This window comes from Martes martes (assembly GCF_963455335.1).
Source record: "Martes martes genome assembly, chromosome: 9".
Taxonomy (NCBI): domain Eukaryota; kingdom Metazoa; phylum Chordata; class Mammalia; order Carnivora; family Mustelidae; genus Martes; species Martes martes.
The window spans coordinates 125,535,882-125,607,970 of NC_137896.1; the positions used below are offsets into that span (position 1 = coordinate 125,535,882).

At 37.1% G+C, this 72,089-nt stretch overlaps 1 long non-coding RNA gene across 1 annotated transcript; it reads right to left on the reverse strand.

The window, feature by feature from the left end:
* Positions 1–36,325: 36,325 nt before the first annotated feature.
* On the reverse strand, positions 36,326–54,250 carry LOC308348539. Its single transcript, XR_013967346.1, has 2 exons — positions 50,196–54,250; positions 36,326–36,640 (listed from the first exon to the last, which is right to left on the reverse strand). It is a non-coding gene; the product is annotated as an uncharacterized lncRNA (long non-coding RNA).
* Positions 54,251–72,089: the final 17,839 nt, after the last annotated feature.

The following is a 72,089-nucleotide window of genomic DNA, read 5'->3' on the forward strand; positions in this document are numbered from 1 at the left end:
ACACATCAGGAATGTGGGCCATATTGACCTTTTCAAGTCTAAAAAGTAGAGTATTAAAAAAGCTAACTCTGCCATCTGCCAGACCCTCCTTGCAGACCCTTGACCATGATCCCACTGTGACCCTGTGCTTTATGGAAATGGTGCTGCGCAGCCCATGGTCTGCATATAAGCAAGCTTCTTGTTATTTAGAGGTTACTGCTACTCTTCCATGGGCTTCAGCTCTCTGCTGCTTTAATATGAAGGTCAAAATGCCGGAGCAAACCTCACAGGATGTTTACTGTTGTTTCCAACATCACCATTTAATTATTTTAACAAGGTCACTGTTGGTTAATGTGTTTGCGAATATGGACTCTACTTTCTCATAAACGTCTTTCAGGCACATGCAAGCATCATATTCCAACCTGAAACTTTGGGGGAAAAAAACCCAAACTTTAAAAAGATTGATGGACACTTGAATTTAATAGGAGAAGTGACCCTTATCTCAGCAACCAATACTATTAGGAGATTTCCTGGCATTTAAAAAAATCAAAGTTATTCTGAATATTTACATTGAGAAAAGCTTCAATATACACAAACATACATGCACACACACATACATGTGTGCACATGTACACAGATGGAGAAAGAGAAATGGGCACGGCAGGGGAAGAATAAATTTTAAAAGGGCAGTAACAAAGAGCCCTATCAAAATAATATTTTAATCATAGGAACCTACTGGATGATTTATGTTGAACAGATCAATGGAATTCAACTGACTGGGTATGATCATTTGGGGCACCTGGGTGGCTCAGTTGGTTGGGTATCTGCCTTTGGCTCAGGTCACAATCCTGGAATTCCAGGATGAAGTCCTGAACCAGGCTCCCTTCTCAGTGGGGAGTCTGCTTCTCCCTCTGCCTTTCACCTCACTCTCATTCTCTGTCTCTCTAATAAATAAATAAAACCTTAAAAAAAAAGAGAGAGAAAGAGAGAGAGAATCATCTGGTTTTCTTTTCTTAAATAGAAGCATTTTATTATTTAAATATATTGGTCCCCTGATTTCAACTTACTCCATAGGGCATACTGCTCCCTTCTCAGGCTGCACAAAATGCCGTCCAGGGCACTGGCTGCCCTATAGATGGACTACCTAATACATGTATCCCTTCAATCAAAATTTTGTGTTTGCCTACTGAATCCAGCAGTGTTTGGAATACAGGTGAGAAATTAAGCATTTTCTCTACTGGGATCAGCGCTAAAAGGTAGAAGACGTGACTTCCTGGAATGCTCACTGGAAGAGGGGCACACCGAACCCAGACTCCTCATGAGCAGGAATGGAGAGGACAGGCGTGTGAGTGTGCGGAGGGAGTTCGAGAAGAATCTCCCGACAGAGATAATTGTTTCCTCAAAGAAAATATTGAGGAAATAGAAGAAGATTATTCTCCCGAAGCACAGAAGGAGAAGAGGGGGGTCGGAGTTCGCTGGGGAGACACGGAGCAGCAGATGTGGGCAGGGTCAACCATGAAGAGCCTTGTTAGCTCACTTGGGCAATGATAACCCACTGGAGTTTTTAAAAGCTCAGTAACATGGGGCGCCTGGGTGGCTCAGTGGGTTAGGGCCTCTGCCTTTGGCTCGGGTCATGATCTCAGGATCCTGGGATCAAGCCCCGCATAGGGCTCTCTGCTCAGCAGGGAGCCTGCTTCCTCCTCTCTCTCGGCCTGCCTCTCTGCCTACTTGTGATCTCTGTCTGTCAAGTAAATGAGTGGAATCTTTAAAAAAAAAAAAAAAAAAAGCTCAGTAACATGATCAGATTTGAATTTTCAGAATTTCCTTCCTTCTCAGCATCAGCTGGATGCTTAGGAGATCGATTCTATACTTTAAAAAGCAAGTCCGCCCTTATGAGGGCAACTTTATCAGTATTTAATTTGTTAGTAGTTGTCTAATAGTTGTACAGCATGTGGCGATCACTAAATACTTCCAAACATATTTTCACATTTTATCATCATAATTAACTACAGGGCCCCTGTGATGATCTTCACGGTTACCAAAGAAGAAACCAAGACTCAGAAAAATAAAGTGGGGTCCTGGGACAGGCTCTGGATTCAAGGGAACTTCATCCTACCACTATTAGCCACCTGACAGTTCCCTGACGGAGGGAAGGTCCTTGTGCCCATGTGGGCAGCCTGTAACCCACAACATAAACAGGGAAAATGTACAAAATGCCAGTTGCGGTGGATTGAAATTTATGACCTATAAGATGGCCCGGTAAAAAATGAAAAGGCATGAATCTGAAAACCAGAAGACTTTTAGAACATTAGCAAAGATCAAATGTGACAGTCAGTGAGGAAATGGTGTGGGAACTACTAGGTGCTCTCTTAGCTTAACACCTCTCTATTTATGTAAAATGATCTCTGATGAAGTTGTTTTTAAAAAACACATAAGCTAAGACAGAGATGTGCATGTATTATGGTGCTATATGTATACACATTCCTGTATTAATATAGACTACCTCTGAAATGACAAACGAGAAACACATATAGGAGACACCCTCTGGGGAGAACTGGGGACTGGAGGGATGACAGACACTAGTTTTCACTGTGTATCCTTTAGTGCTGCTTTAAATGTTGCACTGTGCCTGCATCATACTTTAAAATGCAGTTTAAAAATGAAAAAAAAAAAGGATATTTGGAAGAAAATGCTCATCCTAATATAGAGGATGTGTTTTAAAATATAAGTGCAGAAAAGGCAGGCAGAACGTCACGGGTACTCCTGCAGTACCTGACACATTCTGGAGCTGGCTTTCTAATGCAGAGCGATGCTCTTTGGAATTATGTAACTCCTAGGGAAATAAAATTTGCTCTAAAAATAGCCTTTTTGTGTATTATCGTCCTAGGGCTGTGCCAAGGCACTCTAGCCCATGGAGCTTCATGTTCTTCAGCCTCTGCTTACCCCCGAGAAGGGACACCCCGCCTCGTCACTTTGAAAACACACGATGTCAGTGACTCAGCATTTGATCCTGAAACTCCCTGACTGAGCTCAAGTTCTTCAAAAATTATATTTGGAGGGAGAAGGGCAGAAATGTGGGAGCAGCCATTCTATTTAATGCCCTCATCCACTGCCTTTAAAACCGATCTTCTGTGATACTAATAGCTGATTCACAAGGGAAAGGAAATGTCTGTCAGATGCAATTGACAATGGAAAATGCCATTTTCTCCTCTTCCTCTTCCAGTGTGGACTGGGGCACGGTGCACATTAGCACATGGTCCTTGGCAATTATTACACATGCTCTTTTTCAAGGCAGGACTTTTAACATTTTCAGGACACCATTATTATATGGGAACATCACTGGGGCAATGTTGCCATGAGCTCCCTGGTAGATATTTGTAGCGATAGTCCCCAATTCATCACTGTCCTACAACCCACGTCTTTGTACATTCCTCTTCCATTTCCATTCTGAGTTTGGTCTCACGGTGCATTTTGTCCAGTGAGACACCAGCAAAAAACAACCAGAGGTTTGATAAGGTTCTACACACTGGGGACCTGCCCTTTTGGATCTCTGCCCTGAGATCTTCCAGGTGGGAAAAAGTCTGGAGTAAAAGCCAAGCAGACAGAAAGAGAGGCCCAGCCATGGTGGCTGAGAAGGTGAGCCCAGCCTCCAGCCAACCAGCAGATGGGTGTGATTGCATAAGCGAGCCCATGAGAGTGCAGCAAAACTTCTCAAGCAGACGAAGAACTGTGACAGAATAGCAAATCGTTGTTGTTTTAAGCCACTGAATTTTGGGGTGTTCTGCCACGCAGCAAACAGGTAACTGATACACACGGTTATATTTCAAAGTGAAGCAGGGGACCAAGAAACAGGACACTTGACCTCTATTCAGAGCTCTGTTCTCTGCCTCGGTTTCCTAATATGTAGAAAGAGGAAGTTAGACTAGATAATGTCTAATGGGTGTTTTAGCTTGAATACCGTGTTAAATGCAAAAGCAACGTGGTCCACGTGCACGTACTATTACTTTGGCACCCACTTGACCCTACATGTCAGGGCGTGAGCTCAACATATACCTCGCAGGTGAAAAAAGAGAGCTCCACTTGAGAATTGGCAAATCTGGCTCCCAGTCCCCTAGGCGGACTTTGCCCAGATGTTAGAATGGAAGGATCTGAGTCTGGAGTGTGATTCTTTGCAAAATAAAAGGTGAGGCAATGGCCATGGGTCACAGACTCTCGGCCTCCTCACTTTTCCGGGCTCAGTGGATCTGTCAGCAGCAGTATGACCCTGAGCTTTCTGAGCGACAGGGTTTGTGTTTACAGTGCATGGGACAGAAGAGCAACAAAAACCACCCCCATTCCCAGCCAAGCTTGCTTGCTGTCCGGGAGGAACAGGAGTGTGGGATCACACTTTGTTTATTTGTGGTTCTTTTAAGTGATGTCCAGAGACCCACATTTCATGCTTGTTTGAAAGTGTATATGTAACTGGGGAAGCTGTTAAACAGCAGTTTGCTTTCACTCCAACTCTTCACTTACTTAGTTATATGCCAGCATGAAGTCCATTGAGCCATAATTCTTCACTGTGCCCTAAGTTGGCCAGCCCTTGAGGCTGTCAGAGAGAAATCTGCATCTCAAATTGATAAACATTTTCCAGGACATTATATTTGGCTGCTTATATTTCAATTACCGTGGGCTTTTTGTTTGTTTGTTCAAAAGCTTTCTTTGATTGGTAATATGACTTACAAAAAAAAAAAAGAGGGAAAAAAGAAAAATATCTATTTCAGAGGGAGGAAAAAAATACAAGTCATCCCAAAATAAACCAAACCAAATTCCTTGAAAGTGCTGAAAACTGCTTTAGGATGTACAGATTCTAAATAGTGAGAGAAAAGTAGTAATTCATAATCACTGCAAAGGTTTAATGTAATGCAGAAAAGTTTAGTTTAATTAGGAGAGAAAAATCAAATAAGCTTAATAAAAAACATGTTTTTGCTATTTTGCATTGTGTATATTGGCAACAGCCAAAAAAAAAAAAAAAAAAAAAAAAACCTTCATAAAGATAAATACAACTCTAAATCAAGTGAAAACAAACCAGAAAGCTAGATGAAGATGACACCTCAAAGAAATGCTGCCTTCGCCACTCTTCTAAGAGAACTGACAACTGCAATCTACGAGCAACATTTTCTGGCTTGCAAATGTTCCAAAATGTGCAGGCAGCGCAAGTGGTCTAAGTCCTGGCACAACACCCGCCAGGCGTTCACTCAGAGATGAGGCCTTTTCCTTTGACTTCCTGGAGTGTTTCGGGGCAACACAATGAAGGCAAAAGCAGGATGACTTTGGAGGCCTGATGTGGCAGGAAACTGCTGGCTTGAAACCTATCTTTTCACTCATCTCTCCTGTTCAGCTCTGTGTTCTGTAATTGGCAAAGGGGATGGGGGAGCTGGTACAAGGAAAGCCAAGTGGTTGGGAATGCTCCCCCTTTCGGTCCATGAGAAAGCTGAGTTATGCTCAGGACCCAGAGCCACCTCCACCTTGCTCCCAGGAAAATGCCTACCAAAGACAGCCTCAAAAATCTGGACAGTTGTGGTCACTTCCTTGGCCACATTCTCATGTTCATTTTTGTAACCATCACTAGTAATCAGTCTTAAGAGATAAAAGTTTATTTAGAAACTCAGTCAGCAAGTTAACTGTGGTTTAAAGTGAATGGCTCCCTCTTCTCTCATTTTAGCCAGAGATTTACACCCCTTCCAAGCCGGCCCGGGCCTTATTTCTGTAACTGCACTAGAGAGTGGCTTGAGGTTGCCTCTTACAATTACAAACTCTATTTATACCTTGTAGGGCTGGGCCCAGGCAGTTAAAGCAACTTAGATCGAAACAGGCCCCTAGAAAGCAAGAGCAGGCAGCATGGAGAGACTTTAACCAAGAATCTCCCTCCTTTAAATGAGACAGCTTGGGCATTCTGATCATTCAGATCTCAGAGCTAATCTGTAATCCCACAGGACCTCCACATACTCTGGGTTCTGAGTTGTTTTAGGCATGAAGTCTCTTGAAATGTGGGCACAACCTTATTACAAAGCATCTACTGTCAGGGACCCAAGAAACAGACAGAAATGCTTTTTCTGCTGTTGCTGCTGATCCTGATAGAAACAGGCATTATAACATATACCTTGGTGTCAGTCTTTGTTCAAAGAAATCCCTCCCCCAATTCCAGATGTTGTACTGGAATTTGAATGTTGTACGCACATTGTTGTCCACATACATAATACATACTAATATATTTTAACAGCATAGGGGTTGTCAACCGTTATTCCTTTTCCTTATCAACATTCTTATCTTACCTAAATCCAGAACGTAGAAGAATAATTAATACAATGCATACATTTACAATGGAGCTTAGATAAGGTATCCTTGGCTTCATTCTCAATTAAAATGTCAAAGGTTAAGTAAATTGACATCTCCAGAGGAAGATGAACTACATTTCAATTTCATCTAGAATTGTAATACCATCTCTTTCTATGAAACAGCAGTTACAAAAACTTTTTCTCCACAAGCTGTTAAATGGCGCCCCCTTCCTGTCAGTGATGAATTGACAAAAAAGAATTAACATTGCATTTTAGCATCTCAAATTATTAGGGTCATATGGATTCCTCAGACACAATTTCATGTAGGGTCCTTCATCAAACATGCAAAATAGATTGAGATCCAGGCAACAAAAGAATCTTGTCACTTTAGTGAATTAGTTAACAATATTTTCAGTAGATACTGTGCTAATCATGGGAGATAAACTATGGTCCTGACTCTCAAGGAACTCAACATTTCATAAGGAAGACTGTAAGTAAACCAAGTAATACAATACAGGTCAACAAGTACTATATTTGATATGTGTACCAAGTGCTGTGATAAAAATAATAAGTTTGCCAGCGTCATTTAATGAGGGCTTCTTTGAGAAGATAATGAGTAAGGCAGATAAGGAGAGATGTTAACTGTTGACAAAGCATGCAAAGCAGGAAGAGAATGAATTCTGAGCAACTCAAATGGAATTTTAAACTCTTGACAGTCTGAAAGGGTTTATTAGAATGAGGACTGGGGGGGCGCCTGGGTGGCTCAGTGGGTTAAATCCTCTGCCTTCCGCTCAGGTCATGATCCCAGGGTCCTGGGATCGAGCCCGGCATCGGGCTGTCTGCTCAGCAGGGAACCTGCTTCCTCCCCTCTCTCTCTGCCTGCCTCTCTGCCTACTTGTGATCTCTGTCTGTCAAATAAATAAATAAAATCTTAAAAAAAAAAAAGAATGAAGATTGGGGACTTCAGGATGGCAGCTATATAAGAACAATGTGGATAAGTCAAAGAAGAAGGAATTAGGGATACATCTAAAGACCTGATATGTCAAGCTCTGAAGTTTAGACTTCAGTCTAAAGGGGACAGGAGCCACAGAAAAGCTGTTAAACAGTGTAGTATGCACTGCTATTTTTCACCTCACCCCCTTTGATAACCTGGGCAATTACGTATCTGTAGAACAATATTCATTGGCTTCTAATTCTATGTTAAACCTTCCAGTATTTCAGAGGGATATTCTTTGCTCTACTTAGCCACCATATGAAAATGTTACAAATCCACAGCAAGAACAAAGCAGAAATAGTAGGATATGATCTATTGTTCCAGTGAGTCTCTGCACAAAAAAAATAATAGTGAAAAGAGTATATGTCGTGGGATCTTTTGTATAAAAAAAGAAAGAGAAATTAGAAAACATATAAAAATATTATTATTATTGTATAAGGAAACATGGAGCAATTAACATAAACAATAAAATCTTTTACCTGCCATGGGAGCACCAGGAAAGGAGGGGTAGTAATACTCCTCCGAGTACATAACTTTGTAGAGTTTCAATTTTGGAAGCATAGTAAATGTTCTATATTTTCAAAAGTAAAATTCACGGGGGCGCCTGGGTGGCTCAGTGGGTTAAAGCCTCTGCCTTCCGCTCAGGTCATGGTCTTAGGGTCCTGGGATCGAGCCCCACATCGGGCTCTCTGCTCAGCAGGAGGCCTGCTTCTCTTCCTCTCTCTCTCTGCCTGCCTCTCTGCCTACTTGTGGTCTCTGTCAAATAAATGAATAAAAATCTTTAAATAAAAAAAAATAAAATAAAATTCACAAAGATGGTGGGAAAAACTGCAAACTCAACGCAAAAAGAAACAAATAAATCCACCGTATTTAAAACGAATAATCACTGAAGGAAAAAAAAAAACAAAACAAAACACAAAACTAATGCTAGTGATCATAGAAGATAGTGCTATAAATATAGAACTTCTGTCTGGAGGAAATGAAACTGCAAACAAACCTTGAACTCTCCTGAGCAGGGTTTTTTGCTGTTGTTTTTGTTTTTTCTCATAGTATTTTGGGCTCCAAAATTCTAAAACTAATTTTTATGCACTGTAAAATTGAGTAAATGTGTTGATGTAATTTGGAAATCAAGGTCTTCGTAGTGGGAAGGAAGGAAGGTAGAAACACAAAAAGGGGGAAGGCAAGAAAGAATCATGTGGAGTTGGATTGGAATTTGGAAGTACTGGTATGAATTAGTGATTTCTAAAGAAAGATGTACATATAATGTCTTCTTCCAGGTCTGTCTGGTGAAAGTGTTTAGAAGCAGTGACACAACAGTAGCAAGGGGCCCACCTACAACCCAGATCTTGGTTTCCCAATGTTATTTCTTGCTAGAAGGAAAAGGGGATCATTGGAGAAATGGCAGATTCTAGGACTGGAACAGTAAAAGTACCAGATGAACACCGAATACCTTAGTGTACCAGAAAGCAAAGACCTTCTGAAAAAAAAAAAAAAAAACCTGGGAGAATGTCAAAAAGACAAAGGAGCAAGTTTGAAGAGGCTTTTGTTGGCATCAAAATAAGTAAGAACACTAACGCATTATAAGCCACTGACTTAAATAGATGATAGATAGATAGATAGATAGAAAATAAAATGGGACTTTTCCTTATAATAAAATGCCACTTGCTAAATGTGAATGAAGTGGTATAATCTTCATAGTAAATATTGATTTGGGCAAGTATCACTAAAGGGTGCTAAATCTGAGAGAGAAAGCTTATTAATTGCAGAGGGACATCATAACTGTAAGGAGAGAAACAGAACAACAAACATTTCCCAGGCAAATGAGCTGATAAACATTGTGGCTTCTGGATGTGCTATCCTAAGAAGGACACAAACTCACTTTTGTACTATTCCCACCAGGGACGTGTAACCAGAATGTAATCATGAGGAAAGAAGAGACAAATCCTGATTATGGAAAACATTTTATAAAATAATTATACTGTAGTCTTCAAAAATGTCAATTACATGAAAGTGTTAGCAAGGCTGAGGAACCGTTACAGATTAAAGAGACATGACAAGTGAATATAGTATGGGACCCTGCATTTAACCTGCATTCAATGGAGGGGAAAATTCTATTAAGGGCATGATGGGACAACTGACAAAGTTGGAATATGCAATTCAGGATCAATAAAAATTTTGTATCAATGATACATTCCCTGAATTTGGTAACTATACATTGGTTACATAGGGAATGCCATTTTTCTTAGAAAATACATACAAAAGTCTTAAGGGGAAAGGAGCATGATGTATGTAAACTATTCTCAAATGGGTCAAAAAATTACAAAATACAGGGCTCCTGGCTGATTCAGTCAGTAGAACAATGTGACTCTTGATCTTGGGGTTTTGAGTTCCAGCCCCACACTGGGTATACAGATTACTTAAAAAATAAATTATTTTTTTAAAAAGAACAGTTATAAAATATGCATACACACATATAGTGTGAAGATTGTGATCAAAACAATATGGCAAAATGTTAAAAATTGGTGGGGTTGTCTGGGTGGCACAGTCAATTAAATGCCCAACTCTTGGTTTGGGCTCAGTCTTGATTTCAGTGTCTTCAGATCAAGCCCCATGTTGGGCTCCATGCTCAGTGCAGAGTCTGCTTAGAACTCTCTCTCTCCCTCTTTCTCTGCCCTTCCTCCCTGCTCTCTCTCTCTCTAAAATAAAATAAATAAGTCCTTTAAAAAGTTGGTGAATCTTGGTAAATGGTATACAGAAGTTTTACTATTATTTTTAGCATGAAGTTATTTCAAAATGAAAAGTTAAAAATAAACAGAGCCATACAAGATATATGCCCAAGTAATGATGGGTGTAACTTGTCCCAGTTATTTTAATTAACGATGTAGCAAACAACCAGAAGTGTCTGAGAGCCACTTCTAGGAAAGCACATAAAAATATCTGTGTACCTCTTAAGACCTACTTTAATTCAATTCCAGAAGTATTCCCCCAGGGGTGCCTGGGTGGTTTGGTCCGTTAAGTATCTGACACTTGATCCCAATTCAGGTCTTGATCTCAGGGTTGTAAAGTTTTTTTGTTTGTTTTTTGTTTTGTTTTGTTTGTTTGTTTTGTTTTGTTTAAAAGGATGGACTTGGTAACTATAATGCACAGTCCCTACAGGGCCCTGGCAACTTCAGAGGCATCCCATATATCTTGAAGTTCAAGGCTCTAATAATGACCTCCCAAAATCCCTTAAGCCAGGTGATCCCTAGACAGCTTCCTCATAGCCTTAAGAGTGAGTTCTCTTCCTCCACGGTCATCAGACTCTACATTACTGAAGGCATTCTGAGACCATGGAGAGCAAAGACAATCAAGGGATGGTGCTATAGTTTTGCAGGCCGTATTCACAGAAGGAATTATTTTAACAATTTTTTGAAAAAAATTAGAGTCCACATGGTAAGCTAGATAGAGTTCTGGGCTTCAAGTTCAAGCACATTCGAAGTGTTGTAACTGAGAGTGTCACTAATACTGAATATCTTGAATCCTACTTTTATTCATTGCTAAATGGCTCACTTTCACACAACGCTTTGCAATTTGCAAATTTCAGGCATACTCTGTCCACAGTAATTATACTGTCTATAGTAACAATAATTGTTATTTATGAAGCACTTTATCTGCAGTGAGCACTCCATTAAGTGATTGGCATATATCTAATATAATCATTCAGATAGCTCCATGAAGTAATTTTTATTATTCTGATTTTATATGAAGCCCATGTGCGTTAAATAACTTTCTTTTTTTAACTTTGAAAACAGCTTTATTATCACCGGCATATAAAAATGTATATATTTAAGGTATACACCTTGAAGTTGTGACAAACATATACCTTGTGAAATCATCACCAAAATCCAGCTAGTTAACACAACCATCACTTTTACATGGTTACTATTGTGTGTGTATGTATGTGTGTGTTGAAAAGATTTAAGACATATCTTCTTCTTTATTATTATGTTAAATTAGCCAAGATATAGTACATCATTAGTTTTTGATGTAGTGTTCAAAAATTCATTAGTTGCTTATAACACCCAGTGCTCATGTTATAACACCCAGGGCCCTCCTTAATTAATACTCATCACCTGGTCAGTAATTGTCTGATAAAAAGAGTAAGAAGCAGAGCTAGAAAAAAAGACTGACATTAAAATCCATGATCTTAATCACAGTTATACCCATCATACCTCATGATCATTCCCATTATTCAAATAAAGGAATTGGGGTCCTGAAAGTTAAAGGATTTACCTAAGTTTGGAATAGTCTAGTTCAGGTCATGTGACTGTAAATTTGGCATCATCCCAACTCTGGACGCTACAAGGAACACATAAAACAATGGGCAGAAAGTGCTTTGTAAATTGAGGCATTTGTGAATACCTGAAGATTAAATCTCCTTATTACCTTTAGAAACTTTCCTAATGCATCATGAGAGCAAGAAGCAGCTGGATTTAAAAGGGGGGGGGTTGAGATACTTTGGGAAACAATTTGGCCATTTCTTATAAAGTTAAACGTACACTTACCACCTGACCTATTGATCCCACTCCTAGGTATTTACCCAAGAGAAACGAAAATATATGTTCACATAAAAATCTAGATGGCAAAGTTTATGCAACTTTATTAATAATTGCCCAGAATTGGAAACAACCCAAACATCCTTCAACTAGTGAATGGGTAAGCAAACTGGAACATCCATGGAATGGAATAGTATTCAGCAATAAAAGAAAATGAATTACTGATGGATGTAACAATGTAGATGAGCCACAAATGCATTACATTAAATGAAAGAAGCCATATTCAAAAAAGCTGCACATTGTATGGTTCCATTTATACGATATTTTAGAAAAGGCAAAAATATAAGGACATATAAGAGAGCACTGGTAGCCAGGGGCTGAGTATAGAGAAAGTATATAGATTGCAGAAGAGTAGGAGGTAACTTTTTCGGGTGATATAATTATTTACTGTCTTCATTGTGCTGATGGTTACATGATTATATGCATTTATTAAAAATTATAGGAGTCTACTCAGAAAAAGTTGATTTTATTGGATATGAATCATACTCCAACAAATCTGACTTAAAAATTTTTTTTAAAGATTTTTATTTATTTACTTGAGAGAGAGAAAGTCAGAAAGAGCATGATAGGGGACAAGGTCAGAGGGAGAAGCAGACTCCCCATGGAGCTGGGAGCCTGCTGTGGGACTCGATCCTGAGACTCCGGGATCATGACCTAAGCTGAAGGCAGTTGCCCAACCAACTGAGCCACCCAGGAGCCCCTGACTTAAAAATTTTTAAAGAGAAGAAGCTGAGATTCTCTAAGTGTGTTCCAAACAGGTCGATGAATGTAGCACCTGGCATCCCTCCTGGATCTCTGGGAGCATATTTCAAGAAGGCATCAATGCCCTAGACATACTGCATCAAGATAACCCCAGGAAAAACCATGTACACTAAAATCTTACACCGATTCATTTCTGGATAGGATTTTTGCTACTATATGACTTACTTTCACTTCTCAACTTAATTCGCTTGCACGATTTATTGTTTTGCTTGCATAATTTAGCACTATTCAAAACACAGTGCACGCTGAGTCACTCACCAGGAATGGGCCTGAGTAGAGCTCACCTGCATTATTCTTCTCTTGGAAAACCACTCAGTACCTCCACCCTATTACCAGTTCCCCTTTCTCTCTCTAGATCCTCTTCAGGTCTTGAGACTCAACTTAGCTCTGCCTCCCTGACCACCTCAGGCCACTTAAGTCTACAAAGGTTCTTACCATATGGTATTGTTTGTGACAGCCTACAGCCTCTTGCTCAGACTCTCAAATATAGATATAGGGTTGTAGACCTTACTAGATATCACTTTGTCTTCTTGTTTCTGGATAGAAGGTAGAATTTACTTTCTAGATGCCTTCACATTTAAGTGGAGCCATGTGACAGTGGCCAAGATGCTATGAGAATTGAGGTATGTTACTTATAAAAGAGAAACCCTGACATATCAATGGATTTGTTTCCCAGCTTCCAAATATGGAAGTCACAAGTTAATAAGATAAAGATCAGAATATTCTGGGTCATGGAGTTACCATATAGAAGACAGCTTTTGTAGAATCATCTGGACCTTTAGTGAACTTCGTGTGATGACAAAACAAGCTTCCTTGTGATAAGCTGTTGAGACATGGGAGTTGTTTGTTAGCTCACTATAACGGAAGCTGTCCTAATAGAAGTTGATAGCATAGAAACACATCTGGATGGAATGAATCCAGATGGAAACCAACCAGAGAAAGGGATAAGTAAATACCTCCACAACTCCAGAGTTTAACATGTTGTTTGAAACGTACCCAGAAGAGTTTCAATAAATACCTATTGAACCAACATTTGCTTTGGTCACATAGCTAGTTCATGTGAAGCAAGGACCCCCATTTTAATACAATAGTTGGTACTGAACATACTATTCTCAACAGTACTGGACAATACTAATTTGAGATCTCTGAGATCATTCTTACTTTAACTTTTAATCTACATCTCCTGAAATAATAGAAACATACCCCAAAGGAATGCTGTTTGGAAATCATATATTTTTGTTTGTTTTTATTTAAATACCAGCTAATTAACATACATTTCAATATTAGTTTCAGGTGTATAATATAGTGATTCAACACTTGATACAACACCTGGTGCTCATCACAAGTGCACTCTTTAAGTCCTTTCATGTATTTAACCCATCCCCCCCACCCACCTTCGCTCTGGTAACCATCAGTTTGTTCTCTATAGTTAAGAGTCTGTTTCATGGTTTCACTTAGTATAATACTTTCTAGCTCTACCCATGTCATTGCAAATAGCAAGATTTCATTCTTTTTACAGCTGTGTAATATTCCATTATATATAGGTGTATATATATATATATATATATATATATGCAGTTTGAAATATACTCAGAAGATTTTTAGTAATTGTCTATTGAACTAACATTTGCTGTGTGTGTGTGTGTGTGCGTGTGTGTGTGTGTATGATACTATATTATATAATATATACCATTCTTCTTTGTCCACTCATCAGTCAACTGATGCTTGGGCTGTTTCTATAATTTGGCTATTGTAGATAACGTAGATAATGCTGCTATAAACATCACAGTGCATGTATTCCTTTGTTAGTATTTTTCTATTTAGTATTTAGTATTTTAGTATTTTTCTATTCTATGATTTAGTATTTTTCTATTCTTTGGGTGAATACCTACTAGTGTAACTGCTGTATCATAGGGTAGTTCTATTTTTAACTTTTTGAGGAAACTCTATACTGTTTTCCAGAGTGGCTGCACCAGGTTTCATTCCCACCAACAGTACAAGGGCTTACTCTTTCTTCACATCCTCACTAACACCTTTCATTTCTTGTGTTGCTGATTTAGCTCTTTGTTAAAATAAAAAGCTTCTGCACAGTGAAGGAAAAAAAAATCAACAAAACTAAAAGGCAACCTATGGAATGGGAGAAGATATTTGCAAATGATAAAGGGTTAGTATCCTAAATATAAATATCCTAAATATAAAAATAACTTATACAACTCAACACCCCAAAAAACAAATAATCCAATCAAAAAATGGATAGTAGACATATTTTTCCAAAGAAGATATATGAAAAGATGCTCAACATCACTGATCATCAGGGAAATGCAAATCAAAACTATAATGAGATATCACCTCATATCTGTCAGATATTCTTTTTAATTCTATTTCCTTTCAAGCAGATATTTACAAATCTATAAGTGTCTTTTTACTAAAAAATGATGCTATTGGTCTTCCTGATTGTACGTAAGTTGACTAAAGGCCAAGTCATGTTAAATGTATTCTAAACACACAAGCACATACTCACACAGACACATACATACACACAGGCAATATTTTGTGCATAAATAAGCATTTTAGGGGCACCTCGCTGGCTTAGTCAATAAAGCATCCAACTTTCGATTTTGGAGTCCAGAGTTCAAGCCCCACATTGGGTGTCAAAATTACTTAAAAAATAATAAAATACAATAAAATAAGCATTTTATTGTATTTTAGCCTAGGAAAATCTTGGACTTAGGCACCTAAGTAAATAAAAAAAAAAAAAAAAGTAGCTCAGCAGGAAAGAACACTCCATTTGAAGTCAGAATATTGGGGTGAGAACCCAGTTCTGCAGATCCCACATGTTTGGTCTTGGATATTCCAATTCTTCCTTCTGAAAAATGGACATAACATCTATACTCTCCTTACTTTACAGAATTGTTGTAAGATATGGATATATTTTTATGATCAATATCATTTAAAATTAGTACATTCCAGGGGAAAAAACCTAGGTTTAGTTCTCCTCTCTCAATAAAAGCAAATATTCTACTTAAGTGAACAAATAGATTTCGTCACAGCAGCATTTTATATTCTTTTAGGAGTTCTACATTTGCTCACTGCTCATCTCAGATGGTGAAAAAAAAAAAAAAAAAAAAAGGACCCACCACATTTTTCATGTATTTCTCCATCAGTGTTCCTACTCCCAGGCTAACTTCAGCTCATCACTCCGTTCACAGGCTTTGGAGTTTTCTCTTCTCATCCAGGTGTTGTCTCTGCTCCTGCCCCTGCTCCTTCTCTCAAACCCATTTGGGTTTTCATCAGCCAATGCCAGAGTCAGGTGGGTTTGCCCTTGCTGTGGACAGAACACCAGGGGGTTCCCGAGAGCCCTGCAGACGCAGGGAGAGATGTGAAGGAAGTCGGGGAGTGTCAGGTGAGTGCATGTTGATAGCACTGTAGGTGGGAAAGCTGGTCTGGGAATTGTTCCCCCTCAGCCTGGATAATGTCCACAATATCCCCGTCCTCCTGACATCGCTGGACTTCTTTCTATGCCACTTGGTGGGAAACGATTTTGTTCAGCTCCCCCTTCATTCAGCACATGGCTTTTCTGAAGCCTTTTGGATTGCAGTTCCCGACTCCAGCTTTCTGCCAGCACTGCGTACCTCAGTAGCTATTGCTCCACCATTTTGGAGCTCCCAATGAAGTTGTAGTCAAGGCTCTCATGGCATAAATTAGGAACAGAAAATCCAGTTTTAACTCATGGCTCAGGAAAACAATCAGTAGAGCCATGAGGCCTGCTTTGGCAAAGGCTTCTTCTCAGCCCGGGTGGGTGGTGGGGGAGGACAGCCCAGCCAATCAGTCAGCTGTGCGTTTTCTGGCCCACAAAAGCAAAGCTCCTGGTAGGCACAGGGCTGCCTGTTGGCAGTGGCTCTCCTCCCGACCTATGGCAGCATCCTTGCTGTGTTTTTGGCAAGCCCAGGAGCGGGAGACTGCTGAAGTTAGCATTCTAATGGGGAGGCTAACTGCTTTCCTTCTGGATTTACTGCTCCCAAGGCCTGAGGGGCAGGCAGCCTAGGTCCTGGCAACTCATGGGATGGTTTTGTGTTACTTTTTGGAAACTTCCTATTGTGTTCTGATGTAAGGGGTCTGAGGGAGTCCCTCCTTGAGATAACCCATTATCTAGTATGAAGAGAGACACTGACCTTTTCCGTCCCCTTCCCTGCATGCACAGAAGCAAAGCCAGCCGGCCTAGGTCTGACGCGGCGCATCAGTCATAAAAACGCGACACCAACATTAGTGCTGGGGGTGGGGCAGCGGCAGCACAGCAGCAGTGTTCCTGCTCCTCTTGCTCTCAGGCCTGTGCTCTGAGCTGCACACAAACCCACAGCTCCGTTTTCCTTTCTTGGCCCTGGGCCCCTTCTTTCCGGCACTCTGTTTCAAAAACATCACAAGCCACGCAGGTGGTTTTTGTTGCACCACAGCTCGTATTCTTGACAGATCCTACATCTGCACATTAATACTCCTTGATGCTTCCAGCCTGAAACTTTCCCAGACACACTGGCCTAAGAGCCTCAGAAGCCATGCATGAGGGAGACTAACAACGCAGGAATTCCTCACTGGGTCTGAGGGTTGGGGGGGTCATGGTATTTTAAACAAGAGTAGCTTCATGGTCACTTAGCTCTGAACTTCAAGGCATCTGACTCCATTAGAAACTCGCCCTCCCTTCAGAGCAATGAGTGCTTTAGCCAGGGCTCTGGGGCAACTCCAAGTTACTGTAATCATGAGGTATTACCATTGCCACAATTGCAATCATACGATTCATATTTATTAGGGAATAAACAAATGACAACAATAATAACAGCTAACATTTTTTGGGCCCTTCCTATATTGTAAGGCACTGGTCTTGTTTAGACAATTACTCTTAACACTCACGACCACTATACAAGGTAGGTAATAATTTACACACTTTGCAGATAAGAAAACTAACAAAAATTAATAAATAAACAAACTGACCAAGGCCAGACTGCTGAATTAATGGCAGAATAGGGAGTCAAACCTAGCTCACAGCTCCCAACCTATGCTAGCAAATTCCATTTAATTATTCTGAGTTTGAGTAAAATGTGGGGGATCAAGAAGCACAACAAAGAGACTAAGGGCCTTCAAAACAAACTGCCAGGAACTGATTTCTGTACTGGGGCCTGTCATCCAAGGAGCCATTGGAACACTTCACTGGCCAGAAGAAACACTTTTCTCATTTTACTAGTATGCAGTGAAAAAGAATGGGGTACAGTGGTTTGGACTGAGTGAAGAAGAAGTTTCCCAGATTCAACAAGAAATAAAAATTAGGGGGAAAAAAAAGAAGAGATTCATCTCCCAGGAAGGCTGGAAAGAAGAGAACAGCATCATCCCTGAGGATACTAAATAGATTAGTGGAATGGCCATGAATAAATCAGAGATTTTAGAGATGGCAGCCAATAAAAAGAAACAGTGTAGAAGTTGTCTTTGAGTGCTTGTTCCCTCCCTTCCTTCTGAAATAACATGAATTGTGAGTAACACTACAGACATTATCTACAATTACTCCAAAATGTTTCTTTAAATCTAGAATTTTTATTTTAAGGCTAACCCTGAGAAATTTGGCAGTTATAAAAGACGTCAGGATAGAGGAAGGGGGAGAGGTTCAGGAAATATGGTGGGTCAGTACAGGGTTCAAGCCATCCATTGGGGCCTGAAATCAAGCTTGAGAAGAGTTAGCAGACCCATTGATTGTCTGCTGGAGAAAAGTGACAGATGGCCTGAGCCAGAGAGCTTCTCAGAGAGGGAGGCTGGAGTGCTGCCTAGGTCCCAAGTGCATGACTAACTCATGACTTATGGAGAGCCTGACAGGTTTGACCTTGGAATGGCGAAGAATCACACTGGAACTGACCACAACCCCTTCACCGGTCTTTATCTCGTGCCCTGACAAGGGCCTCCATCATTCTCGCATTATGATTTGGGTATGAACAATATCTGTGGTCTCAACCACAGGGACAGGTCTGGGAACAGTCTCAAAACACACATCTTAAATCTCTTCCACTTGATTATCTACTTTTGATTCCATCCACTGTCCATGTAGATGGCTGAGACTAGAAAATCAGAGGGAGGTTTGATTATGGAAAGAATAACATTCTCAAACACATAATCATGAAACTGAATTTGATTTCTTCAGAATTAATTGAAGGTTCCCAAATATAGAAATAATCAAGCTAGGACTTACATATTATTAGCTAAATTCAAGATTTCTGCTGATTTATTTTCACAGACAGATTAGTCATAATGTTGGTATTAATGTTATTAGTTGAATACCTCATTGGTCATTCAATGAAAAGCTGCTGTGTGCAAAAAAGAAGGTATGAACTATGCAGGAAGGCTGTGACAAAGCAAACTTAAGATCTTAACACCTCATTTTACTAGCAGTTTCAATCTAGTTAAGAACGGACTGAAATGAATTTTACTATGTTGTAGTCTTCCCCCGATGACCTTGAGACAGAAGTACAAAGTAGTATTATATGATTGTGTAATGGGTAGAAAGTAAGTGCTTTGAACATATAATTGACCTCTCTCACCTGCCCACACTGGCTGAACATGGCGCTGAAGGAAAGAGTAAGGAAGACAAATTTGTTCAACTTCTAGGACACAAAGAGTTCTTTTACCCTAGATATGTTGAGATAACATCATAAAAAGTGCATAGGGTTGAGAGGGTAGGATAAAATGGTGAGGGGCTGCTTCCAGGTGGGTATTCTGTTAGGATACCCCTGCATAAAGCTAGAGTCCCAATGGGCTAGAGTCCCAATGGGCTATACCCTTTGTAAAAGGTTGAATGAGAAACAAATTCTCTGCCAAAAATAGAAGATCAAGAAAATTTTCCAATCTCCGAATTGGTACCAGTGTAGGAGGTGGGCAGAAGATTTTATAACCACAACAGACCCCTTCACAAGATTGCCATCCAAATTTATGCCACCTGTGAGGTCTGAAAAATCTCAAATGGACAATTTAATTTAAAGTGGTCCTAGGTCAATGGTGCTCCCAGGAAACTGGCAGAAGCAAACACACATCATTTCTGGAGGAGTACTAATTGAACACAGGCCTCAAAGAACTCCCACAGATAAAGTTCCAAAGAAAATGAACAACTCACTGGAGAAAAAGAAAAACACAAAGAGACAAGGCACCTTGAATTAAATTCTAGAGAATCCATTACTTAATATATCAGACATTGTAATTCCAGCCAATATAAAACAACCATATTACTTTGTTTGAAAAAATAAGAGAAGCATGAAAATACAAATGATAATCGTTATTTTTAAATGTAACAATATTTTTAAAAGATGCAAATAAAATATTAGAAATGAAAAATTATATTTAAATTAAAAATAAAATAGATAGGTTAATGGAAGATTAAAGTTGACAAGAATTAGTGACCTAGAATATAGACCCTAAACATTAAAAATTCAACTCTTCAGAAAGACACAGAGATAGAAAATATGAAAGAGAAATTAGGAGCCAGAGCATTGAGTGCGAGAACCAACAAATGTCCAATTGCAATTATAAAAGAAACAAGAATGAGAATAAGCCAATATTTAATGACATTAAGTTTGAGAATTCTCCAGACCCATTGAAGAATACCAATTCCCAGATCCAAGAAGTCTAGTATATTCCAAAAAGAATAAATAAAAAATAACTTCACACAAAGATAGTATCACAGTGAAACATGAATATCAAATTAGTCCTTAAATATGTACAGAGAAAGGATCGATCACCTGAATATCAATTAGAGAAATGTCTCATTTCATAGTAGTATATATGGAGATCAGAAGACAATGCAATATTTTGGAATGCTTTGCCCAGTAAAACTGTTTTTCAACAAGGAGGAGAAAATAAAGACAGTTTTGTATAATGAAACACAGAGGTTATTATCAACATATCTTCACTGAAGAAATCCTAAAAAAAATAAAATGAAATACAAGAAGCAGTAAGCAAAGAAATTTTGAGTTAATCTGACTAAATACTATGTAAGAATAATAATGTTTAATTTGTGGAGGAATAAAACCAAGAAATGGAACAACAGTAAAATATAAGTTTGAAGATGAATAAGCCAAGGTAAGTATTTCAAGACTTTGGCTACTCAAAGCACGGTCCAAGTACTGGTAGTATTGACATCACCCAGAAATTTTATTAGAAATGCAGAATTTCAGGCCCCAACTCAAGCTGTCTGTGTTTTAACAAGATCCTCAGATGATTTGACTATATATTAAAATTTGAGAAGCTACTTGAAAAATTTAGAATTTGTTAATTATGAATTATTTAAAAAAACTAATTAGAGGACCACTAAAATCAGCAATATAGAGCATCATTTACAAACAGTAGACAGAAAAATTATGGAATGAGAAAAAAAATTGAATCTATTGGTCAGTCTGTATAGTCAGGAATTCTGTGCTAAAAATGCTCATATATCATAAACTTAAAAAACAACAGATAATTTCTCATTCATGTTACACATCCTCTGTGCATTAAATGGGTAACCCAGAGAACTAGAGTGAAGTAATTTCTTATATATTTGAGTCTGCATCAGTAATCTGACAATTTGTTTTCTGATTATTTCTTTTGGCATGGATCTATTAACAACAAATTCTCTTCTTGATTTTCGTTTTCCTTATTTTCCTTCACATTTGGAGTATATTTATTTGGATACAAAATTTGAGGTTTTCATTTATTTTCTTTAAGCACTTTCAAAATATTAATCCATCATCTTCTAGTTTCCATCATTATTTCTTATGAGAATTAAATGTTAGTCTTATTGTTGGTCATTTGAAGGTACAATATCTTTTTTTCTTTTTCCTAACTGCTTTTAAGATTATCTTTTTGTTATTGGTAGTTTTACCATGCTATACATATTTTTAAAATTATTTCTCCAATTTAGGGTTTGTAATTTTTCTTGAATTTTGTGTCTCAATGGTTTTCATCAGTTTAGGGTAATTGATGGCTGGTATCTCTTCAAATTTTGCTTCTCTCATAATCTTTTTCCCTCTTCTTCTAAGACTTCAATTATACACATGTCAGATTTTTTCACCATATCCCATATGCCTTTAGTGCATTTTTAGCTATCATTTTTTAAAAGTTTTTATTTATTTATTTAACAGAGAGAGAGCACAAGTAGTCAGAGCCAAAGGCAGAGGGAGAGGGAGAAGCAGGATCCCCTATGAGCAGGGACCCCTCCTCCCCCCACCTCCCATCCCCCATGCAGGGCTCCATCCCAGGTCCCTGGGATCATGTCCTGAGCTGAAGGCAGATGCTCAACTGACTGTGCTACCCAGTTGTCCCATATTTTTAGCTATCTTACATCTTTTTTCTTTGCATGAGTTTGAATATTTGATAATAATTTATCTTTTAATTCATTTATCCTCTCTTCTTCTGTGATGAATCTATTTAATCTGTATTTTCAGTTCTTAATTTTCTTTTATGTACTTTTCAGTTCTAGAATTTCCATTATTTTATATATCCTAGTTCCCAAGGGAAATTCTTACTCTTGACATCTTTTTTTTTAACACAGTAATCACTGTAACATAAAAGTAAATGTCAAATAATAAATAGATCACCTGTTGGTCTGATTCTATTATCTGTATTTCTTCTTGGGTTTAGTTGTTTGGTCCTATTTCCTGACATACTTGGTTATTTTTATTTAATGACAGATACTGTGAATGAAAAAATATGTAGAAATAATTTGAGATTTGGGACTTATCTTCCTCCAATGAGGACAGAGTTTTATTCTCTAGTAGGCATTTAGAATAGGTACAAATCACCGTAACAATGCCATGTCTGGCATTGACAAAGCTCAATACCTGTGTGTGTGTGTGTGTGTGTGTGTGCGCGTGCATATGTGTGTAATGATCTATTTCCAGTTTGCTTTTACTCCTAGCGTGTACTCCCTTTAGGGGTCCTAACTGGTTGTATGAGACTTTTACCATGTGCCCATTTCCTTGATATATTGAATCCAGTTTTTATCTCCTCAATTCCATGAGATTGCCAAATGTTTTGATCAATTAGCTGACACTTCCTGCTCAACTTTTTAGGCTATTGGCCCCATGCCAAGAACAGCACATATCTTGAGTAGAAAGCAGTGCAAAATTTAGGGTTCACTTCAATGCATGTAACTTCTTTCCAGGCTCTAGCCCAGCTGGTCAGTCCTGGCTGCCATACTGGTTCTCCAGTGCCTATATGGATATTTTTTCCCCATCTTGTCTATATGTTTTTGGTGGGAATGTTGGTCTGCAATGAGCTACTCCATCATTAATTGGAAACAGAACTCCAAATTCCAACTTTGAATTTAGAATCTTATAAGCACTCCCTTATGAGAGAAGAGGATAATAAAAATGTATTTTGTACATAGAACATTAAATGCCCCAATATTTTGTAAGAATAAATAAATGAATAAAATACTCTTTCAAAACTAAAAAAAGAGGGAAAACAGCAAAGTGGTGCCCTACTATGTGCTGTCATGTAATGTTCATTTATTATTTATAATAACACTATGAATGATATTATTATTACCTCTATCTCATGATAAGATAAATATGATATAGAAAATCTAAGTCACTTGCATAAGGTCACATAAACCACAGAACCTGTGAGCTGAATACCAGTACTGTATATCTTCTCAATTTAAAAAATGTAAAAAAAAACTAGTATGACTGGAAGAAATAAACAGAAGAAACCTGGAAGAAATTAAGAACATCCATTAAACACTGATACATCATTGATACATCATTGATACATTGAAGCATCTTTTTTTAAAGGACAAAGTTTTAGTGACAAAAATTTACATCTGTTTCTAGGAGTCCAATCATGCTATTTGATTCTACCATTAAGAATATTTAAGTAATCATTACATTGTAGATTCTGTTCCTTAGATTTCAGATTTTGGAATCAACCTCTTGACAAAGTGTATTATTGTTACAGAACCATATGTAACATTGGTTTAGTATTTTCTGACTGTTAGGCACAGTGCTAAGCACTTTATATAGATTGAACAATTTAGTCCTCACAGTTACTTATGAAAGAGTTACCATTATTACCCCAATTACACATGTGGAATTTGAAGTTTTGACAGGCAAAGTATCTTTTTCAAGATTACATAGCTAATAAGTAAATAAGTGATGAAATGCAGTTTGAACTCTGGGAGCTTACTTTTAAATACGTTCCTCCCACAGCATGCTCCTCCCTCCCAAAAATAAAGTTAAAAACAAGACAATGCCCAATAAAAAATAGGAAGGTGAAGAGAAAAGAGGAGGTAGGAAGTAGTATGGGTGTGCAAATTACCTCATCTTTTATGGAAGATCATCAATAGTTACTGTATAAAGATAATCTTAGAACTAGAAATAGAAGTATTTATTTAACATTATAAAAGCCCAGGAAAATAAAAATGGAAATGGAAACTATTAAAATTGGTTGTCATTGGAGTGCAGGATGGGGGAAAATGGTAGATAAATGGGGGAAAAACTTTATCTTCTCATTTTATACCTTTCTCATTTGTTCTCATTGTATGTATGTATTACAAATAGAAACTAAGATATATATAAAAAGATAAATTATAGTATAATAATGTTAGAGGGGGTATATTCCACTGAAAGCACATGTTCTTGATTGCTCTTGGCCACATGGCAGCAAGTTTCCCCTGGAGAAGGCCTGTGATACGTGGAAGAGGTTCCCTAAGTCTTTCTAATTCTAGGCCAGTGTTAAAAAGCCCATCTGGCCCAATAAAGAAGTCATATTGAACCATAGATGCCTTATCCATTATAAAGGTTATATTTTGGCCTTGAAATTTTCACTCTTTTTGTTCTTATTTCTAACTGGTTCAGAACATGAATGGAAAGAAAAAGTGTGCTTTTCCTCGGGGTACCTAGGCAAACTACAACAAATTAAACAAGAAAAATAGCATCGTGGGGGCACCTGGGTGGCTCAGTGAGTTAAAGCCTCTGCCTTCAGCTCAGGTCATGATCCCAGAGTCCTGGGATCGAGCCCCGCATCGGGCTCTCTGCTCAGCATGGAGCCTGCTTCCTCCTCTCTCTGCCTGCCTCTCTGCCTACTTGTGATCTCTGTCAAATAAATAAAATCTTAAAAAAAAAAAAATAGCATCGAGTTGACATAGAGGAACAGCAGTAAATCATTTTACAATTTTCTTATCTAAATTTCATATCTAAAATACCATAGGATGCTTGGAACCATTTGACACCCTTCCTGGACTCAGACATAACGGTTTTAGGTGGAGTAAAAGCAAATTTGGAATTTAAAAAACAATCAAGATTGTATTTCAATCTTTTTTCATCATTCCATATCTCTCAATGTAAATTGTGATTGGTTAAATGTAGAAAATGTTTCATGCACTTTTACGCAAAGTATAACCTTCCAGCATGAAGGTTGCAGGATTATCACACTAAATAAACCCTGTTTGGGGAGAGCCCTTGCAAAAAGGGCTTACAAAAAGCCAAACTTCTCATTTCTTTTGAGAAGTTTGCTGCCTCGTCACATCCTCAATCACAGCTTCATTCATCCTCCTGTCACAGAAGCAAGTCTTCATTTTCATGGGCTGCTTCCCAGAGGTACAAAAGGGGTGAGGAACCACCTTGAAATCCCATAGGTGCCAAAGCAAAGGGAACCCGGGGCTCCCGTTGTTTTTCATGAACATGTACTTCTCTTTCCACATTTCCTACTCTTTGCCAAGGTGCTGAGAAATGGTAAAGCTGGGACCGGCTGGCTCCAAGCAATCTGGCCTGACAGCCCAGAACCTACTCTTAGGAGGTGCATTTTACCCAACAGCTGTTTCTGCTTCACTCTAATTTGTTCAGGATTTGGTTGGGACCCTAGAGTTCACCTTCTGCAAAATATTTGTTAATTTTTGTTTTTAGCTGAGAAAATACCTTTTCCCCTCCCAAAATGAGAACAATTTGCTCTGGGATTGAAGATGGATTTGTATTATAGTTGCAGTGGAGATTTGTTCAATTGCTTCATAGCCACATACCCAACACTCACTAATTCCTTTTAACAAGAAAATGGTAAACAGGTGGAGTTGAAATCATGGATAAAGAAAGAGTCCTCTCCAGTACGTTCAGTTGGGTCTTTGTAAAAGGAATTCTACCCAGCTGGCAAAGCACACGCTTATACAAATGGAATACTTTTTAAGAAACAGCATTGAGAATGGTAGACATGATAACATGCTCATGAAACCACTGGGTGGACGGGACTTCAAAACAATCAGCATCATCTTGCTAATTGCCAAAACTCCTTTACAGATATGACCACCTTCACTTAGAAACCAATTTTTTTTTTTTCCATTAAACCATCTCAATCTATTTGCTTTGGTCTTAAAACAAAACCCTTAACATTGTTGGTAGCAACGATCATAGGCTTGTATATTTTAATATAGTAATTAATTTTTCCCAATGATAGTAATGGCCTTTGCAAGCCTAACAAACAAAGCCATGTATCTGACACTACACTTCTCTAAAAGATAGATATTTTCCTCTCCTAAAAATTATTTATTTTTCAATTTTCTGAAGAAAATACAGCTAGACTATTGATTAAGAAGATCCTATGCAGCTTATCAGTCTTAAAAAATATCCAAAGAGTCCCACAGAGCCATGAAACCAAATAACAAGACCATTTAATTTGCTCTATCAGTACATTAAGTGCCAGGTTGTTATTTGTAAAGAATAATCTAATTTTTCTTTTATATTGAGTAATATTTTATAAATAGATGCAAACACATTCACACATACACATAAATTCACAATCACAAATAAAGCACACTATAGCTGCTTTCTTCTTTGTCTAGTGTTTAGCCCTAGTAGTGTTTTGTTATATTTGTTTGTTTTAACTCTATTCCTTGAAATATTGTTTTTATTATTTATTTATTTTTTAAATTATTTTTATTTTTATTTTTAAAGATTTTTATGTATATATTTGAGAAAGAGAGATCACAAGTAGGTAGAGAGGCAGGAAGAGAGGCAGGCAGAGACAGAGGGGGAAGTAGGCTCCCCACTGAGCAGACAGCCCGATGTGGGGCTCGATCCCAGGACCCCAGGATCATGACCTGAACCGAAGGCAGAGGTTTTAACCCACTGAGCCACCCAGGCGCCCCTCCTTGAAATATTTTTTAAAATTACCTAGGGCAAGATAGGATTTTTAAATACTAAAACAATTTAATTAAAGCTTTTATAAAATAAAGAACATGTTACAATGAAATCGTCATTGTCCTATTAACATAAAAAAATTCAAATGTCTCCCTAGTTTGTTTCCAGCAGAACTTTAGAACATAGATATGTACTTTATATTTTACTCTCCCCTCAAAACTGAAACCAAAGTTTTATGAAATCCTATGTCTCTTTGCTGTCTGTAATATCACTCTGATCTTTTGTATTCCAAATAATTCTGGCCTACTTTTATGTTGTTGTTTTTAAATGCTGGTAACAACCTGCAGTTTGAAAAGTCCTGCCGGGTAGAAACTTATCTTTGCTTCTACATCCCCTAGATTGAATATTTAAGTCACCCTACCTATCTCAATTTATTCTCTCACCAGACCCTAAAGGACTCTCTGCCAAAGCCACTGGGCTAAGAGGCATGATTTTGGGGGGCCTCACTGTCTCCTTAACATCAAAATTCTAAATTGGTGTCCTGAAGCTGGTTATGTCCATCTTTAGTCTCGTTTAGCAATGTCAGGCCCCACCCATTCCACCTTACATTAATCATGTGACGTCTGTATTCCCTGCTGAATCACAATTTCCCTTGAGTGAGAAACTATATCTAATTTTGGTCTAAATTTTCCTCTCTTTCCCTCTCACCACTCTTCTAACATCGCATTCATCCAGGAGGCACTATGTATGCTAAAATTTAAAAAGATACTTCAGGAAACTTTAAAAATGGCACCAATGCATCTCAGATATATCAGTGTATCTCTAACTTATATCTTCAACTGAATAAGTCTGTTCCCACAAATCCAATTTGATAAACAATTTGCAAGATTTCATTTCCAGATCTATCAAATCTCCAACAAAACAGACCTGGTTTCACTTTGAATTAATGCTTCCAAACCTCCAGCTCTGTCTCTTCCTAGACAGGAACTTCCTAGACAGACAGGTGTAAGACTAGGACACCCTGACTCCTACATTAAACCATTGTACAGAACTTGCTGGCCCAGCGCTGACACAACTCAAAAGAAGATTCTGGGCTTTATGTTCCATGTTACTTTGTTTCCTTATGCCCCAAACTTGTCCTTAGCTCATTTCCATCCTTTTTTATCTTTTATTTTTTAAATTAAAATTGTATATATTTAACATGTGAAACATGGTGATTTGAAATCTGATCAAATCACATAGTGAAATAATTATTATAATCAAGCCAATTAACACATCTACCCACATAATTACAATTTTGTGTGTGCATGCATGTGTGTATGTGTGTGTGACTGTGTGTTGGGAGAGGACCAGAAATCTACTTTCTTAGCAAATCTACTTTCTTAGCAAATAGTACAATTTGATATAGTACTATTAGCTATCCTCATCATGATGTACATTAAATCTCTAGATTTATTCATTCTACATAATTGTAACTTTGTACCCATTTCTCCTACCTCCTCACTGCTGGTAATCACCATTCTACTTGATGTGGTCAAACTTTTTAAGATTCTACATAAAAGCGAGATCATGCAATGTTTTTCTTTCTTTATCTGGCTTATTTCACGGAGCATATCCTCCAGGTTCATCCATGTTGTTGCAAATGGCAAGATCTCCTTTTCAAAGGCTGAATAATACTCCATTATATACATATAAACCACAGTTTCTTCATTTATCCATTCATTGATGGATAGTTAGGTAGTTTCCACATATTGGCTATTATAAATAACAATGAAAATGGAAGCATAGATAGCTCTTCAAGATATTGATTTAATTTCCTTTAATTACATACTCAGCAAAGGGATTGCTGGATCATATGGAGTTCTGTTTTTAGTTTTTGAGGTACTCCATACTCTCTTCTATAAAAGCTACACCAATTTATATTCCCACCAATAGTGTATAAGGGTTCTCTTTTCTTCAAATCCTCAAAAACATTTGTTATTTTTTTTTATAATAGCCATTTGAACAGATAATTCAACAGATAATTCAAGGGTAATTTGATTTGTCTTTCCCTGATGATTAGTGATGTTGAGCACTTTTTCATATCCCTATTTGCCATTTGTATGCCTTCTTTGAAAAAATGTCCATTTGGGTCCTTTTCCCACTTTTGAATTTTATTGTTATTGTTGCTGTTGAGTTGTGTGAGTTCCTAATATATTTTGGATACTAACTGCTTATCAGGTAAACAGTTTGCAAATATTTTCTCCTTATCTGTTATGTTGCCTTTTCATTTTCCTAATGGCTTCCTTTACCATGAAAAAGTTTTTTAAATTGACGAGGTCCCTATTGTTTCTTTTTGCTTTTGTTGCTTGAACTTTTGCTGTCATATCCAAAAAAGGAGCTTCTCCCTACTTTTTTCTAGGAATATTATGGTTTCAGATCTTATGTTTAAATATTTAATTCATTTTGAATTTATTTTTATGTATAGTATAAGATAAGGGTCAAATTCCATTCATTGCATGTGGCTATACCCAGTTTTCCTAGAATCATTTAATAAAGTGGCTATTGTTTCCCCATTCCTGGTTCCTGCTTTCCTTGTAGAAAATTACTTGACCCCTGGTGCCTGCATGGTTTTCTTTTCAGTCAGTGAGGCATCTGACTCTTAATTTCCGCTCAGGTCATCATGATCTCAGAGTCATGAGATCAAGCCTCGCATTGGTTGTGGAGTCTGCTTAAGGTTCTCTCTCTCTCTCTCTCTCTCTGCCTCTACCCCTCCTCCCACTCAAGCTCTTTCTCTCTCTCTCTCTCTCCCAAATAAATAAATAAAATCTTTAAAAAAGAGAATTAGTTGACAATATATGCACAGGTTTATTTCTGGGATCTCAATTCTGTTCCATTGGTCCATGTGTCTATATGCCAGTACCATACTGCTTGATTAATATAGTTTTGTAATATAATTTGAAATCAAGAAGTGTGATGGTTCCAACTCTTCTTGCTCAAGATTATTTTAGCTACTCAGGATATTTGTTATTTCATATAAATTTTAGAATTGTTTTTATCTTTTTATGTGAAAATGGCATTGGGATTTTGATAGGGATTACAATGAATCTGTAAATCACTTTGGGTAGTATGGGCATTTTAACAATATCTAGTTCTTCCAATCCATGAACATATCTTTCCATTTATGTGTGTTTTTTTCATTATCTTTCATCCCTGTTTTATAGTTTTCAGTATGTAGATCTTTTACTTTCTGGTTACATTTATTCCTAAGTACTTTATCCTTTTTTGGTGCTATTGTAAAGAGGATTGTTTTCTTGATTTCCTTTTTGGATAAATAATTGTTGATGTAGACAAATGCAACTGATTTTTTATGTTGATTTTGTATCCTTCAACTTTGTTAAATTCCTTCTTTCATAGTTCTTTTTTTTTCCTGCAAAATTTTAGGGTTTTCTACAACTAGGATCATGTCATCTGCAGAGATAATTTTATTTTTTTCCTTTCTGATCTTTCTGATTTGGATGCCTTTTATTTATTTTTCTTATCTTATCATTTGCAGTACTATGCTGAATAGAAGCAGTAAGTGTGGGCATTCATACCTTGGGCTGCATCTTAGAGGAAACACTTTCAGTTTTTCTCCATTGATTGTGGTGTTATTTGTGGGCTGCTTTTCATAAATAGTCTTTATTGTGTTGAGGAAATTGTCTTTTATACCTATTTTATTGAGAGTTTTTATCATGAATGGATGTTAAAATTTGTCAAATGTTTTTCTGACATGGAGATGATTATGTGGTTTTTATCATGCATTCTGTTAATGTGGTATCTCACATTGACTTATTTGTATATATTTAACCAAACTTGCATCCCAGGGATAAATCCCACTTGATCATGGTCTTTACTCTTTTTGATATGTTGTTGGATTCAGATTGCTAGTGTTTAATTGAGGATTTTTGCATCAGAGATATTAGCTTGTGGTTTTTTCTTGTGTCATCTTTGGCTTTGGTATCATGGTGATTCTGGCCTCACAAAATGAGTTTGAAAGTATTCCCTCTACTTTTATTTTTGGAAGAGTTTGAGAGTTTGAGAAGGGTTCTTATTAATTCCTCTTTGTATATTTGGTGGAATTCAGCCATGAAGTCATCTAGTCCTGGGGTTTTCTTTATTGGGAGATTTTTGATTACTACTTCAATATCCTCATTTGTTATTGATTTGTTCAGCTTTTCTATTTCTACTTGATTCAGGCCTGGTAGGTTGTATGCTTCCAGGATTTTACTTTGTCTAGGTTATCCAATTTGTCCACATACAATTACTTATAATAGTCTGTTATGATCCTTTTCATTTCTGAGGCATCTGTTGTAATGTCTCCTCTTTCATTTATGATTTCACATATTTAAGTCTCTCTTTTTTTTTCTCAGTCTAGCTAAGTGTTTGCCAGTTTTATTAAAAAAAAAAAACCTCTAATTTTTGTTGATTTTTTCTATTGTGTTTCTCTTTTCCATTTATCTTTGCTTTGATCTTCCTTTATTATTTCCTTTCTTCTGCTAACTTTGAATTTAGTTTATTCTTATTTTCCTAGTTCCTTGAGTTACAAAGTTAAGTTTCTTTCTTGTTTTTTAGTGTTGGTATTTATCATTATACTCTTAGCATATTGAACTTTTAATTTCCATGTTTTGCCTCCTCCTTTCCTTTTTTCTTTCCATGCAGATGACCCCATCTATCCCCCATATCCTTATGTGGAAGTCGTGGTCACTTTCTTCATGAAGCCTTCCCTGATTTTCGTCCCCATTTGCCAATATGTGCCCTCATATATACACTCTCACTTAAATTTTTTAGTGTTTTTTTTTGAAACTTAATGTACATTTCTCTCCATCCCTGTGGTATAATTTACTAACTAGTCTTTTTTCCCTCAGTGTCCTCCAATTGATATATCACATACCCCTAAGATTTCCCTAAGATAAAGTATTTCATACATATTTTGTTTTTCCAGAATGCTTTAAAAAGGTGTGCTAAAATATGCATAAAAATTTACTATTATAACTATTTTTAAGTATACAGTTAGGTGATATTAAGTACATTAATATTGTGAAAACATCACAACCCTTCTCCAGAACTTTTATTTTGAAAAACCCATTAAATAACAACTCCTATCCCTCTCCCTATTAATTCTTGGCAACCACCATTCTACTTTCTGTTTCTATGAATTTGACTACTCTAGGTGTCTCATTTAAGTGGAATCATCAAGTAACTGTCGTTTTGTTCCCGACTTATTTCACCTAGCATAATGTCCTCCAGGTTCATCCGGACTATAGCATGTATCAGAATTTCCTTCCTTTTCAATGCTGAAAAAACATCCCACCAAATGTATGTACCACATTTTGTTAATTCAGTCATTCATCAATGGACAATTATGTTAGGTAATTTTGAATAAGGCTGCCATAAACATTGGTATACAAATATCTGTTCAAGTCTCTGATTTGAGTTATTTTGAGTATATACAAAGAAGTGAGATTGCTGTATTATATAGTAATTGCATTTTTTTTTCTTTTTAGTTTTTTTGTTTGGAGCTGCCATACTGTTATCTAAAGTAGTTTTCTAAAGTGGCCACTTCGTATTCTTCCAGAGCCTTCTGAATTATGCCTGTCATTGATCGAGGCTCAGTCAGTGTTCATTAAATTTTATCAAACTGAACCATTACTCATCCAAATTAAGGTTGAAATGTACTGCCTATGTTCTTTTGAACTGTTTGATAAGTCTTAAAGGTTAAAAATATGTGTCGGTAATTGTGACTTGTTTGCCTATAGTCATCTATCAGACTGTGGGTCATTTTTATGTTTTCAGAATTATAAAAGTCAGAAGGCACAACATAGGGAAATTTTTATTTCTAAAGACATCTTATTGTATGAATGTCCAGTGAATCATCTATGTCAATCAAATGGTAGTGAATAAAGACTAGATCTAGAAAATATGAAATGACTATTTCAATCCAGAACAATCAGAGGCCTGGCTTACACAGTCCCAAGCATGACCTAACACTGACCTCCATGCTTGGAAAAACCCCTTATTCTGCTATTTATTAATTTCTGCCAAACAATGGAGGAAAGTCTAGGTAAATTATGTTATACTTGCATCATAAAAAAGTTTGTGGTTTTTTGAAATAGCATTTGCAATGCCATTTAATGATATGGGAAGTTGCTTATACTAATTATATTAGGAGAAAAGTCAAGATAGTTTATTTTTCATACAGTATGATCTGAATAGTGCAAAAGAAAAAATTGATGTAAGAAATAACTGGAATGAAATATACTAAATGTTAATGAGTAATTTTATTTTGTTTATTTATACCTTATGGGTAGCCCTGATTTTCTTCAAATGAGTATACTTTGCTTTTATAGTCATATAAAAATGTATATTCGAGAAAAAAAAATCCATGTGTAAGAGTCACTGGAGCTGTGAAAAATGGCTAAATATCCATCCATAGACCTTCATTGTTCAGCCTGTTATTCCTAAAGGGATGGCAGTAGTTATACTCCCTGTTTTCAGGCAATAGGCAGCATTAGAGAGCCCTGAGAAAAATGGGCTAGGGGTAGAGATGGGGCTTATTGATGGTTGGCTGCAATTTAGAGGGGCAGGAGGAAAAAGCCTTATCTGCCTAACCTGCCCCATGGTTGTAACTCTTCTACTACATCATGGTCTCTCTCACTTCCCCATCTTTTATTCACACATAGGCAGCAGGCATGAAATCCAACTTTGTGACTCACCTGAACCTACATAATGAAGATCAGAAGACAGAATTGTAGGGGTCAGTATTCCACTTATTGAAAAGTCTGCTATGTGCCAGACACCCACCAAGATGAAAGAATCAATAAAACTCAGTGAAAGAACTCTCTGTTCCAGGAGCTGGGGACACACCAGAAAACAAAATAAGGCACCTGCTGTCAAGAAGCTTGTGCTACATCAGTCTCACCCTTGTGAGGGCTACACTCATCAATATGTGAGCTTCAGTTCAGGTTTTGGTGAAGCAAAGTTGTAATTTTATTCCTACAGTTTGATTATATATAAGCAGTGGTCATGGTTAAATGAGATTAGCTAATTTGATAGAGAAGGGAAACCACAATTTTTATGGAATGATAATAATGTAGTGTAAGGGAAGCTTTTAAACTTACACTAATACTCCTTTGGTCATGGCTGGAGAAGCCAAAGTTCAAGATTGAGAAGCATCTGAAGTGTTTTTCTAGGCAGTCAATCTGTTTAAGAGACTTCTCATAGTCATTAAAGTAAACATCAGATTCTCCATACCACACCCTTGAAACTGGCAAAGAACCCCAAGCCAGGCCCAGCAGGGCTTAACCTCTGAAAATGATGCTGTTTAAACCATCTGATATAAAAAATACCTCTCAGGCCAGACTCATTTGCCAGATCTTTCAACATAGGCATACTTAACCTATGGTCTTACTTATATAAACTATTTCATCCAAGAAGCCAAACTAAATGGAAACAGGCATGTTCTGTCTGTGTTTGTGCATGTGTTGTGTGCACGTGTATGTGGGATGTGTGTGTGTGTGTGTGTGTGTGTGTGTGTAGAATGTCTGAATATGTGGGTGTGTGCAGAGTCAGGACCTAACTCATACTTATCCATGGCTCCATGTCTATCTGTGACAGGCCTATGGGTACTGCCATAAGTAAGGAGTAACTCCCAATTCCATAAGATAGCCAATCAGGAAAAAAAAAAAAAAAGTCTCAGCAGGCCAAGAAAAACAGCTAGAGGAGAGGAGAGATGAACTTTAAGAGCAGTTAGTGATACAGGAGGGAGTAGAGGGAAAGAAGATGCTGTGGTTCCCAAGATTAAGTCAACCCACTTCCCTCACCGGTAGGCATTTTTCTTTAGCAACTGTGCATTTTGGCCAGAACTGTCAGAAGCTACAGAAAAAGGGTAAATAGCCAAAACACTTTACTCCATTGTACTAAACAGAGTCTGAAATGCCCTGAATTTTCTGCATTTTTGTCCTATTCAAACTTCTTAAATCTGTCTTCTGAATTTTGGTGTTCTCACTGGGCTAAAGCATGGAGAAAGCAGGGCCAGGATCTCGTTAATCACTTCAGCTACTGTACAGTGGTTTTCAGGGATTAACATATGCCAGGCCCTCTGCTAAGGACATATTATCTTGTGTTTTAGGTACTATCACTGTGCACATGTGGGCATGAAAATGCACACAGTGGGTGGTTAATAAGTGGGTGAATGCTATCTAAAAACATGAGATGGTAAGGGACCCATTTGCTTCACATTCTAAATTGTATACTCTGAGGGTAGGTCAGTGCCCACTGGGATCACAGCAGAACAGAGTGTACATGACTCATGGCAGGAACACTGCACTAGCACCAGGAGGCCTGGGGTCTGGATCTGGTTTCTGGTCCAGCCACTGGTTCCCTGTGTGGCTTGGCAAAAGCCAATTTACATTACAGGGCTTCCATTTTCTCATCTAGCAAACAGAAGAAACTTCACTTCACCCCATAAGTCTGTGAGGAGGACCAGAGGAGATAAATACAAGTGAAAGTGCTTCATATAACCCACACGAGAGGTAGCATCAGTGAGGAACATGTCTTGACACTGGATCTGTCCTCATGATTGTTCTTTGTTTTCTGCCATTGAGGAGCTCAAACAACACTACTACTATTTTAAGTAAAATACAACATACTCATCGGATGTGCAGGGGGGGGAAATGTGCCAATGAAATACTGGCAGGTCAGATGGAAAGTAGATCTCTGACTCACCATTCCTTTCAGAAGAATCTCCAAATGCTCTTGCCCAGCATCCAAGGCCTCTCCCAATGCTCCTCCATTGACTTCATGCTCCAGTAATAACACATGACATGTAATCGCTCCAACAGAGCTAGCTCTCTCAGACCTCTGATCCCTTTCACTTGTTCACTCAGAACACTGATGTCCCATCTACTTCAGTGCTTTGAAATTCAGTCTATGCATCACTACTGTCAGCAAACTTCTCTTCTCCTTCCTCAGTGCTCAACATCACTCATACAATTACACCACTCCTGAGAATCCTTATCTCCGTTACTAGTAACTTCTTCCAAGACAAGCATGCCTCTTTCATCTGGTTATTCCCAGTGCCTGGCCTAGGACATGGAACTCCATAGGCATATGATGAATTTTTAGTGAATTGAACTAAACTAATATGTGTTCACAGTACCTTGTACAGTCAGGAGAACATAGAGGTTAATGAGTTTGATGTTGAACAAATGTCCTCAAGCATAAAGTTTCATTAAGTTTCATAAAGCATAAAGTTTGCATTTATGATCTCTTACATTCACCTCATAATTAACCCAAAGGATCTCAATAATATTATTAATTGGGATTCCTTCAATACACAGTGAGTTTTTCCAAAATGGAAACCATATTTTATTAACTTGCCTCAATAATGTTTATTGACTGATTGCCTGACTTAATGAATGAATGAATGGATAGATTTATTATACCCATTTTTAGATCACCTGAGAGAAACTAGGATGATGTTTGGGACATGTGTTCTTGATTTCTAAATGAATGAGTGAACAAATGAATGTCTTTTTCATGTTTTTTTTTTTTTTTTTTTTTTTTTTTTTTTTTTTTTTTTTTTTTAACTCCCAAGACTAACAAAGGATGTGGCATATGGCTCTTCAAAATCCTTGCCTGGAAAAAAAAAATCCTTATTTGATGTATGAAAAAAATTAAAGATTCAAGGACTATCAAGTGAGAATCTGGCTACTTTTAGTTAAATATGAATATATCTGCTGAAAGTTCACATTTCTAAGTAGAAATCTGCTAGCAAAAACATAAAAGTAGCACTTAATGGTTGGTTAATCTCAAGATTGTCATGATTATATGTGAGGTGACAGGCACCTGGGTGGCTCAGTCAGTTAAGCATCTGCCTTTGGTTCAGGTCATGATCCCGGGGTCCTGGGATTGACTTCCACATCGGTCTCCCTGCTCAGCATGGAGTCTGCTTCTGCCTCACCTCTCCTTCTGCCCCATCCCTCTGCTCATGTTCTCTCTCCTTCACTCTCTCTCTCTCTCAAAATAAATAAATAAAATATTTTTAAATGGGAGGTGACATATTGTTCAACTATGAGCATAGTAGATTTCTTAAGCTGATGCATTTAATGAACAGTATATTTAGAATAATTATTAGAGACAGAAATATTGCATTATGTTAAATTATGCCACCTATTATGCTATGTATCCTAAAAGCATCTCTTCCAACCAATCTCCCTTTCTTCAAGAGCTTAGTTCGTTCTCATTAGAGTTGGTTCCCATTAAAGACATGGAATCTTCTCTGTAATGTTTCCCATATAAAAAGATTAGGCCTTAAAGACCAAGTAAAGTCAGGCAAGTTTACCTCACCATGGCATTTTCCTGACCAAACAGTCAAACTAGCTCTCTCTTCCAGGAAACTCATGATTAGCTTTTGTTTGGAGAAAGACAGGCTCTTCCAGGCTAAGCCTACTTGGCTGAACAGTGCCTCACTCTCCCTCTGGGAATCATGAGCTGAAATGAATAGTAAATTGGGTCTTCGAGGAACCCAGGTTCATAGGTGAAGCCAAGGCAGGGCTCTGTGCATAGATATAGATAGACCCAAAATTGTTGAGTCACATGATTTCTCAAAATAAAACCATCTGGGTCCCAAAACCAAAGATGCATGATACAGAATCTAAGAATTCTTGTTTGAGTTAAAAAAATAATAATAAACACGGATAAAACTTTATCGCCCTGTAAACTTATACATGAGTCAGATAAAAACCAAATGAAATAAATAAAATATTAAAAATGAGTAAAGCATTCTCTATTCACCATAATTTGATCCTCAATTCTGATTTACACCAATCATAATTTATAAAATAAAGAGGCACAGCTCACTAACAATGAATGACTAATAAGCTAACAAAATGGCTATCACTATTATAAAAGTTAGTAAATAATTTAAAAAGATGAGTAGGCAATGTGATCAAATGAATGGGATCAAAGAGAAATGGACCATTTATATTGCTGGTACACCCTCTCAGTATGCACAAATAAGATGAAAGTAAATACAAGATAATAAAAAGGGGATGGCAGAAATGACCCTAGATTCATCATCAGACATAAAAACAAATGTCCAAACAGTAGGTATTCAATAAATGATTTATATTAACTAATCTTCCCCAGCATCACCTCCTTTCCCTTTTTCTTCCTTTCCTCTGCCTATTTCTCCTTCATCATCATTATCATCATCATCACTAATAAACAGTAGGTGGAAATCCTCTGGGTCTCTTTATAGTGAAATCACTACCTGTGAGAAATTCAAATATGGTTATTAAGGGATAGAGAGACTTTTGGAAATTATGAGGCACATGATTGCCTTGCCATATTGTGCTGTTCCTTTAGCGTTTGCTAATACGGTTTCCCTATTGTTTTCTTTTATTTAACCTTGTATCTCACAAAATCTCTCTCTCTGTGTTTCACCCACATTCACATTCATATGCAATAAATCCTACAGTCTCTTTATCCCATTCCCAATAAGTTCAGTTTTACTAAAAAAAGATAATTTTACAAAAGTAAAATGAAGATTGTTTAAAATAATGCTATTGATTATTATTTTAAAATCTGATATTTAAAAAATCTTGCTTAAAGGACCATGCTGGCTAACTCCTCATCATTATATTCAGGAAAAGAGTGAGACAGAGGAGTAGAGGAAGCAGGAAAAGAGGAAAAAGAACTGCTACATAAGATGTATGAATAGCCAGTGTAGACTACGTGTTTTACATATGTTATTTTGGTTAGTTCCCATGTTAAGGAGAAGAGAATGGAGATTCAGGAAGATTAAGTGACCATCTAGAAAGCAACAGAGTTAGGGACTGAATGATTTTCTTTATGACACCAAAGCCTATGTTCTTTGTAACTTTATCTCTTCTGTTTATTCTCTTCTAGGACTCTTTTGCATGTATGTAAAGCAAAACATAAAAATAATTGTGTACACTAAAATATTACATCAATATTATGATAGAAAAAATCTAGAATTGGGAAAACAAGTTAAAAGAATAACAACGAGAGAATCAATCATGGCACAACTCTAAAGTGAGCAACCATGAACAGGAATAATTCTGTAGAATTTACAATAACATGAACAATGTTTAAACTGAAATGACATGGAATATTATTGTAATAGTATGGTAATGGTTAAGCAGAGAAGTAAAGACATAAATCAATTCATGAGAAAAATATGGCCATACCTCTTATGAATTTAAACACAAAAATCCTCAACAAAAATGTCAGCAAATCAAATCTAACAATGAATCAAAAGAATTGTACACCATGTCCAAATGGTATCTATTCCAGTTATGAAAGGATGGTTCAATATTAAAAAGTCAGTCAATGTAATCCTCCACATCAACAATCCAAAGAAAAAAAGTCAAATTATGCAATCATGTCAATTGATGCAAAAAAAATTATACAAAATCTAACACCCACACATGATAAAAAATTCTCAGCAAGTTAAAAATAGAAAGGAGCTACTTCACTTTATTTTTTAAAAGTTATATGCAAAAAATCCTATAGTTACCCTTATATTTAATGGAAAAAGATAATGCTTTCCTCCTATGAACAAGAACAAGGCAAGGATGTTCATCATCACAACTCTTATTTAACATAGTACTGGAAGTCCTAGTCAGTGCAATGAAACCAAGAAAAGAAATAAAAAGCAATCATAGTGGAAAGGAATAAACAAACTGTCCCTATTTGCTGATGACATGACTTTCCACTTAGAAAGTCACAAAAAATTAAAAGAAAAAATCTTAGAATGAATTAGTGAGTTTAGCAAGGTTACAGAAAACAAGCTTATGACATATCTCTCCCTATATTAACAATGACTTTTTGGAAACAATTTTTAAAAACACAATGCTATTTACTATCCTCTAAAGAAAATGAAATACTTAGGTATAAATGTAACAAAACCTGTATAGGACCTATATGCTGAAAATTACAAAATGCTAATGAAAGAAAGTTTTTAAAGACCTAAATAAATGGAAATGTATACTGCGCTCATTTATAGGAAGACTTAGAGTAGTAAAGATGTCAGTTTTCCTGAATTTAGCTAAAGATCTAATATAATTTCTACCAAAATCCCTTCAAGGTACTTTGTAGACATATAAAACTTATTCTAAAATTTATTTGAAAACACAGTGACTATAATACATAAAAAATCCAAAAAAAGAAGAATGTGGGATTAATCACTCTATATTCAATACTAAGTTACTATACAGCTATAATATTGAAGACAGTGAGATAGTAGAGGAATAAACACATAGATCAATGGGACATAGATCGATAGATTCAATTAATTCATGATAAATTGCAAAAGCAATTCAATGCAAGATGGATGGCCTTTTCAAGAAATAAGGTTGGGACAATTGGATATCTAAGTGAAAAAAAAAATACACAAAAACCACCAAAAACAAAACCAAACAAAACCAAAATCCCCTCACACATGATATAAAATTTCCTTCAAAATGGATCATGGACTTAAATATAAAGTGTAAAAAATATATAAGAGAAAATCTTCAGGATAAAGGGCTACTCATAGCCCAATAGCTCAATACCAAAAACATGATACACAAAGGAAATGGTGATGAATGGGATTTAAACAAAATTAAAAATGTTTGTTCTTTGAAAGACCCTATTAAGAGGATGAAAGGAAAAGCTATAGGCTAGAGAAAATATGCAAACCTTATTATCCGACAAAGAATTAGTGTCATTATATATATAGAGAGAGAGAGAGAGAAAGAGAGAGAGAGTTTATATATATATATATAAACTCAATAGGAAAGTAACAGACAATCCAACTATGAAATGGGCAAAGACATGAATGATTGTTTTACTGAAGGAGACATAGAGAAGGCAAATGAAAAACCCATTAGCAAAAGTCATTTTACAATAAGTATTATTCTTCAGAAATAATAACTAAGCAAGTTCAGTACATATTTTCATATCTATATTACTTTTCATGTTTCCAACACAACAAAACATGAAAATAGCAATTGAGGTCCCTTTTGACCTTTCCACATTCACTCCAATAGTCAAAAACCAAAGTAGAATGTTCATACAAATATTCTCAAATGAATATTCTTAAATTTTAATTGGTGTACTCAAGGAGCTTCCCAGGTTGAAAAATTACCAATATATATTTTTAATTATGTGGAAAAAATTCAATTTTATACTGAATGTATCTGTAATATTTGCATCTAAATATCACCAACTTTTTAAGTTGAAGTCATATGCTTAAGCCCCTCTGATTAAACCCCTCAAAGACACTGAGCCCCTAATAGACACAAAATGTAGTAGGACTTGCCCAAGGAGCCAGTCTTTTCCAATGAGGAAAGGAACAATGGCTAAGAAAGTTGTTAGAGCAGGCCAGAGCTCTAAGACAAAGACTTGTTCTTCCTGTGGGGTCCTTGGATTGCTTTCCATCACTCCCTGGGTATTCCTTTTGGATGATATTCTTGGAAAAAATTCACATTGATCTTTGGTTTATTCCATTGCTTCTCTAAGAAGCCAAAGTTAAAAACTGACCTTGAGCTCAAGTAACTTCTAATGTGTCACATATGGAGGCAGGGAGATAAAGCTCTGTCTGTGGTTGAGAAAGAATAATTCTGCCAAAGCAGTGTTCTCAATAGCACTGATGATAATAATAACAATAACTCCACGTATTATTAAAGTGCTTTATATTTACCAAGTGTTTTCACATATATTATAGCACTGGATTCTCATGAAAATGCTCTGAGGTAGGTGAGCAGATACTATTTATATTATCCTCAGATGGAAATAATATCTATGCCTTATGTAAATTAATCAACTAGCAAGTGTTGCAAACAACACTTGAACTTCAAATCTCATTTGAACATTAAAGAAATTTTTAAAGATTAAAAATAGATCATCCCAGCAGCCTATAGTGATTGACCCAAGTGTTGTAATTGGTTAAGATTTGGTCCTTGGACATTTGCGTTTTACATACCAATCAGAATTACAGTATTGTATTCTGCATTTATATATTTATTATATAATAATCTGTTCACATCATGGCATAGTTTTTATAATCATGTTGCTATTCTATGGTGTGGGGAATTATAATTTATTTCATCATTCTACTTTACATGATTTTCTTACTTTAATCATTGACTTAGGATAAATTTTTAGGTCTATGAGCTGTTGTCAAAGAGTTTGAAGATTCCACATCATTAGTGCTACTCATTCATATTCTCAAGTAAAATATAAAAATTTGCATTGAGACTAGCTGTTTGTAAATACAACACAAGCTTATCACTAACTCTAAGAGTTACCATTTTTAAGTTGGAATAAGTATAAAGGTAACTTCGTTTATTCACTTACTCAACAGCAAATTGAATCGTTCCCATAATTAGCTAATTCCATTTCTTATTATATATATTTTTTCATTCATCTATTAAGGTCTTGATATTTTTTCTCATATATTGAATAAGATACTTTAAGATAAAAATCAACATTTTTTTAAAGATTTTATTTATTTATTTGACAGGCAGAGATCACAAACAGGCAGAGAGGCAGGCAGAGAGAGAGGGGGAAGCAGGCTCCCTGCGGAGCAGAGAGCCTGATGTGGGGCTCGATCCCAGGACCCTGAGATCATGACCTGAGCCGAATGCAGAGGGTCAACCCACTGAGCCACCCAGGTGCCCCAAAATCAATATTTTTCATAATTGATGAAGTATTTTTCAGATTTGTTTCTCTTTAATTTTATTTTTTATTACACAGTTATTTTCCTTCTAGTTTCTTCTGTAGCCTCAAAGCAGAGGAAGTTTTCCCCTCACTCTACTATTTTCAGGACCATTTTCTGTTTCACTCTGACTAAACTTTAAAATCATAGCTCTGTTTTTGATCAATATGGAATATTTTTATAAGAAATTTGAATATAACTTTAGAAATACAGTTTCTTTTGTTTTTGTATAGCTTATGCATGCATATAATTTGAACAATTATATATACATTATATATATATAAAATATATCTGAGAGACTTATCATAAAATAAGGGTTTCTTACTGCTACACCTACTGCTACATCATGAATATTCCCCTTCCTCAATGCTTTCTACTTTCCATATCTCTAGAGATATGTATAAACATGTTTATAACATGTTTATACATATATGCAGAGTATTTATATTGTTAATTTTTTATTTTTTCGTTTTAGGCATAGATACTATCTTCTCAAGAGATGATATATGGGCTTAATTCTCCTTTCACAGACTACATTACTATGTACACACACACCTTCAGACTTCCATCCCCCCAATAAAGATACTTTTATGTTGCTCAGGACAATCCATTAAGGTTACCTAAATGTTATTTATAACTGAGGCATGCAGCAAGCTTTAATTACTTTTCCTATCTTGCATAAACTTTGTTCTCTTTGGATTCAATGGATGTTTTATTTACTTTTGTTTTCTTCGTTGCCTGTGTTATTATGACTAATTCACCCCCAAACTTTTCCCCAGTGTTCAAATACATCCAGTTTTCTATCAGTTTCATCTTCTTGGAAAACTTTTATTCCAGAGCCTCTGACTTGCTCCAATCTGGACTACTTACTCTCTAAGCCTGTTATCCAGCTTTTATCCTAGCATTTCTTTTCAGCAACCCTAGTAGTTAGGGTAGGCTGCAATAACAGAATCCCAGAAGAGGAACGAACTTCTTTCTTGTTCATGTAACAATCCAAGATGGCGGCCCATGGTTAGTGGGTGTCTTTTCCTGTGTGGTCAGGTTGAAATCCAGGGTTTTTTGGTTTTGTTTTGTTTTGTTTTGTGTTTTGTTTTTTTCATCTTATAAATTTACCATCTACTGGGACCTTGAATCCTCAAGGTCACCTCAAGGGGAGTTAGAAGAGACACTTCTTTCACTTCTTGAAATCAGTGGCTTGGAAGTAACAAAGACAAGTTTATCTATAGCACTTAGTCCTGAGGCCACATTTAAATGCAAAGGATTTGATAGATACAGTCTAAATATGTGCCTAAAAGGAAAAGAAAAGAGATTTTTACTGACTACTAGAAACCTCTGCCAATTATTATCAAGGGTATTCCTTTTGCCACTTGTTTGAACTGAGATCTCATTTCCCAGAGCCTCTTTTCTTCTCTTACTTTTACTTTCCTAGTTGGTAGAGTACATGCTAATGTAGCTTTTTGAGAAAGAGTGAGTAGGAGGTATATTTTTAGTGATACTGGTGTCCCAAAATATCTTTATTATACTTTCATATTTAATGGCTGTTTTAATGGAATACAGAATTCTAGGTTGGAAAACATTTTCTCTGAATATTTGGAAGGGTTTTCCATAAAAGTTTCAAAGGTATTGTTCTGTTTCTATAGAGTTTAAAGTCATCCTATTCATAATCTTTGGTATATTTGATTTTCTTTTTTTTTTCCTTTCTGGGAGCCTGAAGATCTTCTCTTGGCCACAAGATCCATTTGATCCATTTTGCTGGGTATTTGCTGTATATTTTATTATATAACTCATCTTCCTCAATTTTGGGAGATACTTGATTTATTTCTTGGTGATTTTCTCTTCCGTTTTCTCTGTGTTTTTTTTTTCTTTTTTTTTTTTAAAGATTTTATTTATTTATTTGACAGACAGAGATCACAAGTAGGCAGAAAGGCAGGCAGAGAGAGGGAGGGGGAAGCAGGCTCCTTGCTGAGCAGAGAGCCAGATGCATGAGCCCGATGGGATCATGACCTGAGCTGAAGGCAGAGGCTTTAACCCAGTGAGCCACCTGGGTGCCCCTGTTTTTTTTTTTTTTTCTCTTTATTTAAAACTATAATTTTGGATATTGATCCTCCTGAGATGATATTCTAATATTCTTATTTTTCTTTCCTATCTTTGATCTCTATTTGTTTTATTTTCTGAGAGAATTCCTCACCATCAGCTCCTAAAGCGTCTAAACACTTCATCACATTTTATAATTTTAATTTTCAAGACCTTTTTCTTAGAGTCATAGCATCCCTTTTTGTGGCATACTATTCTTGTTTCACTAATATAATGTCTTTCAACTATTTTCAATACAGAGATACTTTTAATATTATCTCCCTGCATAATCTGTTCCGTTCATATTGTTGCTTTCTATTTATTCATTTTAGTCTCTATCTTTTTAATTAGGCACTTTGCTCAAATACTTCGGGATCTTTGGATGTCTGCCTGTGTTTATGAGTGGATCTCTAAAGGCTAATGGAAACCATTGAACATTCTGTTTGTTTGTCAACTGTGGGCTTCATTTTAAGGAGTGGTGTGACCAGTCTATTTCATTGAAAGCAGCATTGGTGTGTATCTTCAGGTATTTTCTTGTTGACCATTCAAATTCTGCATAAAAAAGCATCACCAGTCTCTTAAAGAAACACAAGCCAAGGAAGTACAAACCAGGCTCCTAGGGTTCTAAGAGCACAGTAGGAAAAGAGTGATGTAGGACACCCAACATTCAGTGCACAAACTGATGAAATCTCTCAATTTGTTGTAAGATTTCCCTTCCTTCAACTATACCTAATATTCTCAGTCCAGAGATACGCAGCTTTACCTCTCCAGAGATTAAACGTCCAGTCTTCTGCCAAGGTGGGAGAGGAGTAGTTTCCCAGCTGCCCAAAGGAGGGAGTAAAACTGGCAGCTTAACTGTTTCCTGAAGCAGAATTTAATTCAACCTCCTGTTTTCAACAACTCCTTTATACACTTCATCCTCCCTGCTTGCAGAGGTACCCAGTGCTGACAATTTCTGAGCCTCTTGGGAGATTTGTGGTGTAGATTGAGTAGCTGCTCAGCTTTCTCTACTGCTGACTTAGGATTCTGTTTTTGTTTTTGTTTTTCCTTCAAGTCAGCTAAGTGGTTTAGCACCCATCTTGTTGCTATTGCCATTTCTCGATTTCTCTGTGCTTTTGTACATGTATGCTTAGAAAATCTTTTAGTGCCATTTTAGTGAGGTTTCAAGGAACAGTGGAAGTAAAGACACTCAATCCTTCATCTTCAGCCTAGAAATCCTTCATATAACTTTTCATTTTCCAAATTGTTTTCCTATCAGAGCACCAATTAATAAATAATCACTATGTTCTCCTTGTTTTGAGTTTAGTTTGACATATACCAAGTTAGTTGTTTTTTATTTTTTTTTAAGATTTAATTTATTTATTTGACAGAGATCACAAGTAGGCAGAGAGGCAGGCAGAGAGAAAGAGGAGGAAGCAGGTTCCCCTCTAAGCAGAGAGCCCCATGCGGGACTCGATCCCAGGACCCTGAGATTATGACCTGAGCCAAAGGCAGAGGTTTAACCCACTGAGCCATCCAGGCGCCCCTACCAAGTTAGTTTAGAGTTAGAAATCATACTCTAATCAAACTATCCATTTTTACACAAGTAACATACATTTTTTTTTCTTTTCTAGAATATAGTATCATATATAATAGTTGCTCAGTACAAGCTAGTTCTGCTTATTGCTTCATTTATTCAGGTAACCCATGTGGAAAGAACTCTGTTAAGAATCATCATGCAACCAGTTTGCCAATAATACCACATGCCGACTTTGTTTTTTATTTTGTTTTGTTTTGTTTTTAAAGATAGACGTGTCCTTAAAATCCGTTCCAATTCCATTAATCATCCCTCTTCCAGTATATGTCAGCCAAGGCTGTTTATATTCCAGGTCTAAAAATTAAAAATCCCCTGGGTTGACAGTTTACCATAGAAGATGACCCATCCATTTAGCCTAATCTCCTCTAACCAGAAACACACAAAGAGACACATATAACCACACACATACCTTCCTAAGCCATGTGTATCTCACTTTGATTTCTGGCCCTTTGATGCTCAGTGACATTTTCTGCTTCAGAATATCAAGATATTTTGCCAGACATGAGCTTTAGTAATCTCAGTAACATCTCTTTACCATATTAAAGATTAAAAGGGGGAATCAGTTTTGTAATTTACCAGGAAAAAAGGCCTATGTGGAGTCATTTCTGATCTTCTAATCCAAGATTCTCTTCCATGTGCGTTCCTAAATATTTTTCCTCTTACTTGACTTTTCTTATTGCTAATACGGATTATAAAATGAACTATGTATGCCACTCTTCACTTTTTAATGCAAATATCTATTACCAAGTTTAAATGAGATTTACATATTCAGAATGAGTTTTTTTTCCTCCCATATAGATTTATCCTGGGCCGGGGGAGGGGGGGGGATTTACTTTTACTATAATTCTAGTCTCATCAGAGCTGGCAAATAATTATTAATCAAATAATCATCTTTGAGTTATACATAATATAACTATTCTCATTACATCATGTTGCTGCTTTACTTTTCTAATTGTTCCTCAATGCTAAAATTTATTATCTGTAGCCATTAGAATAACCAAAATGTATAGACCAGAAGGACTGCTGGCTACATGAGGGAAAAGCCTACATGTTTCAAGGTTGAGGTAGTGGTAAGAAAGATCAATAATAAATATGGAAAAAAAGCATGAGAAACAATAATTTCATATTTATAAGAAATATTACCCTATATATGGCACTCCTGGGAAAGATAATTTAGTTATTTATAAAAGAATTATATATCAGTTTTAAACTGTTTTGTTTCTTATTCTAGGTCTTATTCATCTTAGAGGTTGATTGTGTGATTTTTGGCTTATTCTTGTGATCACTCAGAGACATTAAAACAATGGTGTGAACTCACTGGAACATTCTCCACCTAATCTCACTGGAAAAGTATAAAGTATTTAATGGCCTATTTATGGTTCTCAAAAACTTGATTTAGGGTGGGAAATATTGGACTAATCTACTTTTTTGCAATCAAAAGCACATACCAAAAGAGAAGATAGTCTCTCAAATTAGGAACTCAGGGTCCAAAAATAAAATGCAATCCAAATGTTTGCTAAGAAGAGACTAGGAAGAGACAAGATTCTCAGCCCACCCCACCCGCTCCCACTCCCACCAAAAAAAAGATCCTCAGAGAGGCATTTGCAAATGCTTTAATGCTCAGACTCATGAAAAGAGTCATCTTTGTAATAAGGCAGTTAAAGCGGCTAAAGTAAAAACCAAGGGGGCAGGCAAGACCAAGCCTGCTCTTTTCCCCACCACAAATATAACTTCTCTCAACTCTGAATTTGTTGACTTTGAAGACAATCATCAGAGGCTGAGTAACACCCAACCCTTCCATTCTGAGGTCTCTCAGAATTCTTTCCTTTTGGTCTTCACATCCAAGAATAATACACATCCCAATTACCCCCTGGGCTAAGGGGCCAAATCTACACAGTATTTCATTTCAGGAAATGAACATCTCAGGGTCTTTCCTCTGATTTTTGCTCCTGCTTAGGCATGTTTACCTGATTATAAGAGAAGATAAAACCATTTACATATGTCTATGGGTGTTTTTCATACAAAGAGAAACTAGTTTACTTGATCAAACAACAAAGCACCAAGCATAACCAAACTGGGTTTTCCTTGCCCTGGTCATTTTCCCCAGCTTCTACATCAAAGCTTGCACAGGTATTTCTGGCAATGTCTAAGTGAGTTAACGTAGCCATTTGGTGCAACCAAATAAAGAGAATTAGGACCAGCTCATTTTAAACAGAATAAATCTCAATGTTATACTAAATTCTCCCTTACAAAAAAATTGCCAAAAAATAATGTGATTTATCCCTTAGGAAAGACTGGTGAGAAGTATGTGTGAGGGGTGGGGAGAAGCGGGTAATGAGGAAGAAGAGAGAAGGGTGCACATGACTCAATTTTTGGAAAAGTCTGAATAAATAATAATCAAGCTAATGGCAACTAGAAGGAAACACCCTAATGATTCTGGATCAGTAATGCTTTAGAACAAACATAGTTTGAATTTTAAGATTTCAGTCTTAGAGCTAACCTTCTAAACTAAACACGCATACACACACACACACACACACACACACACACAGTCATTTATGATACAATTCAGTTGATAGAGTTATCAGTCACAATATAGAAAAAAGAATCAATAAATCCACAGAAGACAGAGTTAAATGAGAGAAAGAGAGAGAGAGAGAGAGAGAGAGATCCAAATCTCTAACCAGATCTCTTTAGTAGTGCGGTTTAAGGGAAAATGACAGTTTTCAAAAAGCCAGTCTCTGTCATAATACCTATAAGCATAAGTCTTGGGAAAATCATTTAATTTAATTTCCTGGTTCCTTAGATTCCTTTTTTTTTTTTTTTTTTAAATATTTTTATTTTTATTTATTTATTTGACAGAGAGAGAGATCACAAGTAGGCAGAGAGGCAGGCAGAGAGAGAGGAGGAAGCAGGCTCCCCGCTGAGCAGAGAGCCCGATGCGGGGCTCGATCCCAGGACCCTGGGATCATGACCTGAGCCGAAGGCAGAGGCTTTAACCCACTGAGCCACCCAGGCGCCCCTCCTTAGATTCCTTTTATGTTAAATGAGAATAATATTAAACTTCACTGATTTCTTGGAGGACTAAATGAGATATGATATGAGAGGGCATTCTATAAATGTAAAAAACATGTAATAAATATTAGCAAAATATGAAGGCATTTATATATTTCATATTCATACATCATTGGTGGGAATAAAATGCATTACTAGAATAAACCTACTAAAAGGCAATTTGTATAAAGTACAGTGGACTTTTTCATACCACTGATCCACACATTTATATATGAGACTCTATTCTAAGAAAATAATCAGAGATTTGGACAAAGCATTATTCCCAAATATGTTCATTGCAGGGTTACTTAAGATAGCCAGTCAAGTGGACTCAGCCTTAATGTCCAATAGAAGAATAATACATCTAAATGATACTCTATTAAGACTATCTCTGCAAAATAACTTTAAATAATAGCAGTGAGTCACTGTTTCCTGAATTTCCATTTCCTTCATTAATATTTCAGTCAGTGGTGTAGGAATAGAGCATTCTGGTAAATGGTATCTTTATAGCTCAGTGTTCATAACCCACAGACTGCAAATACAAATATACATCAATCACTGTCTATTGACTGAATAAATAATATGGATTGGACATATATGAAAAATTATTTTCTTCAAAATATGCCAATGTAATTGTGTTTAATAAACTACAAATCCATTTTAAATGATTACCAGTTTCATAGCAAAGACTTTTTTAATAGCATGCAGTGCTATCCACTAATAGTGTAAGTGCTTTTTTTTTTAAGATTTTATTTATTTATTTTACAGAGAGATAAAGACAGCAAGAGAGGGAACACAAGCAGGGGAAGCAGGAGAGGGAGAAGCAGTGTCCCTGCAGAGCAGGGAGCCCAACGCAGGGCTCGATCGGATCCCAGGACTCTGGGATCATGACCGGAGCCAAAGGCAGACGCTTAATGACTGAGCCACCCAGGTGCCCCCAATAATTGATTTTCAAATGAGCCAGCCTTGCATACCTGGATAAGTTCTCCTTAGTCACGGTTTATAATTCTTTTCATACTTTTTTGGATTCAGTTTGCTAACATTTGGTTGAGGATTTTTGCATCTATATTCATGAGGGATATTGGTCTGTGGTTTTCTTGTAATATCTTTGTCTGGTTTTGGTATTAGAGTAATGCTGGCCTCATAGAATGAGTTAGGAAATATTCCCTCTGCTTCTATCTTCTGAAAGAGAGTGTAGAGAGTTGATGTAATTTCTTCCTTAAATGTTTGGTAGAATTCACCAATGAACCCATATGGGCCTAGTGCCTTCTGTTTTTGAACTGTAATAATTATTGTTTCAATTTCTCTAATACAGGCCTATTTGGATCATCTATTTCTTCTTGTGAGACCTTTGGCAGAATGTATCTTTCAAGGAATTGGTATCTTTCATCTAGATTTCATCTAGTGTGTAGGTATAGGGTTGTTCAGTAGTATTCCTTTCTCATAATTTTAATTTTCAGGGGTTCTATGATGTGCATGCCATTGTTCATTTCTGATATTAGTAATTTGTGTCCTCTCAATGTTATTGATCTTTTCAATAAAGCAGCTTTTGGTTTTGTTGATTTTCTCTAGTGATTTCTTATTTTCAATTTCATTGATTTCTGCTTTGATTCTATTTCTTTTCTTCTGCTCACTTTGGATTTAATTTGCTCTTCATTTTCTAGTTTCCCAAGGTAAAACTTAGATTGTTGATTTTAGATATTTCTTATTTTCTAATCTATGCATTTGATGCTATAAATTTCCATATAAGCACTATTTTTGTTGCAGAGCACAAATTTTAATAAGCTGTGTTTTCATTTTTACTCAGTTTTCCAAAATAGTTTAAAATGTATTTTCTTTGATATATGTACTATTTAATCTCCACATATTATCTAGTTATTTCTCTCTTCTTGATTTCTAGTTTAATTCTATTGTAGTCTAAAACCAACCATTTCTATTCTTTTAAATGTGTTGTTTTTATGGCCCCTAATTTGGCCTATCTTCATGAATATTCCATGTGAGATTGAGGGAAAAAAATGATATTTTGTTTTTATTGGATAAAGTAGTCAATAGATGTCAATTTGACCCTGTTCATTAATGGTATTGTTTAGTCTGACTATATGCTTACAGATTTTCTGCCTGCTAGATCTGTCCAATTTTGTGAGGGGGGTGTTGAAGTCTTCAACTATGATAGTCAATTCATGTATTTCTCCTTGCAATTTTATCAGTTTTTTTCCTCACATACTTTGATGCACTGTTGTTAGGCATATATACATTAAGAACTAGTAAGTCATCTTGGAGAACTGATGCATTTATCATATGTAGTGCCCATTGTTATACATGATAACTTTCCTTACTTTGAAGTCTTTTCTTTTTGAAATTAATATAGGTGCAAATATATGTACTCCTGCCTTCTTTTAATTAGTGTTAGCATGGTGTATTTTTCTCTATCCATTTGCTTTTAATTTTTATGTGCCTTTATATCTAAAATGGGTTTCCTGTAGACTGTATACAGTTGGGTCACATTTTTTGTTTACTCTGACAACCTCTGTCTTTTAACTGGTACATGTAGAGCATGGACATTCAAAGTGAACATTAATATAGGTAGGTTCATACCTACTATATTTGTTAGTGTTTTCTTGTTTCTTGTTTCCTTGTTCCTAGTTTTGTCTTCCACTCTTTCACTCTTTTTAAAATTTTTTTTTATGGTTTTATTTGCACATTTTATTATTCCATTCTCTCTCCTTTGCTAGCATAATGGTTATACTCTTTTTCCTCCTTTTTTTTAGTAGGTTGCCCTAGTGTTTTCAATATACATTTACAACTAATCCAAGTCCACTTTCAAATAATACTTAGCAATTCATGGATAGTATGAGTACCTTAAAGAAACAAATTAACCCTAGTTCTTTCCTCCCATCCCTTGTATCATTGCTGTTATTCATTTCACTTATACTTAAGCATACATAAGCATATATATGATATATACATGAACATACATAATCAAATACATTGTTACTATTATTATTTTTAACAAACTGCTACATTAGATCTATTAAGAGTAAGAAAAATAAAAGTTTCTATTTCACTTTCACTTATTCCTTCTTCAATGCTCTTTCTTTCTACATGTAGACCTGACTTTCTGATTTATATTATCTTCCTTATCTCTAAAGAACTTCTTTTAACATTTCATGGAAGGCAGGTATCCTGGCAAATATTCTCTTATTTTTTCTTTGTTTAACAAAGTATTTATTTCTCCTTCACTTTGAAGGATAATTTTTCTGGGTACAGAATTCTAGATTGATGATTTTTTTCACTCAATGCTTTAAATATTTCACCTCACTCTCTTCTTGTTTGTGTTATTTTGGAAGAGAAGTTGGATGTAATTCTTATTTCTATTCTTTTATAGGTAAGGGTCTCCCCCTCAAGCCTAGCTTCAGTTTTGTTTTGTTTTGTTTTTCTTTGATTTTCTGTACTTTGGAAATTATATACCTGGTTATAGTGATTTTGTTTGTTTGTCTGCATTTACAGTGCTTGATGTTCTCTCTGATCTTCCTAGATCTATGGTTTGGTATCTGACATTAATTTGGGAGAAATTCCCAGTCATTATTGTCTCAAATATTTATTCTATTCCTTTATCTCTTTTTTTCTCCTCTGATATTCCCATTATGTGTATTTTACATCTTTTTTTTTTTATTTTTTTTTTTAATTTATTTATTTGTTAGAGAGAGAGAGCGAGTGAGCACAGGCAGACAGAGTGGTAGGCAGAGGCAGAGGGAGAAGCAGGCTCCCCGCCAAGCAAGGAGCCCGATGTGGGACCCGATCCCAGGACGCTGGGATCATGACCTGAGCCGAAGGCAGCTGCTTAACCAACTGAGCCACCCAGGCATCCCAAGATTTTATTTATTTATTTGATAGAGATCACGAGTAATCAGAGAGGTGGGCAGAGAGAGAGAGAGAGGAGGAAGCAGGCTCCCTGATGAGCAGAGAGCCCAATGCGGGGCTTGATCCCAGGACCCTGAGATCATCACCTGAGCTGAAGGCAGAGGCTTAACCCGCTGAGCCACCCAGGCGCCCTATTTTACATCTTTTGTAGTAAACCCTGTCTTTGAATATTCTGTTTTAGTGTGGTTTTTTTTTTTTTTTGGTTGTTGTTTTATTGTTGCTTTTGTTTTTGTTTTTTAGTTTCAGCCTTGGTTTTCTTTGTTATTCAGTTTTTGAGAGTCTATTAATAAATCTTCTTGCTTAGAGATTCTTTCCTCAGCCATGTGCAGTATACTAATAAGACCATCAAGGCATTCCTCACTTCTGTTTCGATGTTTTTATTTTTGTTTCATTTTGTTTTGTTCTCTCTAACATCTCTTTTTGGTTGTATCTCAGGGTTTCCATCTCTCTATTTATATTGCCCATCTGTTCTTACATGCTGTTTGTTTTATCCATTAGAGCCCTTAGCATATTAATCATAGATATTTTAAAGCTTTCATAATCAAAACAGTATGGTACTGGCACAAAAATAAACATATAGATCAACAGAACACAATAGAGAGCCCAGAAATAAGTCCATGCTTATTGTCATTTAATACCAAAAAAGAAGGGAAAAATACACAATGGGGGAAAGCACAATCACCAATAAATGGTTCTGGGAAAACTGGACAGCTACATGCAAAAGAATGAAACTGGACCACATTTTTACACTATATACAAAAATAAACTAAAAATGGATTTAAGACCTCAATGTGAAACATGAAACCATAAAACTCACAGGAGAAAACATAGGCATTAATCTCTTCAACACTGGCCTTAACAACATTTTTCTAGATTGGTCTCTTCCGGCAAGGGAAACAAAAGCAAAAATAAACTTTTGGGACTATACCAAAATAAAATCCTTTTTCATGGCAAAGGAAACCATCAACAAAATGAAAAAGAAATCTACTAAATGGGAGAGGATATTTGCAAATTATATATCTGATAAGGGATTAATAACCAAAATATATAAAGAACTTACACAACCCAACACACACACACACACACACACACACACACACACACTCACAGACCCACAGGTAATCTGATTAAAAATGGGCAGAGGACATGAATAGGCATTTTTTCCTAAAAAGACACGCAGATGGCCAATAGACACATGAAAAGATGCTCAACATCACTAATCATCAAGGAGCTGCAAATCAAAACCACAACTAGATAACACCTTATGTCTGTCAGAATAAGTAGTACCAAAAGGACAAGAAATAACAACCACTGGCAATGTGGAGATAAAGGAACCCTATTCATATTATTGGTGGGAATGTAAATTTGTGCAACCACAGTGGAAAACAATATGGAGGGGTGCCTGGGTGGCTCAGTGGGTTAAGGCCTCTGCCTTCGGCTCGGGTCATGATCCCAGGGTCCTGGGATCGAGCCCCACATCGGGCTCTATGCTCCGCGGGGAGCCTGCTTTCTCCTCTCTCTCTGCCTGCCTCTCTGCCTACTTGTGATCTGTCAAATAAATAAATGAAATCTTTAAAAAAAAAAAAAAGAAAGAAAACAATATGGAGGTTCCTCAAAAAGTGAAAAATAGAAATATCATACAATTTATTAATTCCATTATGATATTTGCCCAAAGAAACAAAAAAGAGTAATATGAAAAGATTTATACCCCCCCATGTTTATGGTAGCATTATTTATAATAGCCAAATTATAGATGCAACTTAAGTGTCCATCACTGGGTAAATGGATAAAGAGGATGCGTTGCAGGAATATTACTCAGCCATAAAAAAAAAATAAGATCTCGCGATTTACAACAATGTGTATGGACCTAGAGGGTATTATACTAAGTGAAATAAGTCAGTCAGAGAAAGAAAAATACCATATGATTTCACTTATATGTGAAATCCGAAAAACAAAACAAATAAATTCATAGAAAAAGCAGAAACAGACCCATAAATATAGAGGACAAGCTGGTAGATGCCAGAGGGAAGGGGGTGAGGGACAGGAAAAAAGGGCTGAGTGGGAAATGCAGGCTTCCAGTTATGGAATGAATAAGTCACAGGACTGAAAGGACAGCACAGAGGATATAGTTAATGGCATTGTAATGCTGCTGTATGGTGACAATAGTAGCTACACTTGGGGTAAGCATATCATAACGTATAGAGTTGTCAAATCACTATGTTGTATACCTGAAACAAATATAACATTGTATGTCAACTATACTTCAATTTAAAAAATTATAGTTGTTTTCAATTCCAGGTCTGATAATGACAAAATTCCTGTCATGTATCATTCTGATATTCACTTTATCTCTTCAAATCGTGTTTTGTTTTGTTTTGTTTTTAATTTGGTATGTCATCACTTTTCCTTCACAGCTAGACATGACATACTGTGTTAAAGAAACTGCTGTAACTAGGCCTTTAGTGCTATGCTGGTGAGGTGGGGTGGCAGGGGGAGCATTCTGTAGTCCTGTGACTAGGTCTGTCCTTCAGTGATCCTATGCCTCTAGGCTGTAAGCTTCACAAATGTTTTTCAGTTTTCCTCCCCCCACCCCTTGCTTAGGTGGGACAAGATGCCTAGACTTGGCTGAATTGGGCGTTTCCTTTCTCCCAGGTGGAAGGGTAGAGCTGACTGGAGTTGGCTATTCTACTTCCTTAGATTAGTTAGGCTCTGATAATACACCGGGAGATCAGGAGCTCATTAGTTAGTTTCTCTGAGGGCAGGTTTTGTTAAGAAGAATTGCGTGCTCTGGTTGAATTCAAAATGGTTCCTTTCCCTCTCCCCCTGCTGGAAGCCTGAGGGAATTTTCCTCTGATATTTACTATAGGAATCTGGTTTTGCTACTTGAGATAGATCTCACAATGCTATGGGGACCCCCGACACCTGGATCCCCCTGGAGTTTTTAACTTTCAGAGTTATCCACACTGAGCCTAATGATGCATAAATTATCACTCAGTTTTTCCTACCCCTGCCCTGGTCCTCTTGTGAGTGTCTGCTCTGTTAAACTTGACTCCCTATATTCGCCTGTCTCTCCAATCCTGGGGGCAGGAGTTTGCCTTGTGTCTTCCCCTCTCTATGGATACAAGAAGAGTTGTTGATATTTCTGTTTGTTCAGCTTCGTACGTTGTTAGGATGAAATGGCAGCTTCCAAACTCCTTACATGTGGAACCAGAAAGCAGAAGTCTAATTTTACTATTTTACCCGGCAAAAGATGCAGATGCAATTAAGCTCACTGGTCAGTTGGTCATAAAATAGGAATATTATGTAAGTGGGTCTAACCTAATCAAATGAACGCTTTAAAAGCAAAGAATTTTCTTTCACTGGTGTCCTCAGAAGAGGCTGTCAGTGAAACTGGAAGCATGAGAGGGATTCAAACCAAGGGAGGTTCTCTGATGCTGAGAAGGTTGGGGGGCCTCATGGAAAGACCTCAGAGTCCTAGAGAACTCTAGGACTTACCAACAATCCCAAGGCAATGGGCGGCGAGAAGACAGACAAGAATTCTACCAATAACTGAATGACTGTGTATGTGGATTCTTCCCCAGAGTTTCCAGATGAGAGCTCAACCCAGCAGGTATCCTGATTTCAGTTTTGTGACACCCTGAGCTGAAAAACCACAGTGCACTACACTTCTGGCCTACAGAGCTATGAGCTAATAGGTGGGTGTTGTCTTAAATGATTAAATCCATCACACTTTGTTATACAGCAATAAAAACTAATATAAGGATCCATGGCTGCTAACACACCCAACAACAAGAAATCAGATATTGTAATGACAAAAGAGACAAAATCAAAACATGAAGAAAATAAGACATAACGAAATCTCACAAAACACATGGAGATCAAAAAAGTTCTGATTAAGCCTCTGGATTCAGAAATCAATTTGCAGGAAAACAGAGGACAGAGGAACCTGTTGAATTATACCATGTCTGTGCAACTGCAAATAAATGAATGAATGAATGAATATAAGTGTCACATGACAGACGGTGGGAAAAGATAGGGCTGGAGGGAGACCTTATAGACTAAAAGACGCTCACAAGCTATATTTTAGAAATGTTTTAAAGAGAAAGACTAAACAAGAATATCTAGAAATATGTGTGTGTGAGTTTTAAACTATAAAGTAATACAAAAAATGGGTTATCCTAAAAATCAGATGAATACTTAGTTTGTTTAGGGGCATGGGGGAAGGAGTTGAGATAGGAATAGAAATCGGAAAGATTTCTGCACTGGCTGGCAACACTCTATTTCTTGACTGGGATTTTGGAAAACCTTTTCTGAAGTTACATGCAATGAATATTTGTTGGGTGAATTAATGAATGCATTAACAAAGTATAAAAAGAGACTTTGTCTTCATGATCTTACCTGACAGCACATAAAGTTGCTTAAAAATTCAAACAACACGATATTCTTCATGGGGTAAGAGTTCTGACTGTGATATTTAATCAGGTGACTCCCAAAGTCATCGGGGGAAAAAGAGACCACTTTGCCATTCCTTTAGGAACACCTTTTCAGCCCAAGTCCTTACAAAATAGGTCGGAAGTTCAGTCCTGCTCAACAAACTCAAGTGTTTACAGAGCCCATGCAGGAACTTAAATGCCAGTGTTGTCTAAGAAGAGGTGATAAGACTTCTATTTGGGGAAAAGCAGGGAGTTCAAGGGATTATGGAAAACTGGAAGTCACTGGGCTTCTCTAAAAGAGGGCAAAAACTGCTGTTTTATAGCCTTTCTAATGGTATGGGGGGAGCTCAGGGCCAAGTGTTGCCCAAGTATTTTTCAAGGGAGTTTGGAAATTCTTACATTTATGTGAAATTCCTCCCCCATTTTTGTCATTTAATCATGCAAATGTAGAACACTGTGTGGGCCCCTGCTGTACTAGCCAAGCTAAACACCCTGAGGCCGGGTCCAGCCTGCAGCCTGCCAGTCTGCCACTTCCGCCTGGTTCAGAAGGAGGACTTGCACATTTCTGCTGGGCCACCCCCTTGCTGTGACCCCAGCAGCCACCACTATGCAGGTGTGTGCCTAACAGCTTGTATGCTGATTCTTGTGCTACAGAAGGTAACTCGCTGGGCCATCCTCCTGAATAGGACCTTGCCACAATTTATCTGAAAGATCGTCAACTAGGGCAGCTCTTCTCCTCAAGTTAAATAGCTATTAAATGTGGTGTGTTCTGAAGGGGGCAGGAAAGGATCAGCTGGGTGAGGAATGAAAGGTTTCCCCCAGGCAGAGGAAAAGTAAGGTCAATCTCTGTCCACAAGGGTAAAGTCTGGACAATTCCTCAAACTGCCTGAACCTCCCAGCCTAGATGTTCAGATCACATGGGTAGGAAAGTCACCTACCTTCTGATTTGAAATTAGGAATATCTATGCAGCTTGGGGGTGCTGCGATATAGTGATGAACAAAGCTTATGCAGAAGTGGAATGTTGCCAAGCCTCGACTACCATAGCACTGGGGCTTCATATTATTACACTGCTGTCTACTGAGGAACTCCATAAGTACAATTACACAGCTGGTACCATTCATCACTGTACCCTTGAGTGTGAAAAAAGAATTTGAAATTATAGTCTGAAATGGGCACAAAACTCCTACCGTAAAATAATATTATTACTTCCAGAAATCCCAAATTGTTATAATTTGGCTTTCACCCCAAAGAAAAAAAAAAAAAAAAAACACAACCCTAAGATGGTAGGGGTCCAAAATTTCCAGCTATATTCCAGATGTCTCGGAAGAAAAAGCAATAAATACTGTACTTTGGATAGACGGTCTTTCCAAAGATATATATTTTTTTCAGGAGATTCATTAAAATAAACAAACAAATCCATATCAGTATGCTAAGTAGAACTTTGTTAGAATATTCCACAAGCCCTGGGGTCCCAGAGGTAGATGTCAGTGTGATTAAATTTCCCCAGTACACTCTGTGGGCTTATTAAAAGGGTATCAACCAGAGGTTCTGGGGATTTCTAAGCATTTATAACCCAACTGGAATGTTGGGTGCCTTTTGTAGGATTCCACAGGTGAGTAAGGCTTGCTGGAGAATTGGAAAAATATTTTGTGTGGGGTTTATTGATATGTATTCATCTTAACACTTTCCTGAGATACCAAGCATGTATCACTCAAGCTGCATATACTTGAGAATGTACTTCATCTCAGGCATTACATGCCTACTAGGGCTGCAAAGGAGACTAAGGGATAGCCTCCATTTTTAAAGAGCTCACCATCTAGTTACAGCTCCTTTCTGAGCCTCAGTTTCCTTTTTAGTAAACGAGGGGACTAGATTAATGATTTCTGAAGTTCCTTTCAGTAATTCTATAATGTGGTTTCCAAGAACCTGACAGATTCACTCACAATGGCAGCTGCCTTCTCTTTTTCAGGTGAAATGTGGAATACAGAACACAGGCAGAACATCCAGAAGAGGATGGCATAATTCTCAGGTCAGAGCTTAGGTTGATATATATGATGTGCTCCATTATAGACAAGGATGTGACTTTCACCTTTGAACTCATCACCTAATTTCTGTGCCCAGAAGAGCAACCTGCCTAGACAATTGTAGGCTTGTGATTGCTTAGTACAGGTTATAACATATGTTCATAATATTTTGAAACTGGGAGTAATGTTTCCTTTCATAGGAAATCGAGTTGGCATTACATGCTCCATGATACACATGCCACCGTGAAAGAGAGTATGAAACAAGAAATAGAAAGAATAGAATACTGTGTAGCAAAGGAAATAATCAAAAGAATGAAAAACAAGCCTACAGATTGGGAAAAATGTATTTGCAAACCATGTACCTGATAAAGAGTTAATATTCAAAATATATAAGAAACTCCTACAACTCAATAACATAACAACAAAACAATTTAAAAACTGACAAAGGACCCAAAGAGACGTTCTTCCAAAGAAGACATACAAATGGCCGGTAGTTACTTGAAAAGGTAATCAACATCACTAATCATGAGGGAAGCGCAAATCAAAACCACAATGGATATCATCTCACACTGTTAGGATGACTATTATCAAAAAAAGAAGAGATGACAAATGCTGGCAAGGATGTAGAGAAAAGAGAGCCTTTGCTTTGTATATGGTCATTGGGAATGTAAATTGGTAAGCCAATATGGAGAACGGTATGGATGTTCCTCAAGAAACAGAACCACCATATGAGCTAGAAATTTTTCTTCTGCATATCCACTCATAGGAAATGAAATTGATATCTTGAAGAGGCAGCTCCCATGTTCATTGCAAAATTATTTGCAATAGCCAAGATATGGAAACAATGTAGGTGTTCATCAATGGATGTAAAAAGATATTGTGGCTTCCAAATACACTGGAACATTATTCAGCTTTATAAAAGATCTTGCCATTTGCAACAGTATGAATGAACATGGAGTACAGTATGAAATAAATCAGACACAGACCAGAAAAACTGCATGATCCACATATATGTGGAATTTTAAAAAGTCAAATACATAGAAGAAGAAAGTAGAAGAGTGGTTTCCAGGGGCAGGGGTGGGAGAGACAAGGAGATGTTGGTCAAAGGGTAAGGAGTCACAGTGATGTAAGATGGTAAGTCTGGAGATCTAATGTACAGTATGATGACCATATTGAATCCTGGCACAATTTACTAAGAGAATCAATTTCACGTGCTCTCATAACATGCACACACACACACACACACACATGCTAACTGTGAAAGATGTGTTCATTAGCCTGACCATAGTAATCATTTCACCACGTACATACACATTAAACCGTCAAGTTGTACACCTTGAACATATACAATTTTTACTAAAAAGAAAGAATAGAACAAACTTGGAGTTTAGAATCATCTGTGAAGTGGGAAGACTACTTCAGGAGATTATCATAAATGAAATAATGTATGCGAACTATTTAGCATGGCTGGCGGCTAAGTTCTCAGCAAACTATGACTATCGCTACTATTAAAGCAAATGAAGCAACACCCAGCATATTAAACATGCTCAGAAAATGTTTCTCTCTCTTTCCATGCCTTCCCAGTAGGTACAGGTCCCTTCTCACAATCACAGCTACCTCTTTATCTCCTTTATATTGCACTTCATATAATAGTACCACCATTTACAGGTGGTTTTGATCCTGCCAACCCTAGAATTTCTCTCCATAGCTTCACAGAAAGCACACCAGACCCAGGGACCCACTTAGCAAGCTAGCAGAACTGCTTTCCAGCAGAGGAAAATACCTCCCCTATCAGCCCAACCTTACCACCATTTGTTTCAAAGTCTTTAGCTGACTCACAATGTATGTTACAGGATGAAATTGATCCCTTGGGTACAAAGACAGTCACTGTGCTTGCCATGCCTCTCCCTGTATCCAGCTGCTCTTTAGGCTCCACAAACTATAGAATGCCAAAACACTGCTCCTGACACATCGCACCTGCTTTCCAGGGCACATCTCACCCCACACCAGCCAGGCTACAGCCACAGGCCACATTTAATGATTCTACGGTGCTCAGATTAACTCTTTTGCTTGGCTGGCTTTTATGGATGTAGCGAATTCCATTTGGTTTTGTTTTAATAACATCCCAATAAAAGAGCTGGGAAATTAGATGCTAGGAATGACATTTAAATCCTCCATTTCCCTTTACCGCAATAATAGCTTTCTTGATAATAAAGTAGATAAATTTTCTTAAATTATATGAAGTTTTTCCATTTGAAGGCAATTAAAAAATGCTTTCAGTTCTGAATTACAAAACGATTCACTTCAGATTTGAGGCTGACATTTTTATTGGTAATCTGAGTTATAACATGTTCAACTCTATGCCCATTCATTGGCCCCTGATACTTCTGCCAACTTTTTATGGTTTTATGTGAAAGTACAGTATTTAAGCCTCCTCTAAATTCATAAGCTTCCCGTGCTTCTGAAAAAGGCTCTCTCAGTGTTTTAACGCACAACCAGGGCTGATGTTTATTTAAAAACATCTGCTCCCTCCTTTGTGGTAGACCATACCAAAGTAGCCTGACATTTTAAATACTTTTTTCTTTATACTCTGTGTCAAACAATGAGAGAACGTAACTACTATCATGATGAAAAACTCTTCAGAGCAATTATAAGATGATACAGTAAGTGGACTAAATGATACCCAAAGTAACCAAAAGAAAACACTGGGATTAGCCCAAATGCTGCAAAAGGCCACTTTTAGGGAGATTCCTTGTTCCCTAAATATCTCCATGATTAGGCTTTACATATTAGTGCTCCCTAATTGATAATAAAAATAGCCCCTTGTCATTTTTTTTTTTTAAGGTAAGAATGTGAATTAACATTTTGGTGGTGTTGTTTTTGCAAACCAGGAAGAGACCATCTTTGTGTCATTGCTATTTCCACCCTGCAGCCTCCGTTGGCCAGAAATTCTTCTAGTGCTACTGACCACTGACTCACTTGAAACCATTTTTCATGGCCATTCTTACCAATATCCAGTGCAGAAATGAGTTAAGAATGTAAGGAAATGCAGTTTTAAACTTATTGTGCACGTGAATCATTTAAGTATCATAACAATGCCCCATGGAGTCCCTGCTCAGCCTATTGTAATGATAAAATAGCTATTTCTACAAAAACAAGTGCTTCTAATATTTGCAAGGACCATTTTTATCAATCCAAATATACTTCCAACATTCTCCCAACACACACACATAAACACACACAACACCTGTTTTCTGATACAGATTGAGTAAAAGTAAAGTTTGGTTTAGCCTCTGTTGATAATAGCATTACAAATCCCTTTAATCAGCAGAACACCACATGACTGAAGGCACTTGAACATTCTTTTGGATATGATAAGTGAAGCAAAGGAGACATTGAAAGAAGATGAAAGTCAAACAGAGCTAAGTTTCCCGAGGAACAATCTGATAGTCACAGTATACCCAAAGTAGAAGAGAACAGAGCTCTGTTTATTAGTGAGGGCTGGAAAGGAAAACTGATTTCTCACTGTTGTTGAAAATCTATCTTGTAATCACAGAAACACAGTGCTAGAAGGAAGTATTAGAACATTCCAGCAGGAAGGGGCACTGTCCTGCTAGTTTGGCAGGGATTCCTGCTCAGGAACACTCAAAGCTAGTTCTCCCTGTGAAACTCTTAACACCCTCCTTCAATCCCTACACCTGGAATCCACCACCCCATGGGTTAGGAATCATGGTTTGCCACAACTGCTCACAAACGAATTCCCTAAAAGAGGCCAGAAATAGAGGGCCTTAGAATATGTAGAAAGTAGATACAATAGGGAAATGTTATTTGTGACCTTTTAATATTGTGGCTCACTGTGGTACATAAATCTCTTTTCTGATCATACTAACCTACCTTGTGAACACACAGGCCTTTGATTGCCTCTTTATTAGTTTAGCAAATGGAGTGATGGGTGAGCTTCTGTCATGGTGCTGACTCTGTTACAAGGTGTAAAGGGAATTCCCATCTACCCATGGACCAAGAGGTGCCCAAATGCCAAAATACATCTATTTTATTGGACATTCAATAGGAATATTTTGTCAAAAAGCACAATTATAAATCTCTACCTGCTGCCATACTCTCCTGAACCCTTCCAGTCACCATATAAGATAAAAAGCATCCCCTTTATTAAAAAGAAAAAAAAATTGAGGGCAGGTGGCTGGTTCGTCAGTTAAGCGTCCTGCTCTTGATTTCGGCTCAGGTCATGACCTCAGGGTCCTGGGATTGAGCCCTATTTTGGGTCCCTTCTCAGCAGGGAATCTGCTTGAAGATTTCTCTCCCTCTCACTCTACCTCTCCCACTGCTCACTTGTGCTCTCTCTATAATAAATAAATCTCTAAAATCTTTATTTAAAAATAAAATAAATTTAAAAAGAACCAAACACATTCCTTGTCCCATGTCCTCCTCCAGCGATGGCCATATTTCTGTCCTTCTCTTTATAGCAAAACTCTTAGGAAAAAAATAGTTGTAATCTGTGTCTCTATTTCCTCTCCTCCAATTTTCCCTTGAGTCATTCCAGTCAGGCTGCTGTCCCCACAATCAACCCAAACAGCTATTTTTAATGTCACCAAAAAACTCCTTACTTGCTCACTGGCTGAGTCTTCTTCAGTCTCCTTTATTTATCCATCCCCACATCCCCAGTTTCTAAATACCAAAGTGTCTGAAAGTTCAGTCTTCAGCCCCCATCTCTTTTCATTTATTCTGTTACTCGATAGCTCTGTCCAGACACACAGGACTCAATTCTACCTACGTGTGGATGATTTCCAAAGTGTATCTCCACTGAGGACTTCTCCACTGAACTCCAGACCCCAGCAGTTTCCCCAGCACCCTCACTGGATGTCCAATAGAAATATCAAGCTTAGCCTGTCCATTCCATACAGCCCAGTTCCTCCTGAAGGCTTCGCCAACTTAGTGAATGGTAATTCCATTCTCCAGGCAATTCTAGCTCACCTCATCCCCCACCCCTCATAAAACTAAAGTCATCTGGATGCCTCCCTTTTTTGGTGCTTTATGTCCAGTCTGCCAGAAAATTATTTTATTTCTAGTATCTAATTACTCGCAGCCACTCTAATTCCAGCTATTATCATCACACACCCAGGTTACTGCCAAAGCCTCCTAGGAGAACTGGCTTCTACCTTGACTCCAAACATGTATTTTCCACAAAATGGGCAAAGAGATCCTTTGAAATGTATATTTAAAGTTTGTCTTTTAAATTATCCTGCAGTAAAATCAATTCTTCGGTGTACAGTATCATGACCCTGATACTCCTTGATTAAAACCCTCCAGTGTCTTCCTAAAGTCCTTGCTGTGGCCTTAAAAACCCCAAGCAATGTGAGCACCAGCTACTTCTCTCCACTCCTTGCTCTGCTTCGCACAGCATGCCTGGCTGCTTCTTAAACTCAATAACCAGTCTCTTATCTTTGCCTCCCCTCTGTCAACAGTGTTCATCTCCTGAATATATGCAGAGCTTAATACATTACTTCCTCCAGGTCATGCACTTTATTGGACATTCAACAGGAATGTTCAGATGTGCAATGGCATCTTATCAGAAACATTTTCTCTGACCATCCTATCTAAAAAAGAAACCCCAACTCTCTATGCTCCATACTGTGTTTTTCTTCTCTCTGCAGCAGAGAAACTGACCTAATATTCCTATTATCTGGCCTAATATTTCTAATATCTGTGTATTTGTGTATTTGTTCATAGGCTTATTATCCATCTCCCCTTACTGGTATGCAAGCTTAATGAGGGAGAACATCTGTTGTTCACGACTATACTCCATTGCTAAAAGAGTATAATTCATTCAGTACTACCCAAAATATGTGAAATCACTGAATCAACACATCAAAGAATGTTAGGTGTTAGAGAGGACCATAGAGAATATAAAATTAAATTGAGTTTATCATATATCCTTACCCAGAAGAAAAAGTCAGACATTCTATAAGCCACTAGAGAAGCAATGACTTCCAAGTCATTTGCAAATCCTTTACTTGGTGAAGTTAAAAATAAGGTAGATTTTTTTTTTTTTTTAATTTAGGAACTTTGGAAGACATTTAAGGAGGATGGAGTAGAAAATTCTACAAACGAAAGGAAACCTTAACTGGTTATCATTTTCTACGTTCATGCACATACACACATGTATGATTATCTTGGAGAAGAAATAAAAGCTGGGCAAGCTCTTATGGGGAAGCTACAACCACATATGACAACAATAAGAGAAAAGGAGGGAGGTGCAGGGAACGGTAGTCTGTTTATATATGCTCGGCTGATTAGCTCACTGGATGAGAAAGCAGGATTCCAGGAAAGTAAACAAAATTTACCATGCATGGTGGACAATCATTTTCCTGTGTAGAGAATCTGTGATAAGTATTTATTTTAAAGAAATCAATTTTCTTTAAACGAGATGTGTGGTCCTGATTCTCCTCCAAGTCGCAGTAAATACCACTCCAATCACAATCCTATGAAAGACTCCATTCATACCAGCGTAAGCCTTAGGAAAACAGAACCAAATGGGACAATGTGCATTTTGGTGAGAACATTAAATCTTACATAAACAGACGCATGCACATAAACACACCTAATTTCCACCCCACTTCTTTCCATTTCCATAAGAATTCTCTTCTGGATTAATGTTCTACACCTAGTACTGATGTTGCAAAATAAGAAAATACACCATAGTACCTTTTATAAGTGGTACTAATAAAACTTCCATATAAAGCCAGGTCAAATGTGACCATGCCAACAGAAGTTTTTAGAAGAAAGAATAGCAGTTTTGAGGCCTAGGAGAAGCACTGAGGTTCTATTTTAAATGTCCACTACTTTTTTAGTACTCTGAGTTTTGGATTCAAACAGTCTTCAATTCAAATCATGGATCTGAAAACCACCAGCAGTGTGATCTTGAGCAGTATTCTTAGCCCTTAGAACCTTGTTTCCTTTCTTCAAAAGGTGAGCACTCCCCACTGCCCCATAAAAACAAGGTAATCATGAGACTGAACTAAGATAACATTGGTAAAGTGCCTAGCACAGTGTTCAGTATATAGAAGAATCTCTCTTACATGAAACCTGCACTGTATGTGACTCGGTATCAATCTCCTCAAGCCAGTAACACTGAAAGTGGAAAGTACGATGTGTTCTTTGCTCTCCAGTGAAGAAGTGAAATTTCTTAGTGTGCGTTTGTTGAATACTCAGGTCCCTAAACTTGATCCCACTTGATTTTATTTTTGTTCTAAAATGTTATGAATTTGCTCCCTGCCACCTGATCCTGATACTGGAGTCCCTTCAGCCAGTCCCTTGCATGAAGGCCATCCCCTAATCTACCAGTTTACCTTGCCAACTTCATTCTGCACCATGTACTCCTCTTACAAATCCTCACTTTCAACAATCAACTTAAATCCTGCCAGACACCACCCCTTCTACCTCCTTGCCCTCATTATGCCAACAGAGATCCCCACCCAACTCCCTTCCTCTCTCATAGAGAAACAGAGAATTTTCCATGGATTTTTTCTAATTATTCACTTCTCACAATGCCCCACAGAGAAGACCATAAAAAAGGTAAACTGATTTCTATGGAATATAGCTTCTAACTCCAAGAAATATATATTTGAATATTAAATTAATATGCATTTCTGTCTTGGTGCCCCTGGGTGGCTCAGTTGGTTAAGCATCCAACTCTTTATTCCAGCTCGGGGTCATGATCTCAAGAGTTGTGGGATCAAGCCCCATGTCAGGCTCCGTGCTCAGAGGGAAGTCTGCTTGAGATTCTCTCTCCCTCTCCCTGTGCCCTGTTCCCCCCTCCTTCTCTAAATGAATACAATCTTAAATATATATATATATATATATATATATGCATATGTGTGCATATACACACACATTTCTGTTTCCATCTATCTGCCTCACTCAAGGGTGATGACATCAAAGAAATGTTAGATATCCAATTCTGCTAAGAATATAAAATGTGCTTTATAAATAAAATAGTGTCCTAGTGTTAAGAACTTTATATAATACATATTATTTTCATAAAATTAATTTTATAGCAAAAGGCAAACTAGAAAAAATGGAAAAGTCTATATATTTTTTGGTTTCTCCTTTTCCATAGTTACCCAATTAGAATAAAAATATGCAGTCTCCAAAGCACGTTTTGGTTTTTAGATAAATGACAAATTAACTGTGCAAATCTTTGCATTCAAGAATAAGACAGAACTTTCCTATGAAAACTTTAGCCTTACGGTTGGGACATAGTTGTGGATTTCAGACAAATCCAGCCTCTTTTTTTTTTTTTTTTTTTAAATCACTTCTGGTCAAAAGAGAGCAAGAACATGAAATTCTGGGTTTTGTAGCCCAGAAAAATGGTCACAAAGTATAACTATTTGTCAGGTGGGTTTTGCAGATATGAACAAAACAAAGAAAAGAGGTGTCTAATTAAAAAAAAAAGCACCGGGGGCGCCTGGGTGGCTCAGTGGGTTAAGCCGCTGCCTTCGGCTCAGGTCATGATCTCAGGGTCCTGGGATCGAGTCCCACATCGGGCTCTCTGCTCGGCAGGGAGCCTGCTTCCCTCTCTCTCTCTCTGCCCGCCTCTCTGTCTACTTGTGATCTCTCTCTGTCAAATAAATAAAAAATCTTAAAAAAAAAAAAAAAAAAAAAAAAAAAAAAAAAGCACCGCTTAAATGCTATGCACTGTGCTAACCAATGTAATGTCAGGCCATCTTATCAATTATCTCAATAACGGGAAAGCACATAGACATGCTATCATTTGTCATTGTTAAAACACTTTAGCAATTTATAAGAGACATTCACAACCTACTAGTTCATTAAAAGTCTTTACAGCAAGTACAGTGAAAGGCATTTTGATTTGGTTGCCTCAAAAGCAAAAGAAGATGGATTATATTTTGTTCCTAGAGGTGTCCCTCGTAGAGCTTTCCCATCGTCATTTTAAAGCTCTGAAATGTCTTACGAAGAAAACAATACTGTAAAAATGGGGTCAGAACAAAATGGTCATTCTTTATATGTAGTGTCTGAAGTTGTGTCTGAAGTTGTGTCTGAAAGTAATTTTTTAAAAGTTAAGTAAAAATGAGTAAAACTAAATCACTCATCCAGATGGAAGAAGCACAATGAACCACACTTTAAATTATGATAACATTTATTTTTTATCCTAAGCTTAAATCAATAGGTGATATGATTCCAGGCCTTTAAAAAGATATAAATCAAATTCATAAGGGTGTCCAAGATAATTTGACCTTAGCACACTGAGACAGAAAATTAGCTCAAGTGGACAGCATGTTTGATTTCTGGCCTCAGACAGGCACGTGCAGGACTCAGTGGGAATAGCATGGGTGTTAGTGAGGGAAGAATTGGCCTGGAATAATAAGGGAGACTTTTACAAACTTGAGTAAAATATTTCATTAAATGTTTGGTTTCTACCAACAAGTACAACTGACCCCAAAAATCTTCACTCCACTCTATTTTTATTTTGCTGAATGGATAGATGTCAAATAGAATATCTCTCATGGTCTACTAAAAGTATTCTTTTATTTTTTTAAAGTGTCTTGGTTCAACCAACAGTAAATATTATCAAAAGTAAGCAGTTTGTAAATTGGATATTGATTATTTATAAGAAAAATTGCCTCTCCTGTTTTTTAATTTTTTATACATAAAGATTTGAGTATTAAATAGATACTTGAGTGATTTATTTACTTTGGTAACAGTCCAGGCAAAAATATTTAAATTATACTCTTGGAAGTAAGAATTATCTAATCATTCACAAGCTGTTATAATAAAACGTTTATCATGAGTCATTAATCCATTAGGACTTATTTTCCGTCCCATCCTTTCACTAGCACCTTGCTTTGAACATGGTCAAGTTTGGCTGTAATTTTCCTTTTTATCATATATCATAGTTACAGGATGGGATGCACCAAAGCTGGATTCCAAAAACCCTGCACTCTGCTTGAACTTGGCACACAGAAACTCAACTGGTGATTCTAGGGCTGAAATTCATCCAGGCTTAAGGCCTGATATCATGCTTGGATCATGGGGTACCAAAAGTTTAGGGTTAGGAGACAGCAAGGGGAAAAAAATATCTAGATGCAACATTCTCTCACAGAGGTTTAAAAGAAGGTTTTAAAATCGCAGGGTACCGTTCTTGTGGCCGTCAGAGCTGTCTCTGCATATGTTTCCTTCACCCACAATCCCACAGCTCTTCCACAGACCAATCCAAAATGCTTCAACCTTCTGCTTTGCCCTGTTCTGGCCCAGTAACCCTGCCTTGACATCCTACTTCACTCTACGCGAAGCCCTTTGAAGGTTTCTTGGACGTCAATAACACCAACACATGTGGGTAACTTCCTGTTCAACAGCAAACTACATTTACTCAGAAATCTCTAACAGTGAAAGAATGTGACATAAATAGGTAACAATATCAAATCTGGCTTCTGGTGACCCAAAAAGGTAGTAGATCTTGCACTAAGAAAGGCAGAGGGAGTTAGCCCCCTTTTCATCTTTCAATTATGCAAGTTATTACTGCTCTGTCTCGTAGGACTGTTATAAAACTTAAGGAAGCTAGCGTTTAAGAAAATATTCTGTAAACTACAAAGTAGCAAGTTTACTTGCAATCATTGTGATACTTTCTGGTGATACTCCTCAGCTGCAATATTTTGGGAACTATACCTGGATTTGTGCCGGCACCCGGAGAAGTAATTGATGAGTGGAGCATATAGGTCAGATCTAAACTTAGTATATATTATAGTGAAATAAACTTACTGTATAGTATAGCTATTTTACAGATGAGGATTCTGAGGCTCAAAGAGATCACTGACTTGACCAAAGCCATGCAGCTACCAGGTTGCAAGGGCTGACATTAAGGCTGTCATCTGCTTTTACAGGAGTCATTCCTTCTTGGGTCTATACCAGTGGGATGCACCATCTCTAAGCTCAAGTTCTCTATTAGGTTAATAGATCAGCCTCCAGGGGATCTGCTAACAGAAAAGAAACCAAGTAGAATGAGTTCCTGCAGAAGCACAGAGGGAAAAGCACATGGCTTTTTCCTCATGGAGGATGAGCATTTGAGGAAATGTCATATATAATAATTAGAACAAGCTATGATGTGCCACAGATAGCCATTTTTTCTTGATTCTTTTTGATTTCGAAGGCACACTTTTTTTTTTTTTTTTTGCATGTTTGCTGTTTTCCAAAACTGGGACACAGCTTACGCTGACTGCCAAAAGCAACTTGTCATCAACTGGACAGAGACGCAATTGTGAAGTTGTTGTCATTGCTTACTCATCCATGAACATGACTCACACACAGGGTATCTGTAAATCAACAGTCACCTTTGGTTAATAATTTTCACTGGTAACATCACACACAGCTTGAAACTCAGATTTACAACATCAGTTGCTGCTTAAAATGTTTCAAGATTGTCCTCTACAAGCAACACTGACAATGAGTTTTTTATGTAAGCAGATTGCTTGTCACATGCCAAGCAATTCAAATAAAGTCAGTAAAAGTTGAAAATTTCTTAAAATTAACAAAGATTTTCAAGCTCAGAAGGCAGCAATGATACAGCAGCAATTAGGGCCAAAGCCATGATAACGGAGAGATAAACAAACCGACTATCAATATTGTCCATATCCTCTCAGACACGAGGTACTGTCTTTCAAGCATTAGAAAATTGTCAAAAGACTCTGGCTTCTCTCAAAAGAAGTTTTGAACTTCCAGTGAGAGGTAATTCAATTAAGGAGGAAAAAAAGGAAACTCTGTGGTCTTCTTTGACAAACCTCAAATTATAATGTCAGTCCTAAGGGCGCTATGTCAAGATAACAAGCCTGAGTGAAGAAAGGTAGAGTGTCACCGTGATGTTCTCTGTAATCCCTAATGGCCAAAATTGATTCAGAAAAAAACCCTACAGACTCTGTATTTGCAGGATTAGCCTCAAATATTGATGCTGAACCTAAAGCAAAATGTAACACGTACCATACGGATTAATGTATTCTAATGGTTGTCAGTTAAAAATTAATTAAAAGAACACACTTAAGCTATTTCCCCCCAAAATGTTAGCATTAAATTCACTGACCACTTTATCATTTTTGGTATCACAGATTTGGTGACATGTGATCAAAACCATAAAACCGAGTAATCACTGGGTATTTATCAGGCATCGTATGAAGCTTCTAGCTTTTACTACCTCCTTAAATCTCACATCGGCCCTACAGGAGAGGTATATTCGTTCCATTTTACAGGTAAGAAAGCTGAAATTCAGACAGTGATGAAATCCATTTTCATCATGCAGCTGAGAGGGGATTAAGTCAGAATGTGAGCCCAGGTCCCTCTGATGTCTGGGTCCATTGCTCAATGACCACATTATAGGAGTTAATGTGTCATGGGAAGAGCACAGTAGTCAGCCACCTAACAGAATTCCAGAACTAACTAAGACCACACCTGTCCCTCTCATGGCCA